Source organism: Henckelia pumila, chromosome 2 (assembly GCF_033568475.1).
Source record: "Henckelia pumila isolate YLH828 chromosome 2, ASM3356847v2, whole genome shotgun sequence".
NCBI classification, from domain to species: Eukaryota; Viridiplantae; Streptophyta; class Magnoliopsida; order Lamiales; family Gesneriaceae; genus Henckelia; species Henckelia pumila.
The window spans coordinates 25146526-25218614 of record NC_133121.1 but is presented as its reverse complement, the minus strand read 5'-3'; the positions used below and the strand labels follow the sequence as shown (position 1 = coordinate 25218614).

The 72089-nt window shown below is 41.4% G+C and overlaps 2 protein-coding genes and 1 non-coding gene across 4 annotated transcripts in view; 1 reads left to right on the top strand and 2 right to left on the bottom strand.

Moving 5' to 3' along the window:
* The window catches only part of LOC140880872 (D-cysteine desulfhydrase 1, mitochondrial), a 5571-nt gene extending 3576 nt beyond the window's left edge, over positions 1 to 1995 (bottom strand). For both annotated transcript variants that reach the window (XR_012149727.1, XM_073285722.1), the window contains exons 1-4: positions 1697 to 1995; positions 1500 to 1565; positions 544 to 738; positions 333 to 443 (exon numbers count right to left, since the gene is read on the bottom strand). Coding sequence is in view for 1 of the 2 variants with exons in the window: in XM_073285722.1 (XP_073141823.1) it covers positions 333 to 443; positions 544 to 738; positions 1500 to 1565; positions 1697 to 1960 (636 nt within the window). In the remaining variant the exon portion in view is untranslated. The remainder of the gene's footprint in view (positions 1 to 332; positions 444 to 543; positions 739 to 1499; positions 1566 to 1696) is intronic.
* Positions 1996 to 30589: 28594 nt separating this feature from the next.
* Positions 30590 to 30696, top strand: LOC140885694 (small nucleolar RNA R71). Its single transcript, XR_012151113.1, has one exon. It is a non-coding gene; the product is annotated as a small nucleolar RNA R71 (small nucleolar RNA).
* Positions 30697 to 41907: 11211 nt separating this feature from the next.
* On the bottom strand, positions 41908 to 70576 carry LOC140877397 (uncharacterized). Its single transcript, XM_073280932.1, has 4 exons — positions 69835 to 70576; positions 69499 to 69678; positions 69062 to 69300; positions 41908 to 42003 (listed from the first exon to the last, which is right to left on the bottom strand). The coding sequence occupies exons 1-4, from the start codon at positions 70574 to 70576 to the stop codon at positions 41908 to 41910; spliced, it is 1257 nt and encodes a 418-aa protein (XP_073137033.1).
* Positions 70577 to 72089: the final 1513 nt, after the last annotated feature.

The window sequence follows — 72089 nt, the reverse complement described above, 5'->3', positions numbered from 1 at the left end:
ATCAGCAAGGTTCAAAGAAAGAATGAATTGTGGAACCAAGAACAGTATGAAGTGTTGTGACAGTTAAATTTTCACAGATCAAATTTGATCAGTTAAAGCCTTATTTAGGACCCTTATCATTCTTAGATACATGTCTTTGAGCATGTAAGTTCCATTTACAAGGCATAAGGAACATAATAATAGCAGGCCCTGGCTCCCCAATCTTGTTGATGCACAAATAAAATTTAACAATCAACAATTCAGTATTTCTAATTAGCCTAGAAAAGTAACATAAACCAGTTAACTGCACTCCTAAAACATGCAGAAAGCAAGCACTGATATGGTAAACCTACAACACTCCCAACTTTTGCATATTCTTCTTTCGTAACAAGATCGATATGTGCTCCAACCAAACGTTCAACCAAGAGGTTTCCGGTCAATCCAGGATCTTCGTCTACCAGAACCTGGAAATAAGAAGATTATACAATTAATATAAACACCAAATCATGGCATTAAATTAAAACTTAAGAACGACTAAACCAATTGCATGGCGTGACTAAGTACCTTTGATGTGCGCAGTATTAGATAACAATCAAGATTCAAATATTTGGCAGCTACGGCAGTGGCGCGGCAATGATTACTTTGTATACCTCCAATAGTTATAACACAATCTGCACCCTGTGCCACCGCATCTGCCAACAAGAATTCAAGTTTCCTTACCTTGTTACCACTTAGTTGCATTCCTGAGAGATCATCACGCTGCAAAAGTGCAAATTTCCCACATAGTTTTTGATAAAATCCAATGTCATGAGGAATCACACTTAACAGTTTAATGCCCCTATTGGCACGTCTAACAGAAAAATCTGTGTAAATGTCATTCAGAAACCGTGTGTGGAGTGTAACTAGCATTTTGCAATCGTCCAATGGCTAAAGTCTGTTGGGACCGTGATAAACTGGATTAATGTCATAGTTCATTAATCATAAAATAAGTAGGCATTGGTCACAACTCACAAGATCCAAATTCTGACCCATAAGAAGCCGTCTATGCATTTTAAGAAATCAGTTCCATTGCATTAACCTTGAGAATTTGATCAGTTTGTTCATGCAACCACCACACGTTTCCAATTTTAAAATCTTTATAAAACCAGAGCTTAAAACCTCCATAACTAACTGATCAAAGTTCTTAACTTTAGAAAACATTAAATTAAAAGTTGAAAGTGGACAAACTTTAAGCAGGACACAAAAAACTGCATATCCGTTCCTTGTTATGAATTTCCAGAAGTGGTGGCTAAGTACATTATAAGTAGTATAAAGGCATAGCTGCATTTTGCCAGTGGAACCTCCGCAAATCACCATGCGTTAAAAATGCAAGTGGACCAGGAATCAAGGCCTTAGAAATATTGAAATGTAGAAGAACAAGGGCAAACTAAGATGACAAGCATCTTGCAGCTGTACCCAATTCAAAAACCTCTTGACTCAGCTACTGCCTGGTAATATGATCAATGAAGAAACTTTTTTACCTTGATATACACCTCGGTATCCTTAGGCAAATTAGGAAGCTTCCATCGGTGAATTGGAGTCGGCAACTAAAAAAAACATTGGAAAAACAGATACAAGCCATTCAAAACACTGGACCATTAAGTCAAACAAGCCAAAATCGAAATAGATGTCAGATGACACACACAAAAATAAAAACTGCGAGTGCATATACACGTACATGGCCGAGTGAAAAGACGTGAGAAGGAATGGGATTGAGGTGGGATGCCCACGAAGGCGGCAAATACGGCTTCTGGGTGAGGAACTCGAACCTGGGCTCGCGAGTTTTGGGAACAGAATCCATCAGATTGATGTTGGATTTGGTCGAGAAACTGAAATGGGTTGCCTTATTCGGAAATCTTTTGGCACCAATTAACGATGGAGATGAGGAATTTTGAACCCGCGATATGGTTGAGTTCGCGGAAGAAGAGTGACAGTGTAACATTTTCTTTTCTTTTTCTTTTTTTTTCCTTTTTTTGAAAAAATAAAAAAATTCATTTACGAGAAATGTGTTCCAGAAACAGAGATCATATGATAGTCATTCTCACGACTCTACATTTTTTGCTACTAAAGTTATTCTTGGTGGCATGGTTATTTCTTCGATTCAGCTTCTATTTGACAACTCTTCAGTTAATTTTGGTGTTGTTGGAGAACTCCAAGAATCTTATGCAATAAAATGATAGGTGCGAATTCAAGACCCATACACTCAATTTCTTTAAAAAAATTATTTGCTCTCAGCATAGTGATGCACTCGGACTAAAAAATTTTTTCTGTAGGATACAATGGATTCCTAATAATATTGTCCTCAAAGACCACGCTTGAAAACAACCCCGAATATTTTGGATGTCTTTCAACTTGATAATCGAATGGTTGTATATTATATATGCAGTATCACAATATCCAAACCACAAGTATTTTGATGAAAATAATTTATGCTAAAAAGGTCAGGAACCGGTGTGTAGAATCATTTCTCACACTCAGAAAAAATTGATTCGATTGTGTGTGAGTGTGTGTATGTTATTGGAATGATGATTGATTCGGTATTTGATATAACCAAAATTTTACCTCGGGTTTGATCTGGTAGAGCGAATCTTTCAATATTTTAATATGCGGGTTGGGCCGGAAAAATAGTGCTCTCGACAGGCAGAAACGGGTTTAGGTGGGGCACCGAAGATGTGTTCGACATGAACTCTCCAATGCCTAAGTCAGTGCTCAGATTACGAATATGAAGTACATAAATAAAGTAGAGAGAGAAAGAGAATATGAGTAAGCGAATGCGTGAGTAAAAGTAAATGTGTAAAATATCAGGTATTTATAATGGTAGGAGGGGTTAGTTACCTCATATGAGTAGAATGCTTGTTGGAGTAGATTTCTACATGAGGTAGGAGACTACTGTCAGTAGGACTAACTCACCATGGCGGTTAGGACTCTGAACTGATTTAATAATCTCGTCTTAATCTCGAGTTTATCGAGATCTCACTTTATCTTTTAAAGATCTACAAGTGTTTCCAATATTCTTGAGTCTTGAGTAAAACTTCCACTATTGGGTTCGGGTAGGCCTTTTTTCCCTACCCTGGCAGGGCTCGGCCCTTTAGACCTCATCACATGGGCTCAGCCATAAATCTATGATTTGTGTATTGTTTAGGCCTTCATTAGACTTGGACCTTAATATGATAGGGTTTAATGAATTGGAAACAACTCTCTCGGGTATGAACTAATGGGCTTGGATCGGGCCGGACCCTGGGTTTTTTTGGGGACATCAATAGTACATCCCTATTTTGGTCTAAAGAAATTATGGAGTTTAGATCATATGGTCTGGTCGGATCCGAGCCCTACCCCCTATAGTCATGTATTTTATGTTTGTTGTATGGGGAGGTTTGGCATGATGTACGGTCCCGATCCCGGTCCCGATCCATGTGTTTTCTACATTGTCGGCCCAAATCTGTCGACGGTACGGTTTTTGAGGCAACCAGCTCGGCTGTCTGGCTTCATATGGACCTTCGATTGGCCCTCTGATCCAATGGCTGGGATTCAATCCCTACTTCTATAAATAGACGGAAAAAAACCTTCTTTTTTTACTTTTACATGAGCTTCCGCGCCGTTACTTTGCCCGTCCTCCAAGAGCATTCCCGTACCGAGATAAGTTTCTCGACCCCGTTTTTTGTCTGACCCCACACCTATAAGTCTATTTTCTCCTCTTTGCTCTTAAAGTTTTTGGGTTAGGATGTCTTACCCCGATGAATCCGCGGTTCGGGAATTAGCAGAAATTTTAGACGCTTCCCCTCCCCGTTAGGATGTGTAGTGACCTTTACCGAGATCACCTACTAAACAGAACTTAGGCATGCAATTAACTTAATTAAACAGTAATCAGAAATAAGCTGCGGAAACCATAATCAAAATACAATTCCAAGAAAAGGAATCTGTAAATACCTAAATATTATACAACCAGATCGAACGCTGTATCAATCCAAATACAACAGAAAGATAAAACCTAGGCGAAGCTCCAGCTGGCCAACCACTAACTAGCCCCTCTTGGATCCACCCGCCTCGTCCAATCGCAAACCTGCCCCATGGAATAGGGTGTCTAGAAACACAGAGTACGAGACGTGAGCCTAAAACGCTTAGTACGAGAGTATGAGTATACATGCATGCAAAGTGAACTCCCTATGAACTCGAGGTCAAGGATCAGATAACACTGACAGACCGGCCCCTGGTATATAGCACGTTGTGCCATCGCTTCAGGAGGTGGCTCACATACCGAAATACTAGTGGATACGCCAGACCCAAATCGATGGAAGTCCATCCACTAATAGGATAGGGTAGAACCCTACTAACAGACATCTCAAAGGAGATAGTACAAGATGCAAATGTATGCAGCATATAATAATGGCATATAAATCATGCAGTCACATAATATATGCATACTCAGTCAGGATATCTCGAACAGTACTTTCGTACCTCAAATACTAGGCGCGCTCTACCAGCTCTAGGTCTACGCCTATAATCTGCACTACACTGCCAAATGATACTAATATCATTAAAGTGCTCTAAAAGCCTTAACTAAGCTATCGCATACTCCTAAATATTTTTAGGAAGCAAAAGCTATACCTTCGTCCGTCGTTAGCCCTTTGCCGTCGATTGCCTCAAAACTAGGCCACAGCTCCGCTACGACGCCTGGATCGCTATGCCACTTTCGGATTTCCAACGGGACGCCTAGAATGCCCTAGATCTATGCTAGAAGATCGAGGAATCGAGAGAGAAGAGGTGAATGGTGTGACTGAAAGTGAATCTCGGCCCTCCTATTTATAGACGGAGTTCGGGCCGTCTGAACCACACTTCGGAGCGTCCGAACATGATCGGACCATCCGATATTGACTTCGGGTCGTCCGAACCCGATAATGTGTCATTGATTATGTCAGCACAATGACGTCATCCATGACGACTGTCGGCAGCACGATCGGAGCGTCCGAACCCTTCTTCGAACCGTCCGAACTTCGACATCGGAGCCTCCGAACTCGACAACGGAGCCTCCGAACTCGACAACCCTCTAACCATTATCGAGCGTTCTGAATCCAATTCCGAACCTAGTTAACCCATCTGGAACTTCCTTAATCATGTTATTGGATTAATTAGCAATTACTTACTAAAACTGGGTACGGGCTACTACATTCTCCCCCACTTAAGATATTTCGTCATCGAAATCTGATCTTAAGTACTGAATGTTAAACAAGATGCCGAAAAATTATTTATTCAAATCAAACATTTACAGAGTTTACAACTGAATACAACTCGAAAATGAAATCAAAATAACTCAGGATATTCTGTATGCATCCTGCTATCAAGCTCCCAAGTAGCTTCTTCAGTGCCTCGATGCTGCCACTGAACTAAAACTAGAGGAATGACTTTATTCCGCAAGACCTTATCCTTATGATCCAGGATACGAATAGGTCTCTCAACATAAGTCAAATTCTTATCCACCTGAACCTCAGACCGCTGCAGAATATGATACGGATCTGCCACATACCGTCGCAACAGAGATACGTGGAACACGCGTGAATACTGGACAGATACGGTGGCAAAGCCAGGCGATAAGCCAAATCGCCAATTTTCTCTAAGATCTCAAACGGACCGATAAACCTGGGAGACAACTTGCCCTTGAGGCCAAATCTGAGAATTCTGCGGAAAGGTGAAACTCTCAGAAACACTTTCTCCCCAACATCAAACTGCAGAGGCCTACGCTTAGTGTTAGCATAGCTGGCCTGACGATCCTGTGCAGTCTTAATCCGTTTCTTGATCTGATCAACAACATCTACTGCCTGCTGGATAAACTCTAGTCCCTCAGCCTGTCTCTCCCCCACTTCTTCCCAGAAGAGTGGAGTACGACAACGTCGCCTGTAAAACGCCTCAAAAGGTGTCATCCTAATGCTAGTATGATAGTTGTTGTTGTACGTGAACTCGATCAATGGCAAATGATCCTGCAAGGTTGTACCAAAGTCCATAGTACAAGCTCGAAGCATATCCTCTAAAGTACGGATAGTGCATTCAGACTGACCATCTGTCTTCGGATGATAGGCTGTACTCAAACTGAGAGTAGTGCCCATCGCACGCTGAACATTCCCCCAGAACCTAAAAGTAAACTTGGGGTCTCGATCGCTGAAAATGCTCACAAGCACTCCATGAAGTCGAACGATCTCCTGAACATACAAACGAGCCATACGATCTATAGTGTACTCTCGGCTATGGGAAATGAAATGCGCTGACTTGGTGAGTCAGTCCACCACAACCCAGATAGCATCGCAATTCCTTGAGGACGTCGGCAAATGGGTCACAAAATCCATCGTGATAAACTCTCATTTCCACTCCGGAATAGGCAGACTGTGAAGCAAACCATCAGGTCGTCGGTGCTCTGCCTTGACCTGCTGACACACCAAACATCTCGAAACATACTGATACACGCTGCGTTTCATCCCCTTCTACCAAAACCGAGTACGTAGATCCTTGTACATCTTGTTGCTTCCCGGATGAATACTCAACTTGGTGCGATGTGCCTGAGACAAGATATCCTCTCGCAACTCTTCATCCTGCGGAATCACAAGCCTACCAGACAAACACAAAAAATCATCTGACTGATAGTGAAATCCAGACGTACTACCCTCGTTGGCTAGACGAGCCAAACGCTGGGTCTTTGAATCAGACATCTGAGCATCTCGAATTCGCGAGTACAAAGCTGGCTCAGATAATATCGCAAACATCTGGATACTCTGCATACCTTTCTTGTGCTTGAAGGTATACCATGAAGAACAACACTCTCCGATCGCACTAGACATAGAACAAGTCTGAAGTACGGATAGTCGCACCTTGCGACTCAAGGCATCAGGAGTGAGATTAGCAGCTCCGGATGATATTTAATCTCGCAATCATAGTCCTTAAGCAAATCCATCAAACGTCTCTGCCTCATGTTCAACTCCGCCTGAGTGAACAAATACTTGAGACTCTTGTGGTCGGTGAAGATCTCAAATTTCTCGCCATACAGATAATGACGCCAGATCTTCAAAGTGAACACAATGGCTGCCAATTCCAAGTCATGAACTCGATAATTGTCTTTGTGCAGCTTCAACTGTCTAGAAGCGTACGCGATCACATGCCCATTTTGAGTCAGGACACAACCTCACCCCTGAAGAGAAGCATCTGTGTAAACCACATACCCTCCAGATCCTGATGGTAAAGCCAACACCGGCGCAGAAGTCAACCGCCGTCGAAGCTCACAAAAATTCTCCTCACATTCGGAGGACCACTCGAAATCAACACCCTTGCGGGTAAGCTGCATCAACGGTCGAGCTAGCTGAGAGAAGTTCAGAATGAAGCGACGATAATAACCTGCTAGACCCAGAAAACTACGGATCTCAGCAACCGTCGTCGGACGCGACCAATTAAGCACGGCTTCAATCTTGCTCGGATCAACAAAAATCCCCTCCCTGGATATGATATGGCCAAGAAAGACCACTCAATCCATCCAGAACTCACACTTACTCAGTTTGGCGCACAACTGCTCATCCCGAAGAGTATGCAGTACCAACCGCAAGTGAGAAACATGCTCGTCCGCATTACGCGAATACACTAAGATGTAGTCAATGAAGACCACAACAAACTTGTCCAAATACTCCCTGAAAACACGGTTCATCAGATCCATAAATATAGCCGGTGCATTAGTCAATCCAAATGGTATCACTAGAAACTCGTAATGCCCATAGCGAGTACGGAATGCAGTCTTGGATACGTCCTGATCTCGGACTCTCATCTGATGATATCCAGACCTCTAGTCAATCTTGGAGTAAACCGAAGTACCCTGCAGCTGATCAAACAAGTCATCAATATGAGGCAAATGATACTTGTTCTTCACGGTAACTCGATTCAGCTGCCGATAGTCAATGCACAACCGCATAGACCCATCCTTCTTTTTCACAAAAAGAACTGGAGCCCCCCAAGGAGATACACTAGGACGAATGTACCCCTTTTTCAAAAGATCCTGTAACTGATTCTTCAACTCACGCATCTTTTACGGAGCCAGATGATACGGTTCTTGAGAAATAGGCAAAGTACCCGGCATCAACTCTATGCCAAACTCGACTTCCCTAGCAGGAGGAAAACCCGGCTCATCTGGAAATACATCTGGGAATTCATCCACAACAGGAATACTGATCGAGCTTTACTTGCACTATGAATCTTAGAAAATAATTGTATCTCGCAAGCTCGAGATAATCGCAAGTGCACGATGCAAATTATAATATAATATGTGAATATGAGTATCGTCCACTGGGATTAGTGCACAATTTCTACCTAAATACTGATCCTTATTTCACTTTTACGAAAAATGAGTATTGTTTTTATTAACTACTTAATGACAAGAGAATTAATAAACTCAGAAATAAATAAAAATCTAGAATTGAATCAATCTTAGTGAATTAAATTCAAATGATGGAGATAATGTTGAGATTGTCGGGTCACCTTCCCCTAGTCGACTCTGAAAATTGCTTCCAACAACCAATTCACGTTTTTGACAAGATTCCCTAATTCATTAACATACTCTTTCAAGTTATGCTAAACTAATTCGATGCTATGAAATAATCAAATGTCTTCAATTATTTATCATAGATGATTGCATTCACAACTTGTTGAATCTCTTAGCTTTCGACCTACTGGACTATCACTATCAACATGTACCCAATTTCATATGTCTATGTAAATTGTAGATCCATGAATCATGCTATTTGTTCCTATCATGAAATTTTATTTCGAAATAAAACATGATATAGAAATATTGAGAGAGTTAGCTACGCTCCAACAATGCAAAACAAATCAATAGCATAATTAAACATTCATTAGAAGTCAAAAACCAATATTCGTGAGTCGACAACTGGGGTCGGATCCCCTAAATCTCAACACAAGAGGTTTAGCTACAAATAAAACTCATAACTAACATCAAAATGTTTTTTTCCAAACAAAAATAACAGAAAAGAATTTAAGAAGAAAAAGAGGAGAAATTGCTTCACGATTGTTCTTCACTCTTTCCGCTCCGTTTCTCCAGTTTCTGATATTTTAGCCGCCAAGAGATGTGCCAAAAAGATCCCCTTAAATTCTAAAAATCAATCCCTATTTATCTCCAAGAGTCCTTGCTTTGCAATTTTTCTTTTTTTACTCAACGACCTGCGCCATGGCCTAAGAATGTCACGCTATGGCGTGAAAAGTTCTGTTTCCATTCTTCACTTTTTCCCAGTTCACGCTATGGCGCAGGAAACATCACGCCATAGCGTGAAAAGTTCTGTTCTCTTTTTTCACTTTTTCCCAGTTCACGCTATGGCGCAGGAAACATCACGCCATAGCGTGAAAATCTCTGCCTCCAGCTTTAACACAGCACTTTTCGAGCTCCGTCTTCCGTCTTTTTCCTACAAAACAACTTAAACGCATGAGTGCATACTATAAATCTTGAAAACTCGAATTTTAAACGAAAACACAAAACAAACCACAAATCACATGGTCAATGGAACCCAAAATAATCTAACTTAGCATGCATTTTTGGGTTCTATCAACCCCCTCATACTAGCCTTTTGCTCGCCCCGAGCAAAATAGGTTAAAGCCAAAACACAAACTTGCAGTTCAAAAATACATAATTTTTTTTTCCGAAAAGCCTCAGAGAGTGACATTGAACATTTTCTTTTTATTTTCAAATTAAATTCAAGCAATGCATCCCTACAAAGTTCTCACATTACACCCTTGAGAGAGAAGTAGACGTGTGTGTGTGTGATATTGATCCTAATGTCATGTATTTCGTGCTAATCCAGTTGCCCCAGATGGCTAAAGTGATATGTCAACACAAGTATAATTTCCACACGCATCTCTTCAACCGTCACTGACTGAACACAAGTGATTATTTGGCTTGGGGTATGGGATATAAAAGATTGGAAGAATATGCACAATGAAGAGGGTACAGCATCCATTATTTAACACAATCAGATTTTTGATCCGATATCCTCTACACCTTACATTCCCACCTTTTTGCCTCGAATGCAATTCCGAATTCATTAATTTCATTAGGCCGCCCCTCACCTTACTTTCTCCATCCTCTGTTTCTTTTTGCAAGAAACCATCACTGTACTCCATCGGATATAGATTTGGTTTGGGACAGGAGTAAAAGAGAAAATAGCCAAAGACATTTATCAAATGGAGTTTAATGATTATGCAGGGTACACTCCATTATTTTTCAACTAAGCTAACCAAGAAACTCAAGGATGGCTCTTTTTTATATATATATATATATATTTTTTTGATTAAAGACTCAGGAGTTTAAACGACTTCAACACATTTATTTGGCAATATCAGTCAGCTAAGTTCCGAGAATGTATGCCTGATTTCTGCAAGTATCTAATGTCACAAGAGCTTCTCCAGTTTAACAGTTCATCACACTCCACACACTTCATTATTCACAACAATTCGTGCAAAAGGAGGTGCACTCTCTACTCGTGGGTTTCATGATTCAAAATTTCAAGGATGCTAGTCTGTCAATTACCAACACTTTCAAAATAAATTCGCATCAACCCAACATCATCACTGGCTTCTCTTTTTTTTTTTTCAACTAAACACATAACAAACTAAGCAACAGAGACAACTAAACAAAATGAACTAAACGCCGAAAAATAAACAACACAAACAACTAACACAAATGCACGACGAGTCCCCCTCATACTAAGACTCTGCAGTGTCCTCACTGCGACCGAACTAAAACACAAGAACGAGAAACCAAAAAATAAAAACAGAAAGAAAATAAAAGCAAAACTCCCCTGGCGGTGGATCAATCCTCCTCCTCTTCTTTGTGTTCTGGTGGTGGGACGCCTTCTTCCTCAGTGTGTGGTGCTCCCAATGCAGATGGGTGAGCAAATGGCGGTGGGTACGGTGGTGGATGCGGGTACCGTGAAGCATCAAAACCAAAGTGGGTGACAATGTCACGCGTCATAGACTCAGTGGATATCATATACTGGGCATTGACCCGATCATATTCATTCCGATATGCCTGATATGCATCCTGACGCGCAATCCATGCACAAATATCATCCACCTTCTCATTGTTCGTCTTCGTCTTCGTCTTCGGAGGTTGAGGTGGCGCGGAACTGGAGCTCGCTCCAGTTCTAAGCTTGGTTCGATTGTCCTTCATCCCCTCATATATCTTCTCGTCGATGGCCTGTAGCGGTTGGATCCATTCATAATCCACACCCGTGTCAACATTGGCCAAAGCGCACAACTCTGTAATGATAGTCGGGAAAAATAGCTTCGATTTTGGGTTGTTGGCGCATTGTAGAATCTGGCTTGAGATAATGCGGCCAACATTGATTGGCATTCCCTTCATAATTGCGAACAACAGAACTGCCCGGTCCATATGAACTTCGCTAACATGGGACACGGGCATCAACCGGCGAACAAAAAAAACATACCACAATGACGGCTTAATCTTAAGATACATGGCCTTAAAATTCAAAAATTTGACGGGATCACTCCACATTACCCCATCATGAGCTAAATCCCGCATAATCGCCATATAATCTGGTTCCGCACAAAGTGCGTCATACTCAATCGTATCAACTGAGGGCAATCCAAACAACTCGTTAATATTTGCCTATCCATAATTCACCCACTTTCCTCTCACAAACACCATCCGTTCCTTGCCCTCTTTAGCATTGGCATAGAACTCCCGGACCAATGGTATAACTCCCGCTTTCGATTGAGCACAAAACAAGTTCCAGTTTCTATCTTCTATGATATCATGAATATAACACCATATCCCAGAATTTGTAGACAAATGAAAGCCCCTCTCGGGCCATATATTACGATTAATCTTAGAATGATCATACCGGTTCTTGGCCTCTTGGGAAACAAACTTACCCGCGATAACTGATGAAGAAGATGATGAAGAACCCCCAACCTTAGCTTTTTTTGGTCCCATGAAGAAATTGAAGCTTGGAGTCTCGAAATTTGACCTTCCGCACCGTTCTAGACTTCTAGGAGTGAGACGAGGCGTTAGGAAATGACGCTTGGAGCTTCCTCACCGATCGAAACCTGAGAATTTGAGAGATTTGGGCGTGAATCGACGGATTTTTAAGATGGGGAGGGGCTTAGGGTTTGAACAAAAGGGAGAAATTAAGAGAGGGGTGAGTGAAAAATGAAAAGGGGGGTCTGCATTTTTTAATCCGCAGATCTGTCGCGCCGCGGCGTGACGAAGTTCACGCTATAGCGTGACTTAAAAAAAAATGGAATCCCGAACTTTTCACGCTATAGCGCAGGAACATCACGCTATAGCGTGAATGAAAAAACTCAAACCAGTGAAATTCACGCCCTGGCGGATGAAGTATCCCGCCTAGGCGTGCTCCGGGCCCTTCAAAACTTTCTTCTTTTTTTTTTTTAGCATAATTAAAAAATAAAACGACACCAAACGGTAATAAAAGGTTCAACTGAAATAACAAACAGGGGATGAAGAGATAGTTCTCAATTTATAGTCTAGAGCTTGACTTTGTCAGAATTAGATTTATGCGGTCTCTGACTGGAACACAGTTGTTCCAACTTTCGGCTCAAAGTGCTCGCCCATGTAGTGCTTCAGGCGTTGAGAATTGACAGTGAACTTCTTCTCTTTGGAGTCGGTCAGTATAATTGCTCCGGAAGGGTAGGTTTTTTTAATGACAAATGGTCCAGACCATCGCGATTTTAGCTTGCCTGGAAACAACCTCAACCTTGAGTTAAAAAGCAACACCGCGTCTCCCTCTTTGAATTCTCTTTGCATGATGTGCTTATCATGACTTCTTTTCGTGCGTTCTTTATAGGATAGCGCCAGATCATATGCTTTATCACGGAATTCTTCCAGCTGGGCCAACTCTAATAGTCTCTTTTCACCTGCAGCTACAAAATCAAAATTTAGTGATTTAATCGCCCAATATGCTCTATGCTCCAATTCAACAGGCAGATGACATGATTTACCAAAAAGTAACCTATAAGGTGTAGTGCCTATAGGTGTCTTGAAAGCAGTGCGATATGCCCATAGGGCGTCATCTAACCTGACAGACCAATCTTTTCTACTTGTGTTCACCGTTTTTTCCAAAATTCTTTTTATTTCACGGTTTGACACTTCCACTTGTCCACTGGTCTGGGGATGGTACGGAGTAGAGATCTTGTGCGGGACACCATATTTTGCCAAAAGTTTTTCAAATAATTTGTTGCAAAAATGTGTCCCACCATCACTAATGATCGCCCGTGGTGTGCCAAAGCGATTAAAAATGTTTTTCTTTATAAATTTCAACACCACATGAGCATCATTAGTTGCACAAGCCTCTGCTTCAACCCATTTTGACATATAGTCAACCGCCGCCAAAATATATTTTTTCAAAAAAGATGTGGGAAATGGCCCCATAAAATCTATGCACCATACATCAAATACCTCGCATTCCATAATATTGTTTAAAGGCATTTCATTGCGATTAGAGATGTTACCTGTGCACTGACACCGATCACATGCAATAACATATGCACGAGCATCCCTAAAAACAGCAGGCCAATAAAAACCAGATTCTAATACCTTTGCCGCTGTTTTTGTCGGTCCAAAGTGACCACCAACCTCTCGATCGTGGCAGTGGCTCAAGATTGGTTGCATCTCTTCTTCTGGCACACATTGCCGTATCATGGAATCTGCACAGATCTTAAACAAAAATGGTTCCTCCCAAAAATAATATTTCACATCAGATAAAATTTTTTTTCGTTGGTGAAATGTCAAATTTGGTGGAAGTGTGCCTGTCACCAGATAATTAGAAAAATTCGCATACCATGGGCAATCTTTTAATGAAAACAATTGTTCATCCGGAAACCAATCATTAATACCACCATTTTCTTCCCCTGTGTCCTCACTGACACACTCAAGCCTAGAAAGGTGATCCGCCACTACGTTCTCTACCCCCTTCTTATCTTTTATTTCCAGATCAAATTCTTGCAACAGTAATATCCACCTAATCAATCTAGGCTTAGCATCCTTTTTGGCAAGTAAATATTTTAGTGCCGAGTGATCGGTGTACACAACAACTTTAGATAAAACAAGGTAGGAGTGAAACTTATCAAACGCGAATACTATAGCGAGTAATTCTTTTTCAGTTGTTGCATAATTCAATTGAGCTTCATCTAAAGTCTTACTCGCATAGTATATAGTATGGAATACCTTGTTTTTCCTCTAACCCAAAACAGCACCTACCGCCGTATCACTTGCATCGCACATTACCTCGAATGGAAGATCCCAATCAGGAGCTACCAACACAGGAGCTGTCACCAGTCGCTCCTTCAAGATCTCAAATGCCTGCACACAATTATAATTAAAGTCAAACGGTACATATTTCATTAGTAAAGATGTAGTGACCCTTACCCGGATCACCTACTAAACAGAACTTAGGCATGCACTTAACTTAATTAAACAGATATCAGAATAAAACTGCGGAAACCAAAAACATTATACAATCCCAAGAAAAGGAATCTGTAAATAATCCAATAATATACAACCAAATCGAATAGCTGTATAAACCCAAAACAACAGTAATAAAACCTAAGAGAAGCTCCAGCCGGCCAACCACTGACTAGCCCCTCCTGGATCCACCCTCCTCGTCCAATCGCAAACCTGCCCCATAGAATAGGGTGTCCAGAAAATACAGAGTACGAGACGTGAGCATAAAACGCTCAGTGCGAGAGTATGAGTATACATGCATGCAAAGTGAACTCCCTATAGACTCGAGGTCAATGATCAGATAACAGAGACAGACCGGGCCCTGGTATGTAGCACGCTGTGCCGTCGCTTCAGGAGGTGGCTCCCATACCGAGATAACCGTGGATACGCCGGACCCAAATCGATGGAAGTCCATCCACTAACAGGATAGGGTACAACCCTACTAACAGACATCTCGAAAGAGATACAGCAAGATGCAAATGAATGCAGCATAATATCATGGCATATAAATCATGCAGTCACATAATACATGCATACTCAGTCAGGATATCTCGAACAGTACTTTCGTACCTCAAAATAGTGCAAGCTCTACCAACTCTAGGTCCACGCCTATAGTCTTCTCTACACTGCCAAATGATACTACTATCATTAAAGTGCTCTAAAAGCCTTAACTAAGCTATTGCATACTCCTAAATATTTATAGGAAGCAAAAGCTATACCTTCGTCCGTCGTTAGCCCTTTGATGTCGATGCCTCCAGAACTTGGGCACAACTCCGCTACGACTATCGAACGCCTCGCCGACCTCCGGACCAAGCCTAAGAAGACTAGAACAGCTCCAAAAGGACTAGAAAGGAAAGGAGAACTCGGAATTGGCAAATGAGAGTGAAGCCTCGGCCTTCTATTTATAGACAACGATCGAAACTTCCGATCCTTGATCGGAACGTCCGAACCTCGATCGGAACGTCCGATCCTGTCATCGGAGCTTCCGAAGATCCTGATCTGCCACGTGTCAAAATATCACTTGTTGACTCCGGATAGGGGTGATCGGAGCTTCCGGTCCTGATCGAAACTTCCGATCCAACCACACGTCATGCCTGACGTAATAACATCGGTGCCTCCGATCGCTCATCGGAGCTTCCGATCCTGTTCGGAGCTTCCGATCGTTCCTTCGGAGCTTCCGATCCGTTCGATACCCAATTCAATTAATTAGCATTAATCCTTTAATTACTCAATTAGGGTACGGGCTATTACATTCTCCCCCACTTAAGATATTTCGTCCTCGAAAATAGATCTTAAGTACCGAATGCAAAGTACAAAAATCAGAAACATTCTTTATTCAAATCAAACGTTTACAGAGTCTGCAACTGAATACAACTTAAAGAATGAAATCAAAACAACTCAGGATGGTCTTTACGCATCCTGTCCTCAAGCTCCCAAGTAGCTTCCTCAGTGCCTCGGTGCTGCCACTGAACTAAAACCAAAGGAATGACTTTGTTCCGTAAAACCTTATCCTTATAATCCAGGATACGAAGAGGTTTCTCCACATAAGTCAAATCCTTGTCTACCTGAACCTCAGACCGCTGCAGAATATGAGATTCATCCGCCACATACCATCGTAACAGAGATACGTGGAACACGTCGTGAATACAGGATAGATGCGGTGGCAAAGCTAGTCGATAAGCCAAATCTCCAATGCTATCCAAGATCTCAAACGGACCGATAAATCTAGGAGACAACTTGCCCTTAAGGCCAAATCTGAGAATCTTGCGGAAAGGTGACACTCTCAGAAACACTTTCTCCCCGACCTCGAACTGCAAAGGCCTAAGCTTGATATTAGCATAGCTGGCCTGACGATCCTGTGCAGTCTTAATCCGTTTCTTGATTTGATCAACAATGTCTATCGCCTGCTGTATAAACTCCGGTCCCTCAGCCTGCCTCTCCCCCACTTCTTCCCAGAAGAGTGGAGTACGACAACGTCGCCCATACAACGCCTCAAAAGGTGCCATCCCAATACTAGTGTGATAGCTGTTGTTGTAAGCGAACTCGATCAACGACAAATGATCCTGCCAGGCTGAACCAAAATCCATGACGCACGCTCTAAGCATATCCTCTAACGTACGGATAGTGCGCTCTGACTGACCATCAGTCTCCGGATGATAGGCTGTACTCAAACTGAGAGTAGTACCCATCGCACGCTAAACACTCCCCCAGAATCTAGAAGTAAACCTGGGGTCCCGATCGCTGACAATGCTCACAGGCACTCCATGAAGTCGGACGATCTCCTGAATGTACATCCGTGCCATGCGATCCACAGAGTACTCTCGGCTATAGGCAATGAAATGCGCTGACTTGGTGAGTCGGTCCACCACAACCCAGATAGCATCACAGTTCCTCGGGGATACCGGCAAATGGGTCACAAAGTCCATTGTGATAAACTCCCATTTCCATTCAGGAATAGGCAGACTGTGAAGCAATCCTACAGGTCGTCGGTGCTCTGCTTTGACCTGTTGACACACCAAACATCTCGAAACAAACTGATAAACACTGCGTTTCATTCCCTTCCACCAGAAACGAGTACGTAGATCCTTGTACATCTTGTTGCTCCCAGGATGAATACTCAACTTAGTGCGATGTGCCTGAGATAAAATCTCCTCTCGCAACTCTTCATCCTGCGGAATCACAAGCCTACCAGACAAACACAGAAAGCCATCTGACTGATAATGAAATCCTGACGAGCTACCCTCGTTAGCTAGACGAGCTAAACGCTGGGTCTTCGAATCAGACATCTGAGCATCTCGGATCCGCGAATACAAGGCTGGCTCAGATAATATCGCAAACATCTGGATACTCTGCATACCTTTCTTTTGCTTGAAGGTATAACCTGAAGTACAACAGTCACTGATCGCACTAGACATCGAACAAGTCTGAAGTGCGGATAGTCGCACCTTGCGACTCAAAGCATCAGCGGTGAGATTAACAGCTCCCGGATGGTACTTAATCTCGCAATCATAGTCCTTAAGCAAGTCTATCCAACGTCTCTGCCTCGTGTTCAACTCTGCCTGAGTGAACAAATACTTGAGACTCTTATGGTCGGTGTAGATCTCAAATTTCTTGCCATACAGATAATGACGCCAGATCTTCAAAGCGAACACAATGGCTGCTAACTCCAAATCATGGACTGGGTAGTTGTCCTCGTGAAGCTTCAGCTGTCTAGAAGCGTATGCGATCACATGCCCATTCTGAGTCAGGAAACCTAACCCCTGAAGAGAAGCATCCGTGTAAACTACATACCCTCCAGTTCCTGACGGTAATGCCAACACCGGCGCAGAAGTCAACCGCCGTCGAAGCTCACGGAAATTCTCCTCGCACTCGGAGGACCACTCGAAATCCACACCCTTGCGGGTAAGCTGCGTCAACGGTCAAGCTAACTGAGAGAAGTTCAGAATGAAACGACGATAATACCCTGCTAGACCCAGAAAACTACGGATCTCAGCAACTGTCGTCGGACGCGACCAATTAAGAACCGCTTCAATCTTGCTTGGATCAACAGAAATCCCTTCCCTGGATATGATATGGCCAAGAAAAACCACTCTAACCATCCAGAACTCACACTTGCTCAGCTTGGCGTACAATTGCTCATTTCGAAGAGTCTGCAGTACCAACCGCAAGTGAGAAACATGCTCTTCCGTATTACGCGAATACACCAAGATGTCGTCAATGAAGACCACGACAAACTTGTCCAAATACTCCCTGAAGACACGGTTCATCAAATCCATGAATATAGCCGGCGCATTAGTCAAACCAAATGGCATCACTAGGAACTCGTAATGCCCATAGCGAGTACGGAATGCAGTCTTGGCTACGTCCTGATCACGGACTCTCAACTGATGATACCCAGATCTCAAGTCAATCTTGGAGTAAACTGACGTGCCCTGCAGCTGGTCGAACAAGTCATCGATACGAGGAAACGGATACTTGTTCTTCACAGTGACTCGATTCATCTGCCGATAGTTAATGCACAGCCGCATCGACCCATCCTTCTTCTTCACGAAGAGAACAGGAGCTCCCCAAGGAGATACAATAGGACGAATGTACCCCTTGTCCAAAAGATCCTATAGCTGATTCTTCAACTCACGCATCTCTGACAGAGCCAGACGATACGGTGCTCTAAAAATAGGCGAAGTACCCGGCATCAACTCTATGCCAAACTCGACTTCCCTAGCAGGAGGAAAACCCGGAATCTCATCAGGAAATACATCTGGAAATTCATCCACAACAGGAATGCTCTCTATCCCAATACTCTCAGTGGACAAATCAACTGCATAGATAAGGTAGCCTTCCCCGCCAGACTCTAGAGCTCGACAGGCTCTCAAAGCGGATACCAAAGGCATCGGGGGTCGCGCTCCCTCACCATAGAAAAACCAGTTCTCACTCTCCTCCGGATGAAAGCATACTAATCTCTGATAGCAGTCCACTGAAGCTCGATAGGTAGTCAACAAATCTATTCCCAGAATGCAATCAAAGTCGTCCATCGCCAGGACCATGAGATTCGCTAACAGAATGTTCCCTTCGAACTCTAAAGGGCAACCCATCACTAGACGCTTAGCCAAAGCAGATTGGCCCGTCGGAGTAGAAACAGACATCACTACGTCTAGTGCAATGCATGGTAACTTATGCCTCTTAACAAAACGTGCAGAAATGAAGGAATGAGATGCACCAGTGTCAATAAGTACAAGAGCAGGTATACCATAAAGCAGAAATGTACCTGCGATGACTTTCTCATTCTCCTCCACAGCCTGATCATGTCTCAGGGCAAGCACCTGGCCAGAAGCTCGTGGCCTCAAATGAGAACTCCCAGCAGACTGTCCCTGCGACCTCTGCTGTACGGTAGCCTGAGAGCCCGATCCTAAACCAGATCCAGAACCGCCTCCCCCAGACAGTGGACAATCTCTCCGGATATGACCAGTCTCTCCGCAACGGAAACAAGCTCCAGAAGCTCTACGGCACTTGTCGGATGGATGGTTCTTCCCACAGTGATCACACTTGTCCTTCTTACCGTAACGAACAACACCTCCAGAACCAGAGGAAGAAGAAGATCCAGACTTCTTGAAAGTTTGGGCACGGGGAGCCAAAGAACTAGCAGGTCTCGACTGAGAGAAGGACTTGTTCCGCCGAATGCTGTCCTCCGCCTGGTGACAACGGCTCACCAAACCCTCGTAGGACATGTCGTCGCCAACTGCCACACGGTCATGGATCTCAGGGTTAAGGCCCTGAAGGAACAGATTATACTTCATATCTGAGCTATCAGCAATCTCGGGGCAATAGGATATCAGATCAAAGAACCTCTGCTGATACTCATCAATAGACATGGCTCCCTGTCGCAGACTCAGTAGCTCGCCTGCCTTTGACTGACGGAGTGCAGGAGGAAAATACCGCTTTTGGAAAGCTGTGCGGAACTCGGCCCAGGTGGACACTCCTCCCGCCGCAACAAAAGGTGCAGAAGTAAACCTCCACCACCTGCGCGCACGCCCATCCAGAAGATAGCCAAGGGTCTCCACCTTCTGCTCCTCGGTGCATTGGAAAGTCTGAAAAGTCGTCTCCATGCGGTCTAACCAGTTCTCCGCATCCTCCGGAGATTCACCTCCAACTAAGGGCTTAGGACCCATATCTAAGAATCGACGCACAGTGAAACGCTCGTCGTCATGGTGACGATGACACCGTTCTCGACGAGGCTCCCGGTCGGCATCACCCCAACGCCCACCAACACTGCCATGAGAACTCTGGTCGTCACGATTTGACATCTACAAAAATACCTCAAGATGAGACTAAATCCCAAGAATTCTTTTGCATGCTCTGATACCATAAATGTAGTGACCCTTACCCGGATCACCTACTAAACAGAACTTAGGCATGCACTTAACTTAATTAAACAGATATCAGAATAAAACTGCGGAAATCAAAAACATTATACAATCCCAAGAAAAGGAATTTGTAAATAATCCAATAATATACAACCAAATCGAATAGCTGTATAAACCCAAAACAACAGTAATAAAACCTAAGTGAATCTCCAGCCGACCAACCACTGACTAGCCCCTCCTGGATCCACCCTCCTCGTCCAATCGCAAACCTGCCCCATAGAATAGGGTGTCCAGAAAATACAGAGTACGAGACGTGAGCATAAAATGCTCAGTGCGAGAGTATGAGTATACATGCATGCAAAGTGAACTCCCTATAGACTCGAGGTCAAGGATCAGATAACAGAGACAGACCGGGCCCTGGTATGTAGCACGCTGTGCCGTCGCTTCAGGAGGTGGATCCCATACCGAGATAACCGTGGATACGCCGGACCCAAATCGATGAAAGTCCATCCACTAACAGGATATGGTACAACCCTACTAACAGGCATCTCGAAAGAGATACAACAAGATGCAAATGAATGCAGCATAATATCATGGCATATAAATCATGCAGTCACATAATACATGCATACTCAGTCAGGATATCTCGAACAGTACTTTCGTACCTCAAAATAGTGCAAGCTCTACCAACTCTAGGTCTACGCCTATAGTCTGCTCTACACTGCCAAATGATACTACTATAATTAAAGTGCTCTAAAAGCCTTAACTAAGCTATTGCATACTCCTAAATATTTATAGGAAGCAAAAGCTATACCTTCGTCCGTCGTTAGCCCTTTGATTTCGATGCCTCCAGAACTTGGGCACAACTCCGCTACGACTATCGAACGCCTCGCCGACCTCCGGACCAAGCCTAAGAAGACTAGAACAGCTCCAAAAGGACTAGAAAGAAAAGGAGAACTCGGAATTGGCAAATGAGAGTGAAGCATCGGCCTTCTATTTATAGACAACGATCGGAACTTCCGATCCTTGATCGGAACGTCCGAACCTCGATCGGAATGTCCGATCCTGCCATCAGAGCTTCCGAAGATCCTGATCTGCCACGTGTCAAAATATCACTTGTTGACTCCGGATAGGGGTGATCGGAGCTTCCGGTCCTGATCGGAGCTTTCGATCCAACCACACGTCATGCCTGACGTAATAACATCGGTGCCTCCGATCGCTCATCGGAGCTTCTGATCCTGTTCGGAGCTTCCGATCGTTCCTTCGGAGCTTCCGATCCGTCCGATACCCAATTCAATTAATTAGCATTAATCCTTTAATTACTCAATTAGGGTACAGGCTATTACATTCTCCCCCACTTAAGATATTTCGTCCTCAAAAATAGATCTTAAGTACCGAATGCAAAGTACAAAAATCAGAAACATTCTTTATTCAAATCAAACGTTTACAGAGTCTGCAACTGAATACAACTTAAAGAATGAAATCAAAACAACTCAGGATGGTCTTTACGCATCCTGTCCTCAAGCTCCCAAGTAGCTTCCTCAGTGCCTCGGCGCTGCCACTGAACTAAAACCAAAGGAATGACTTTGTTCCGTAAAACCTTATCCTTATAATCCAGGATACGAAGAGGTTTCTCCACATAAGTCAAATCCTTGTCTACCTGAACCTCAGACCGCTGCAGAATATGAGATTCATCCGCCACATACCGTCATAACAGAGATACGTGGAACACGTCGTGAATACAGGATAGATGCGGTGGCAAAGCTAGTCGATAAGCCAAATCGCCAATGCTCTCCAAGATCTCAAACGGACCGATAAATCTAGGAGACAACTTGCCCTTAAGGCCAAATCTGAGAATCTTGCGGAAAGGTGACACTCTCAGAAACACTTTCTCCCCGACCTCGAACTGCAAAGGCCTACGCTTGATATTAGCATAGATGGCCTGACGATCCTGTGCAGTCTTAATCCGTTTCTTGATTTGATCAACAATGTCTATCGCCTGCTGGATAAACTCCGGTCCCTCAGCCTGCCTCTCCCCCACTTCTTCCCAGAAGAGTGGAGTACGACAACGTCGCCCATATAACGCCTCAAAAGGTGCCATCCCAATACTAGTGTGATAGCTGTTGTTGTAAGCGAACTCGATCAACGGCAAATGATGCTGCCAGGCTGAACCAAAATCCATGACGCACGCTCTAAGCATATCCTCTAACGTACGGATAGTGCGCTCTGACTGACCATCAGTCTCCGGATGATAGGCTGTACTCAAACTGAGAGTAGTACCTATCACACGCTGAACACTCCCCCAGAATCTAGAAGTAAACCTGGGGTCCCGATCGCTGACAATGCTCACAGGCACTCCATGAAGTCGGACGATCTCCTGAATGTACATCCGTGCCATGCGATCCACAGAGTACTCTCGGCTATAGGCAATGAAATGCGCTGACTTGGTGAGTCGGTCCACCACAACCCAGATAGCATCACAGTTCCTCGGGGATACCGGCAAATGGGTCACAAAGTCCATTGTGATAAACTCCCATTTCCATTCAGGAATAGGCAGACTGTGAAGCCATCCTCCAGGTCGTCGGTGCTCTGCTTTGACCTGTTGACACACCAAACATCTCGAAACAAACTGATAAAAACTGCGTTTCATTCCCTTCCACCAGAAACGAGTACGTAGATCCTTGTACATCTTGTTGCTCCCAGGATGAATACTCAACTTAGTGCGATGTGCCTGAGATAAAATCTCCTCTCGCAACTCTTCATCCTGCGAAATCACAAGCCTACCAGACAAACACAGAAATCCATCTAACTTATAATGAAATCCAGACGAGCTACCCTCGTTAGCTAGATGAGCTAAACGCTGGGTCTTCGAATCAGACATCTGAGCATCTCGGATCCGCGAATACAAGGCTGGCTCAGATAATATCGCAAACATCTGGATACTCTGCATACCTTTCTTTTGCTTGAAGGTATAACCTGAAGTACAACAGTCACTGATCGCACTAGACATCGAACAAGTCTGAAGTGCGGATAGTCGCACCTTGCGACTCAAAGCATCAGCGGTGAGATTAGCAGCTCCCGGATGGTACTTAATCTCGCAATCATAGTCCTTAAGCAAGTCCATCCAACGTCTCTGCCTCATGTTCAACTCTGCCTGAGTGAACAAATACTTGAGACTCTTATGGTCGGTGAAGATCTCAAATTTCTCGCCATACAGATAATGACGCCAGATCTTCAAAGCGAACACAATGGCTGCTAACTCCAAATCATGGACTGGGTAGTTGTTCTCGTGAAGCTTCAGTTGTCTAGAAGCGTATGCGATCACATGCCCATTCTGAGTCAGGACACAACCTAACCCCTGAAGAGAAGCATCCGTGTAAACTACATACCCTCCAGTTCCTGACAGTAATGCCAACACCGGCGCAGAAGTCAACCGCCGTCGAAGCTCACGGAAATTCTCCTCGCACTCGGAGGACCACTCGAAATCCACACCCTTGCGGGTAAGCTGCGTCAACGGTCGAGCTAACTGAGAGAAGTTCAGAATGAAGCGACGATAATACCCTGCTAGACCCAGAAAACTACGGATCTCAGCAACTGTCGTCGGACGCGACCAATTAAGTACCGCTTCAATCTTGCTTGGATCAACAGAAATCCCTTCCCTGGATATGATATGGCCAAGAAAAACCACTCTATCCATCCAGAACTCACACTTGCTCAGCTTGGCGTACAATTGCTCATCTCGAAGAGTCTGCAGTACCAACCGCAAGTGAGAAACATGCTCTTCCGTATTACGCGAATACACCAAGATGTTGTCAATGAAGACCACGACAAACTTGTCCAAATACTCCCTGAAGACACGGTTCATCAAATCCATGAATATAGCCGGCGCATTAGTCAAACCAAATGGCATCACTAGGAACTCGTAATGCCCATAGCGAGTACGGAATGCAGTCTTGGCTACGTCCTGATCACGGACTCTCAACTGATGATACCCAGATCTCAAGTCAATCTTGGAGTAAACTGACGTGCCCTGCAGCTGGTCGAACAAGTCATCGATACGAGGCAACGGATACTTGTTCTTCACAGTGACTCGATTCAGCTGCCGATAGTCAATGCACAGCCGCATCGACCCATCCTTCTTCTTCACGAAGAGAACAGGAGCTCCCCAAGGAGATACACTAGGATGAATGTACCCCTTGTCCAAAAGATCCTGTAGCTGATTCTTCAACTCACGCATCTCTGACGGAGCCAGACGATACGGTGCTCTAGAAATAGGCGAAGTACCCGGCATCAACTCTATGCCAAACTCGACTTCCCTAGTAGGAGGAAAACCCGGAATCTCATCAGGAAATACATCTGGAAATTCATCCACAACAGGAATGCTCTCTATCCCAATACTCTCAGCGGACAAATCAACTGCATAGATAAGGTAGCCTTCCCCGCCAGACTCTAGAGCTCGACAGGCTCTCAAAGCGGATACCAAAGGCATCGGGGGTCGCGCTCCCTCACCATAGAAAAACCAGCTCTCACTCTCCTCCGGATGAAAGCGTACTAATCTTTGATAGCAGTCCACTGAAGCTCGATAGGTAGTCAACAAATCTATTCCCAGAATGCAATCAAAGTCGTCCATCGCCAGGACCATGAGATTCGCTAACAGAATGTTTCCTTCGAACTCTAAAGGGCAACCCATCACTAGACGCTTAGCCAAAGCAGATTGGCCCGTCGGAGTAGAAACAGACATCACTACGTCTAGTGAAATGCATGGTAACTTATGCCTCTTAACAAAACGTGCAGAAATGAAGGAATGAGATGCACCAGTGTCAATAAGTACAAGAGCAGGTATACCATAAAGCAGAAATGTACCTGCGATGACTTTCTCATTCTCCTCCACAGCCTGATCATGTCTCAGGGCAAACACCTGGCCAGAAGCTCGTGGCCTCAAATGAGAACTCCCAGCAGACTGTCCCTGCGACCTCTGCTGTACGGTAGCCTGAGAGCCCGATCCTAAACCAGATCCAGAACCGCCTCCCCCAGACAGTGGACAATCTCTCCGGATATGACCAGTCTCTCCACAACGAAAACAAGCTCCAGAAGCTCTACGGCACTTGTCGGATGGATGGTTCTTCCCACAGTGATCACACTTGTCCTTCTTACCGTAACGAACAACACCTCCAGAACCAGAGGAAGAAGAAGATCCAGACTTCTTGAAAGTTTGGGCACGGGGAGCCAAAGAACTAGCAGGTCTCGACTGAGAGAAGGACTTGTTCCGCCGAATGCTGTCCTCCGCCTGGTGACAACGGCTCACCAAACCCTCGTAGGACATGTCGTCGCCAACTGCCACACGGTCATGGATCTCAGGGTTAAGGCCCTGAAGGAACAGATTATACTTCATCTCTGAGCTATCAGCAATCTCGGGGCAATAGGATAGCAGATCAAAGAACCTCTGCTGATACTCATCAATAGACATGGCTCCCTGTCGCAGACTCAGTAGCTCGCCTGCCTTTGACTGACGGAGTGCAGGAGGAAAATACCGCTTTTGGAAAGCTGTGCGGAACTCGGCCCAGGTGGCCACTCCTCCCGCCGCAACAAAAGGTGCAGAAGTAAACCTCCACCACCTGCGCGCACGCCCATCCAGAAGATAGCCAAGGGTCTCCACCTTCTGCTCCTCGGTGCATTGGAAAGTCTGAAAAGTCATCTCCATGCGGTCTAACCAGTTCTCCGCATCCTCCGGAGATTCACCTCCAACTAAGGGCTTAGGACCCATAGCTAAGAATCGACGCACAGTAAAACGCTCGTCGTCATGGTGACGATGACGCCGTTCTCGACGAGGCTCCCGGTCGGCATCACCCCAACGCCCACCAACACTGCCATGAGAACTCTGGTCGTCACGATTTGACATCTACAAAAATACCTCAAGATGAGACTAAATCCCAAGAATTCTTTTGCATGCTCTGATACCATAAATATAGTGACCCTTTACCCGGATCACCTACTAAACAGAACTTAGGCATGCACTTAACTTAATTAAACAGATATCAGAATAAAACTGCGGAAACCAAAAACATTATACAATCCCAAGAAAAGGAATCTGTAAATAATCCAATAATATACAACCAAATCGAATAGTTGTATAAACCCAAAACAACAGTAATAAAACCTAAGCGAAGCTCCAGCCGGCCAACCACTGACTAGCCCCTCCTGGATCCACCCTCCTCGTCCAATCGCAAACCTGCCCCATAGAATAGGGTGTCCAGAAAATACAGAGTACGAGACGTGAGAATAAAACGCTCAGTGCGAGAGTATGAGTATACATGCATGCAAAGTGAACTCCCTATAGACTCGAGGTCAAGGATCAGATAACAGAGAAAGACCGGGCCCTGGTATGTAGCACGCTGTGCCGTCGCTTCAGGAGGTGGCTCCCATACCAAGATAACCGTGGATACGCCGGACCCAAATCGATGGAAGTCCATCCACTAACAGGATAGGGTACAACCCTACTAACAGACATCTCGAAAGAGATACAGCAAGATGCAAATGAATGCAGCATAATATCATGGCATATAAATCATGCAGTCACATAATACATGCATACTCAGTCAGGATATCTCGAACAGTACTTTCGTACCTCAAAATAGTGCAAGCTCTACCAACTCTAGGTCCACGCCTATAGTCTGCTCTACACTGCCAAATGATACTACTATCATTAAAGTGCTCTAAAAGCCTTAACTAAGCTATTGCATACTCCTAAATATTTATAGGAAGCAAAAGCTATACCTTCGTTCGTCGTTAGCCCTTTGATGTCGATGCCTCCAGAACTTGGGCACAACTACGCTATGACTATCGAATGCCTCGCCGACCTCCGGACCAAGCCTAAGAAGAGTAGAACAGCTCCAAAAGGACTAGAAAGGAAAGGAGAACTCGGAATTGGCAAATGAGAGTGAAGCCTCGGCCTTCTATTTATAGACAACGATCGGAACTTCCGATCCTTGATCGGAACGTCCGAACCTCGATCGAAACGTCCGATCCTGCCATCGGAGCTTCCGAAGATCCTGATCTGCCACGTGTCAAAATATCACTTGTTGACTCCGGATAGGGGTGATTGGAGCTTCCGGTCCTGATCGGAGCTTCCGATCCAACCACACGTCATGCCTGACGTAATAACATCGGTGCCTCCGATCGCTCATCGGAGCTTCCGATCCTGTTCGGAGCTTCCGATCGTTCCTTCGGAGCTTCCGATCCGTTCGATACCCAATTCAACTAATTAGCATTAATCCTTTAATTACTCAATTAGGGTACGAGCTATTACAAAAGAGGATAGGGGCTTAGAAATTTTAGAAAAATCTTTGATAAAACGCCGATAGAAACCAGCGTGCCCTAAGAAACTTCTCACTCCCTTAATAGATGTTGGTGGAGGTAGATTTTTTATGACTTGTGCCCTAAGAAACTTCTCACTCCCTTAATAGATGTTGGTGGAGGTAGATTTTTTATGACTTCCACTTTTGCTTTATCCACCTCCATTCCCTGTTCAGAAATTTTGTGCCCAAGCACAATGCCTTCCTGTACCATAAACTGACACTTTTCCCAATTCAAAACCAAGTTAGTTTCCTCACATCGTAATAGCACCAAATGCAAATTTTTCAGACAATCATCAAAAGAAGATCCAAAAATAGAAAATTCATCCATAAATATCTCTAGGAAATTCTCTGTCATGTCATGAAAAATAGCAGTCATACATCTTTGAAAAGTGGCGGGTGCATTACACAATCCAAACGACATCCGCCTATACTCAAAGGTACCATAAAGGCAAGTGAAAGTTTTTTTTCTCTTGGTCCTCTGGTGCAATCATGATTTGATTATATCCCGAATACCCATCTAGAAAGCAATAAAATTCATGACCCGACAATCGCTCAAGCATTTGATCAATGAAGGGGAGGGGAAAATGGTCCTTACGAGTGGCGTCATTCAACTTCCTATAATCAATGCACACACGCCAACCCGTAACCGTTCTAGTGGGTATCAACTCATTTTTGTCATATTTTATCACAGTTATACCACCTTTCTTAGGAACACACTGTATAGGACTCACCCATGCGCTGTCAGAAATAGGATAGATGATACCTGCGTCCAAGAGTTTAATGGTTTCATCTTTTACTACCTCTTGCATCTTCGGGTTCAGCCTCCGCTGAGGCTGAACCACAGAAGAGTACTTATCCTCCATCAAAATTTTGTGCATGCAAATCGATGGATTGATTCCCTTAATGTCAGCCACTTTCCATGCGAAGGCTCTCTTATGCTCCTTTAATATGTGTACCAACTTTTTCTCCATCACACCTGTAAGACAAGAAGAAATAATAACAGGTAAATTATTATCATCACCCAAATAAACATATTTTAGATGTGAAGGTAAAGGTTTGAGTTCTAGAGTAGGTGGTGCATCTATGCTTGGTTGTTGAAGGACTAAATCCTGCCTATCTCCCAATTCTTCGAGTCTGAATCGCACTTGATTCTTCAATTGAAGATTAGCAGTAAAATATGCAATGATATTTTTCCTCTCTTCATCAAAGTCATCCTCACATCCATCATTTATAAGTGCAACTTTTAAAGGGTCTTTTAACTCATCCTGCACAAAATTATGAACAAGTGAATCCAATGCATCAATTCTAAAACAATCATTATTGTGCAGTGTGTGCTTTAGTGCATTAAAAACATCAAAAGTGATTTACTCCTCTCCTACTCTCAATAACAACTTCCCTTTTTGCACGTCAATTAGGGCTTTTCCAGTCGCCAGAAAAGGTCTGCCCAAGATCAATGGCATATCCAGGTCCTCCTCCATGTCAAGCACCACAAAATCTACTGGGAAAATAAATTTGTCCACTTTAACCAGCACATCTTCAATTATTCCTCGTGGATACTTTATGGATCTATCTGCCAGTTGCAGAGAAACTCTTGTAGGCTTTGGTTCTCCCATTCCAAGCTTCCTAAACACAAAAAATGACATCAAGTTAATGCTGGCACCCAAATCACAAAGAGCCTTATGAAAAACCACATCAACAATAATGCAAGGGATAGAAAAACTCCCTGGATCTTTCAACTTCGTTGGAATTTTGTTTTGCACTAATGCAGAACAATTCTCAGTTAAGTTGACCATGGCATGCTCCTCAATTTTTCTCTTGCTTGCTAAGATTTCCTTCAAAAATTTTGCATAACTAGGCATTTGCAACAATGCATCAGCAAAAGGTATATTAATATGTAACTTCTTAAACACCTCAAGAAATTTTGAAAATTGCGAATCAAGTTTCGCTTTCTTCAGTGCTGCAGGAAACGGAGGTGGAATAACAATATTAGATTTTGATGTGGGTGATTGTGTAGAGTCAGATGACTTACCTGTAGATGGCTCTTTCTCACCCTCCTTCTTTTTCTCTTCGTGCTCCAACTCCTTGGTTTCCAGTTTCTTCCCACTTCGCAACTCTACGGCCTTTACTTGCTCCTTTGGATTAGTCTCAGTGTAATTGGCAAAGTTCCTGGCTCTCGATTTGATATCCTCTTTGCCAGCTACCCTATTTGATTTTCCAAACTTCTTATAGTTGCGTCTTGGTTCTGCATTCGAGTCTCAGTGGATGATATAAAATTTTGCATCATTTGCTCTAAACTGGACTTCTCCTCTTGAGGTTGCTTCACAGGATTTTGATTCTGATATGGCCTAGACTGATTGTTGTGACCACCCCAAGAAAAATTCGGATGTTTCCTCCACCCCGGATTATATGTATTTGAATACGGGTCAAACCTGGGGTGATTTTGACTTTCCACGTGATTCACTGGTGCCTCATCCTGCACATAAAAAGGATTACCATCTTGACAATCTTTAGTGAAATGCTCACCTTGACACCTATCGCAGAACACCTCCTGAATACGTATCGCAGAATTTCCTAAGCTCAATCCATCAATCTTCTTATTCATAGCCTCCAGTTGTGCTGTCATCGAAGTGAATGCGTCCACTTGATGAATTCCTGCTGATTTTCGCATCATGCTCCTCTCAGATTGAGGTTGATAGCTACTAGAGGCCATTTCCTCAAACAGTTCATAACCATCTTCTGGCGATTTCCGCAAAAGATTCCCACCTGCAGCTGCATCCAACATAGTACGATTTGCAGATAGTAAACCATAATAGAAAGTTTGTACCACAAGCCAATCAGGCAACTGATGATGTGGGCATCTCCTTAGCATATCTTTGTAGCGCTCCCATGCTTCATACAACGACTCTTGTTCCCCTTGAGCAAACATAGTGATGTCGGTTCTCAGCTTTATGGACTTCGAGGGAGGAAAGTACTTAGTAAGGAACGTTTTAGCCAAATCTCCCCATGTTATGATAGAACCTGCAGGTAAACTATTCAACCACGATTTAGCTTTGTCTCTTAATGAAAAAGGAAATAAACGTAGACGAATAGCGTCATCAGAAACTCCCTGTTGTTTGAAAGTATCACAGATTTCCAAGAAGTTTTCAATATGAGCATTAGGATCATCAATGGTAGATCCACCGAATTGGACTGTGTTCTGGATCATCTGGATGATTGCCGGCTTTATCTCATACTGATTTGCTGTCACTGTTGGTCTAACGATACTCGGTCGAACATCCTCAATAGTGGGTATACCACAGTCCATCATGGATCTATACACAGGTGGATTATTAGCTTCGCCATCACCGTTATTGATGCGTGGTAGTTCGTTTTCTGCCATCTCACCTCGTTGTTGTCTTCGTCTCTTTCGAAAGGTTCTCTCGATTTCTGGATCAAAGGGTACAAGTTCTGAGCGCAAGGATGGTAGCATGCACCACTAGAAAATCCTGCAAAGGTAAGATGGATAATTCATGAGAATATGAAGTGAAATTAAAGAAGATATCTAAGCAAAAAATTGTAAATCAAAAGTCCCCGGCAACGGCGCCAAAAACTTGATCGAGCTTTACTTGCACTATGAATCTCAGAAAATAACTGTATCTCGCAAGCTCGAGATAATCGCAAGTGCACGATGCAAATTATAATATAATATGTGAATATGAGTATCGTCCACAGGGACTAGTGCACAATTTCTACCTAAATACTGATCCTTATTTCAGTTTTTCGAAAAATGAGTATTGTTTTTATTAACTACTTAATGACAAGAGAATTAATAAACTCAGAAATAAATAAAAATCTAGAATTGAATCAATCTTAGTGAATTAAATTCAAATGATATTGAAAGAGTGGGTGCCCGGTGAGCCAACTTGTGGCTAAGGTCTTTGATGACTCTTTGTATAAACAATCTTTTGTTTAATATAATTTACACTTTTATTAATGGCAATGACTTTATCTTTCTTCATATTGTTATATTGTGATATACTATTGTTATTTTGATAAAGACCTTGAATATACTATAGTGTATGTAAGATGTGGTAGTAAATGGGGATGACTATCATGAAACACATCTTATAGTCACTGTATATTCTAAACAGTTCCTAGTCGATTGAGCCGTCCGTTAATAAGGATAAGGATCGCTAGAGATTGAGACTAGCATTTGCAATTCCGAGTACCACGTTTCATTGGTATGGAACATAGAGATGTTCAAAGCATGCAAATGGATATTCATACGATGAATGATCGAACTACCCTATCCGGACTTTCCAAGTGGTTATCACTTATCGAGTGGATAAAGTCCGCGGTTTTGGTTGTACACCATTAGTCCTTACTACTTGAAATATCATTGAGACTCTATATGCTAGTACTGTACTTTGACTCGTTTACCGACTCTATTGGGGTCATCAGGTGTCGGGATTGGGTACAGTTACGACACATATACGAGTCGATGCTTTGTTGTCAATGATTCACCACATACTTGCGAGTGTGGATATCCTATGCAATCTGAGGAGATATTAGTGTGACGAATCTCTGGCCAGAGTACATGATGTGTTTTAAGAAATGGTTTCTTAGTAGCACATGCGATGTCACTATTTGATCTTCAAGATGTATTGCATAGTTATCGAATCTCGAACGACTCTCGATTTACCAATGGTTGTTGATTCGATCGGGATATATGGATGAAGGGACCGTACTGTACGCTAACCAAAATCTATTGGTTCTTGCAGGCACTATCAGTGATACCTAGGGAATCATGGGGCGATGTTGTTAGACGCTCTTACCTTGATTCGATGGGCAAGTCGGAAATTGTTGTTCCGAGTCACAAGGAGTTGTGAGCCCACGGCTAGCTGTATCCCTGAACCATTGAGGGTCACACAGAGTAATGGATTTTTAATCCCCGTTGAGATAGTTAAATTTAAAGAGTTAAATTTAATGAACAAAGAAGTGGGACTTCTTATTTAAGAGTAGAGGAGTAAAATTTCCTAAAATGACATAGGGATGTGCATTTTTGGAAATCACTGAATTCGGATTTAGAAAATTTATTTTGACTCTAAAAGATGCAAAAATGGTTTCTGTGAACATTGGTGAAATTGGTTTATCAATCTGAGTCACGATAAATTTTATATTAATTTCTGAACATGCGGGCTTTGCTTGTCAGGCTTGAACTTATGACTAATGGGCCCTAAGCTGTTAGCAGCCCACATTATAAATAAGTTATTGCAGTACAGAAATTACACAACAGAGGTCACAAAATATTTTCGAAAACCCTAGCCGTGTTTTCTCTAAGTGGCCGCCCTCCTCCCTCTCTCTGTCGGGAAAATCCAGCCTGTGAATTTTGAATTTGCAGTCTGGTTTAACGGATCAAATTCGTTAATTTTCTTCGTAGAAACTTCTGATAGATTTTCTAGTGCAATCTATCAGAGGGATTAAATCTCTGTTCGTGGACCTGATTGAAGAACAGTTCGTCCATCAGTTCCTGGGAGATACAACAAGAGCAGAGTAATCTGTTGGTGTCCATAATCTCGATTCGAGATTGGAGGTAAAAATTTATAATTGTTATTTAATTTTTACACACACAATTTAATCGTAAAGTTTTGATATCCATTATGGAATCGTTTCATATAAAATTTTTAAACTTCCGCTGCACCGGGTATCAATTCTGATTGATCTGATCACCGTTCTCCAACAGTGGTATCAGAGCCAGGTTGCTCAGATCAAGCGATTAAATTAATCGATTGTACAAAAAAATTTTAAGCCTCGGTTTTTGAAACAAAATAAATTTTTTTTTTAAAAATAAAATTTTTTCGGGCAAAACACGGGCAGCGAGGGTCGCTGCCCATGGGCGGCGACGTGATCGCTGCCCAGGGCAGCGCACGGCGCTTCCCAGGGCAGCGACGGGCTGCCTGGCCCGAGCCCCTTTTGGGGCGCGTGCAGCCCGGGAGCGTCCCGGGCGGCCCGCGAAAATTAATTTTTAATTTTAAAATTAAAATTTTAATATGTTAAAATTCTATTTTTGGTCCGATCGAAAATTGTTTTTGATTGGTCCACGAGGCATCGGATCGAATTGTTCGAGTCCAAAAATTTTAAAATTGATTTTTGGATAAATTTGAATTTTTGGAAAATTTATAGACTTTATCCGTTAAATCAGATTTTATGAAATTAATTATTTTTGGTACAATTGATGATAAGATATGATCTTATGGAAATATTGAGTAAAATATGATTTTATGTATAAAATTGGATTTTATATGTAAAATATGATTTTATTTGATAAAAAGATAAAATATGATTTTGTATGTAAAATAAGATTTTATATATGGAATATGATTTTATCCTTTTAATTTAAATTGTCGTTGCATGTTATCCAATAAATTAATTTTGAATTAAATATTATTGGATAAGGATGATCGATTGCCATGACCAATTTTGTAGGTGTATGTTAGGAATTTACATTTGTTTTTATTGTTGGATTTATTAATGGGCATGGTTTATGGCTCAATATGAATTGTCATATGTAATAAAAGTGGGTCTGGTTTATGGCCCGTTCCCACCCCTTAAAATGTATCCCCTACTTGTCATGGTTATTTATTGTAAATACATTAGACTTAGTGGGAGATGAAGATTTGAAGACGGAGGTGGGCCCAGCAGACAATAAAGACTGAAGAAATGTAAATTGGAAGCTCAATGTAATAGGATTGCATTGCATACCTGCATATTACCTAGGATTGGACTTAGACTCGTGATTGGCAACCACGGGTCGATTAGAAATGGAATCGATCATCCTATATAATATATGATATTATAGTTGTATGCATGTTTTAGACAAAATTGTATGAATCCCGCAAGCATACAAATTTTTAAAATGATGAGACAAATTTTCAAAATTAAAATCCCTCATTTTAAATATGATTTAAAATTGATATCAAGATAAATAAAGTAAATTTAAATATTGTTTAAATGTTCCTACCTTCCATCAACGATCAATGTATGAGATGCTATCCGCGGATACGGTTCGGCTCATATTATTGGGGGGGCCCGTTCGTCGGAAAGCTGTAAATTGGATCGACACATGTTGTAAGTTGGGTGGAACTCCCATGGGATCGGCTTATATTATTGGGGGATCCACATGGCGACCGTCCATCACAACTTAATATTGATGAGTCATCTTGACATGTCACAATAAACGGCGTCATATTATTGGGCCCTTATTGGACATGAGGTAAAAACGTGGAAGTTGCTTTGGAAGCAATTGGGCTCTACCTTTTGAAAATTATGGTTGGCTGATATTATTCGGGACCATAGTTTGTCAATTGGAATCCATGTTCCCACTAAAGAAAACAGTTTCCCGTTTTCACTAGAGGGTAGTGAAATCGTTAAAATAGTGGGAGTGAGATTCATAAAATAAATTTCGCCTATTTTATGTCTTAGTAAATTAATTAAACAATCACTGATTATTGTCTGTTTCTTTTCAGTATTTCATTAAGATGAATTCGCGCAATCTACTATTCTCTATCCTCGAACAAAATAAATTGACTTGCGCAAACTATACGGAATGGTTCCGTAAGTTGAAGATTTTCTTGACTTCGGAGAAGATGCTCTACGTGTTAGAAAAATCTCCTCCGAAGGAAGCACCAGCTGATGTAAGTCCGGAAGAGTTGGCCAAACTTGATACATGGTGGGACCATGATATCAAGGCCAAATTTTATATGCAAGCCTCGATGTCTGATGAACTCCAGAGGCGATTTGAGGATACCGTGAATGCTGCTGACATTCACGTACAACTCAAAGAACTTTTTGGGGCTCAATCGAGAGCTGAAAGGTTCGCTACTGTAAAAGAGCTGATGACGTGTCGCATGCGTGAAGGGACTTCGGTCCGTGATCATGGGGTACGAGTGATTTGGCTCATACAGAAGTTGGTAACGCTTGATTTGGTGTTGGAGCATGAACTCAACGTGGACTTATTACTTCTATCTCTTCCTTCTTCGTTTGACGGATTTGTGGTGAATTTCAATATGAACAAGATAGAGGCCTCCCTTGAAGATATGATCAATATGCTTGTAACATATGAAGCCACTTTAAAGAAGGATAAACCGGCTTTCTTGGTGGGCTCCTCTTCTTCTGCTAAGAAGGGGCCAAGTACAAAGGGTAAGAAACGTTCTGCCCCACCCAAGAAAACCGAACCCAAGAAGAAGTACAAGACAAAGGCTTCAAACATGGAAAAATCCAAGGATGTTTGCCATCACTGCAAGAAACCCGGTCATTGGAAACGTAACTGCAAGGAATATCTAGAGCAGTTGCGAACTGCGAAGGGTATGTTCTATATTGAAATAAATGTTTCACTTAATACTACTTCTTGGGTATTGGATACCGGATGTGGATCTCACATTTGCAATGATTTGCAGGTGATGACAAGAAGTCGCAAGCTTAGAATGGGTGAGACCCAGCTGAGGCTCGGAAATGGTTCTAGAGTTGAAGCTAAAGCTGTAGGAGACGTTTATTTAATTTTGCAGAACGATTTTAAGTTACTTTTGAGAGATGTTTTATTTGTTCCAGATTTGATTAAAAACATTATTTCTGTTTCTTGATAGAGATGGTTATTCTTGCAATTTTGTGAATGGGATTTGAAATATTTACAAAAATGAATGTTTGATTGGAAATGGACAACTTGAAAACGATCTATATAACTTAAAATTAAAAGACGTTCCAATAAATTATGTTGATAAACCGGTAACAACAAACAAAAGGAAAATCGATAGTCAAAACCCGGCAAACCTTTGGCATGCTAGGCTAGGTCATATTTCCTCAAGAAGGATGAACAAGCTAGTGGGAGAGGGCATGTTTGATATGTCTGATATTAACTCTCTATCTACTTGTGAGTCCTGCATGAAAGGAAAAATGACTAAATCTCCTTTTAAGGGGAAACCTGAGCGTAGTCAAAATCTGTTGGATTTGATCCATACAGACGTTTGTGGTCCATTTAGAATTGGTACTCAATATGGCCACACCTACTTCATTACCTTTACTGATGATTATTCTAGGTATGGGTATTTATATTTAATGAAATATAAGTCTGAAGCATTTGAAAAGTTCAAAGAATTCAAGGCTGAAGTAGAAAACAAGCTAGGTAAAAGTATTAAAGCACTTCGATCGGATCGAGGTGGAGAATACTTAAGTACCGAGTTTTTGGACTATCTGAAAGAGAATGAGATTCTCTCTCAGTGGACTCCTCCTATGACACCTCAGCTGAATGGTGTATCGGAGCGTCGTAATCGAACTTTGTTGGACATGGTTCGATCCATGATGAGCTTCACTGAGCTTCCACCTTCGTTTTGGGGCTACGCGCTTGAAACGGCGGTATTGTTGTTGAATAACGTCCACACCAAAGCAGTGGACAAAACACCATACGAGTTATGGAATGGCAAAGCTCCTAAGTATTCGTACTTGAGGATTTGGGGATGTCCTGCTTACGTGAAGCAGACAGTGGGAGATAAGTTGGATAGTCGATCCACCTTATGTTATTTTGTAGGGTATCCGAAGAATTCAATCGGATATTATTTCTATCATCCTGCTGAAACAAAGGTGTTTGTTTCAAGGAATGCCACCTTCTTGGAGAAGGAGTTCTTATTGGATAAGAAAGGCGAGATGATGGAACTCGAAGAAATTCGAGAAGAACCCGAAATACAAAATAATGATCCTACACCTCAGGAACCATTGATAGACACGCCTATACCTAGAAGATCCGAGAGGACTTATAGACCTCCTATTCGATATGGTCTTCTTCTTGAAGGGGATCAAGATGAACCCGACGTTGGATGTGATCCAAGAAACTTCAAGAAAGAAATTTCTGATGCGGATTCAAATTTATGGCTTGAAGCTATGCAGTCGGAAATAGATTCGATGCATACAAACCAAGTTTGGTCTTTAGTAGATCCTCCCGATGGAATTGTTCCAATAGGGTGTAAATGGATCTACAAGAGAAAGCTTGGGCCTGATGGTAAGGTACTGACCTACAAGGCACGATTGGTGGCGAAAGGTTATACTCAAAGACAAGGAGTTGACTATGATGAAACCTTTTCACCAGTTGCAATGTTCAAGTCCATAAGAATCCTTATTGCCATAGCTGCTTGGTATGACTATGAGATATGGCAAATGGATGTGAAGACTGCATTTCTTAATGGAAACATTAAGGAAGAGATCTATATGACGCAGCCTGAGGGATACACATCCATGGGAAGCGAGCATAAGGTATGCAAGCTTCAGAGATCGATCTATGGTCTCAAACAAGCATCAAGAATTTGGAACCAGAAATTTGATGAAACAATAAAGGATTTTGGTTTCATCAAGAACCCGGAGGAACCGTGCGTGTACAAGAAAGTAGTTAAGGATGCTGTGACATTCTTAGTACTTTATGTTGATGACATCCTACTCATTGGGAATGACGTAGGGATGTTGCAGTCAACAAAGATATGGTTATCAGGTAGATTCTCGATGAAGGATTTGGGTGAGGCATCCTATATTCTAGGGATACAGATCTATAGAGATAGATCTAAGAGAATGATAGGACTCACTCAAGCAACCTACATCGACACCATATTGAAACGGTTTTCAATGGATGGGTCCAAGAGAGGACATCTACCTATGTGTCATGGAGTTTCTCTATCCAAGTCTATGTGTCCCAAGACTGATGAAGAGATAGAGAAAATGACACATGTACCATATGCGTCAGCCATAGGTAGTATCATGTATGGGATGATATCTACCAGACCGGATGTAGCATTTGCTCTGAGTGTCACGAGCAGATATCAAGCTAATCCCGGTCAAATGCATTGGAAAGCCGTGAAGGACATTCTTAAGTACTTACGAAGGACTAAGAATATGTTCATGGTATATGGAGGAAGAGAACTAAAATTGGAAGGCTATACCGACTCTAGATTCCAAAGTGACGTGGATGACTCGAAGTCAACCTCTGGATTTGTGTTCATGCTCAATGGCGGTGCTGTCTCTTGGAAGAGTTCCAAGAAGGACACCACAGCGGATTCCACCACTGAGGCAGAATACATTGCAGCATCAGCTGCTGCTAAAGAGACCGTTTGGATGAGGAATTTCGTCCAAGAGTTCGGCGTTATTCCTGAAGTTGTTGGTCCAGTCCCGGTGTACTGTGACAAAACGGGTGCCGTTTCTCAGGCAAAGGAACCAAGGTCTCATCAAAGATCCAAACACGTACTGAGGAAATACCACATCATCCGGGAGATCGTGGAAAGAGGAGACATCACTGTCTAAAGAGTGGCCTCTGCAGACAATATCGCTGATCCACTTACTAAGCCCTTTCCAGGACCATTATTTGACAAACATCGCGAAGCAATGGGTCTACATAGTATGACTAGTTGGCTTTAGGGCAAGTGGGAGATTGAAAGAGTGGGTGCCCGGTGAGCCAACTTGTGGCTAAGGGCTTTGATGACTCTTTGTATAAACAATCTTTTGTTTAATATAATTTACACTTTTATTAATGGCAATGACTTTATCTTTCTTCATATTGTTATATTGTGATATACTATTGTTGTTTTGATAAAGACCTTGAATATACTATAGTGTATGTAAGATATGGTAGTACATGGGGATGACTATCATGAAACACATCTTATAGTCACTGTATATTCTAAACAGTTCCTAGTCGATTGAGCCGTCCGTTAATAAAGATAAGGATCGCTCGAGATTGAGACTAGAATTTGCGATGCCGAGTACCACGTTTCATTGGTATGGAACATAGAGATGTTCAAAGCATGCAAATGGATATTCATACGATGAATGATCGAACTACCCTATCCGAACTTTCCAAGTGGTTATCACTTATCGAGTGGATAAAGTCCGCGGTTTTGGTTGTACACCATTAGTCCTTACTACTTGAAACATCATTGAGACTCTATATGCTAGTACTGTACTTTGACTCATTTACCGACTCTATTGGGGTCATCAGGTGTCGGGATTGGGTACAGTTACGACACATATAGGAGTCGATGCTTTGTTGTCAAGGATTCACCACATACTTGCGAGTGTGGATATCCTATGCAATCTGAGGAGATATTAGTGTGACGAATCTCTGGCCAGAGTACATGATGTGTTTTAAGAAATGGTTTCTTAGTAGCACATGCGATGTCACTATTTGATCTTCAAGATGTATTGCATAGTTATCAAATCTCGAACGACTCTCGATTTACCAATGGTTGTTGATTCGATCGGGATATATGGATGAAGGGACCTTACTGTACGCTAACCAAAATCTATTGTTTCTTGCAGGCACTATCAGTGATACCTAGGGAATCATGGGGCGATGTTGCTAGGCGCTCTTACCTTGATTCGATGGGCAAGTCGGAAATTGTTGTTCCGAGTCACAAGGAGTTGTGAGCCCACGGCTAGCTGTATCCCTGAACCATTGAGGGTCACACAGAGTAATGGATTTTTAATCCCCGTTGAGATAGTTAAATTTAAAGAGTTAAATTTAATGAACAAAGAAGTGGGACTTCTTATTTAAGAGTAGAGGAGTAAGATTTCCTAAAATGACATAGGGATGGGCATTTTTGGAAATCACTGAATTCGGATTCAGAAAATTTATCTTGACTCTAAAAGATGCAGAAATGGTTTCTGTGAACATTGGTGAAATTGGTTTATCAATCTGAGTCACGATGAATTTTATATTAATTTCTGAACATGCGGGCTTTGCTTGTCAGGCTTGAACTTATGACTAATGGGCCCTAAGCTGTTAGCAGCCCACATTATAAATAAGTTATTGCAGTACAGAAATTACACAACAGAGGTCACAAAATATTTTCGAAAACCCTAGCCGTGTTTTCTCTAAGTGGCCGCCCCCCTCCCTCTCTCTGTCGGGAAAATCCAGCCTGTGAATTTTGAATTTGCAGTCTGGTTTAACGGATCAAATTCGTTAATTCTCTTCGTAGAAACTTCTGATAGATTTTCTAGTGCAATCTATCAGAGGGATTAAATCTCTGTTCGTGGACCTGATTGAAGAACAGTTCGTCCATCAGTTCCTGGGAGATACAACAAGAGCAGAGTAATCTGTTGGTGTCCATAATCTCGATTCGAGATTGGAGGTAAAAATTTATAATTGTTATTTAATTTTTACACACACAATTTAATCGTAAAGTTTTGATATCCATTATGGAATCGTTCCATATAAAATTTTTAAACTTCCGCTGCACCGGGTATCAATTCTGATTGATATGATCACCGTTCTCCAACAGGAGATAATGTTGAGATTGTCGGGTCACCTTCCCCTAGTCGACTCTGAAAATTGCTTCCAACAACCAATTCACGTTTTTGACAAGATTCCCTAATTCATTAACATATTCTTTCAAGTTATGCTAAACTAATTCGATGCTATGAAATAATCAAATGTCTTCAATTATTTATCATAGATGATTGCATTCACAACTTGTTGAATCCCTTAGCTTTCGACCTACTGGATTATCACTATCAACATGTACCCAATTTCATATGTCTATGTAAATTGTAGATCCATGAATCATGCTATTTGTTCCTATCATGAAATTTTCTTTCGAAATAAAACATGATATAGAAATATTGAGAGAGTTAGCTACGCTCCAACAATGCAAAACAAATCAATAGCATAATTAAACATTCATTATAAGTCAAAAACCAATATTCGTGAGTCGACAACTGGGGTCGGATCCCCTAAATCTCAACACAAGAGGTTTAGCAACAAATAAAACTCATAACTAACATCAAAATGTTTTTTTCCAAACAAAAATAACAGAAAAGAATTTAAGAAGAAGAAGAGGAGAAATTGCTTCACGATTGTTCTTCACTCCTTCCGCTCCGTTTCTCCAGTTTATGATATTTTAGCCGCCAAGAGATGTGCCAAAAAGATCCCCTTAAATTCTAAAAATCAATCCCTATTTATCTCCAAGAGTCCTTGCTTTGCAATTTTCCTTTTTTTACTCAACGACCTGCGCCATGGCCTAAGAATGTCACGCTATGGCGCGAAAATTTTTGTCTTCATTCTTCACTTTTTCCCAGTTCACGCTATGGCGCAGGAAACATCACGCCATAGCGTGAAAAGTTCTGTTCTCTTTTTTTACTTTTTCCCAGTTCACGCTATGGCGCAGGAAACATCACGCCATAGCGTGAAAATCTCTGCCTCCAGCTTTAACACAGCACTTTTCGAGCTCCGTCTTCCGTCTTTTTCCTACAAAACAACTTAAACGCATGAGTGCATACTATAAAGCTTGAAAACTCGAATTTTAAATGAAAACACGAAACAAACCACAAATCACATGGTCAATGGAACCCAAAATAATCTAACTTAGCATGCATTTTTGGGTTCTATCAAATACTCTCTATCCCAACGCTCTCAGCGAACAAATCAATTGCACAGATAAGGTAGCCTTCCCCGCCAGACTCTAGAGCTCGACAGGCTCTCAAAGCTGATACCAAAGGCATTGGGGGTTGCGCTCTCTCACCATAGAAAAACCAACTATCACTCCCATCAGGATGAAAGCGTACTAATCTCTAATAGCAGTCCACTGAAGCTCGATAGGTAGTCAGCATGTCTATCCCCAGAATGCAATCGAAATCGTCCATCGCAAGAACCATGAGATTCGATAACAGAATGTTACCCCCGAACTCTAAAGGGCAACCCATCACTAGAAGCTTAGCCAAAGCAGATTGACCCGTCGGAGTAGAAACAGAAACTACTACGTCTAGTGCAATGCATGGTAACTTATGCCTCTTAACAAAACGTGCAAAAATGAAGGAATGAGATGCACCAGTGTCAATAAGTACAAGAGCAGGTATACCATATAACAGAAATGTACCTGCGATGACCTTCTCATTCTCCTCCACAGCCTGATCGTGTCTCAAAGCAAACACCTGGCCAAAAGCCCGCGGCCTCAAATGAGAACTCCCAGCAGCATGTCCCTGTGACCTCTGCTGAACGGTAGCCTGAGAACCAAATCCTGAACCAGAGCCAGAACCACCTCCCCCAGATAGTGGAAAATCCCTCCGGAGATGACCCACCTCTCCACAATGGAAACAAGCTCCAGAAGCTTTACGGCACTTGTCTGACGGATGGTTCTTCCCGCAATGGTCGCACTTGTCCTTCTTCCCAAAACGAACCACACCAGCGGAACCAGAGGAAGAAGAAGTAGATCCAAACTTCTTGAAAGACTGAGCACGGGGACCCAAAGAAATTCCAGGCCTCGACTGAGAGAAAGACCTGTTCCGCCGAATGCTATTCTCCACCTGGTGACAACGGCTCACCAAAACCTCGTAGGACATGTCATCGCCAACCGCCACACGGTCATGAATCTCAGGGTTAAGACCCTGAAGGAACAAATTATACTTCATCTCAGAGCTGTCAGCAATCTCGGGGCAATAGGATAACAGATCAAAGAACTTCTGCTGATACTCATCAATAGACATGGCTCCCTGTCGCAGACTCAGTAGCTCACCCGCCTTCGACTGACGGAGTGCATGAGGAAAATACAGCTTCTGAAAATCTGTGTGGAACTCGGCCCAGGTGGCCACTCCTTTCGTTGCAACAAAGGGTGCAGAAGTAAACCTCCACCACCTATGGGCTTGCCCATCCAGAAGATAGCCAAGTGTCTCCATCTTCTGCTCCTCAGTACAGTGGAAAGTCTAAAAAGTCGTCTCCATGCGGTCTAACTAGTTCTCCGCATCCTCCGGAGACTCACCTCCAACCAAGGTCTTAGGACCCATCTGTAAGAATCGACGCACACTAAAACGATCCTCATCACGACGACGATAATGGCGTTCCCGACGACGCTCCCGATCGGCATCGCCCCAGCGTCCACCAATACTGCCATGACTACTCTGATCATCGCAATCCGCCATCTACAAAAATTACCTCGCGGTTATCTTATGCAGAATCTAAATCCCAAGTATTCTATGCATGCTCCGATATCATAAATGTAGTGACCCTTACCGAGATCACCTACTAAACAGAACTTAGGCATGCAATTAACTTAATTAAACAGTAATAAAAAATAAGTTGCGGAAACCATAATCAAAATACAATTTCAAGAAAAGGAATCTGTAAATACCCAAATATTATACATCCAGATCGAACGCTGTATCAATCCAAATACAACAGAAATATAAAACCTAAGCGAAGCTCCAGCTGGCCAACCACTAACTAGCCCCTCTTGGATCCACCTGCCTCGTCCAATCGCAAACCTGCCCCATGGAGTAGGGTGTCCAGAAACACAGAGTACGAGACGTGAGCATAAAATGCTCAGCAAGAGAGTATGAGTATACATGCATGCAAAGTGAACTCCCTATGAACTCGAGGTCAAGGATCAGATAACAGTGACAGACCGGGCCCTGGTATGTAGCACGTCGTGTCGTCGCTTCAGGAGGTGGCTCACATACCGAAATACTAATGGATAAACCGGACCCAAATCGATGGAAGTCCATCCACTAACAGGATAGGGTAGAACCCTACTAACAGACATCTCAAAGGAGATAGTACAAGATGCAAATGTATGGAGCATATAATAATGGCATATAAATCATGCAGTCACATAATACATGCATACTCAGTCAGGATATCTCGAACAGTACTTTCAAGCCTCAAATACTAGGCGCACTCTACCATCTCTAGGTCTACGCCTATAATCTGCACTACACTGCCAAATGATACTAATATCATTAAAGTGTTCTAAAAGCCTTAACTAAGCTATCGCATACTCCTAAATATTTTTAGGAAGCAAAAGCTATATCTTCTTCCGTCGTTATCCCTTTGTTATCGATTGCCTCAAAACTAGGCCACAGCTCCGCTACGACGCTTGGATCGCTATGCCACTTCCGAATTTCCAACGGGAAGCCTAGAATGCCCTAGATCTAAGATAGAAGACCGAGGAATCGAGAGAGAAGAGGTGAATGGTGTGACTGAGAGTGAATCTCGGCCCTCCTATTTATAGACGGAGTTCGGGCCGTCCAAACCATACTTCGGAGCATCCGAACATGATTGGACCGTTTGATCTTGACTTCGGGTTGTCTGAACCCGATAATTCATCATTGCTTACGTCAGCACAATGACGTCATCCATGACGACTGTCGGCAGCACGATCGGAGCGTTCGAACCCTTCTTCGGACCGTCCGAGCTTCGACATCGGAGCCTCCGAACTCGACAACCCTCTAACCATTATTGAGAGTTCTGAATCCAATTCCGAACCTAGTTAACCTATCTGGAACTTCCTTAATCATGTTATTGGATTAATTAGCAATTACATACTAAAACTGGGTACGGGCTACTACAAGACGATCCTAGACCGTCCGAGCCCAAGGGCTTGGCATCCAACCCACCCGATTTCTCTTGAGTCTCGGGAGGGAAAAAGATTAATACTTCATCGACTTAGAATTGACAAGGCCTGGTTAAGGGGGAGGGTTTCCCTTGGTTCGAGGTCCTGGATTCTCATCTTGGTCCAGACATTGGGCCGGCCATTAGGAGGGGCTCGGGAATGCCCACTAGTTATGACCTACTGATCCCCATCGTTTCAAAGTCTCCAATTTACAGAGAAAAAGAAAAGGCAACTCAACTAGTTGAAGGGCAAGCTTATGAGAAGTTGACACTAATTTGGGATTTTGCAAATTAGGTGAAAAATCGAACCCTAGATGTTGTGATTGGAACTAATGATGTGACTTGTGAAAATAGGTTTGACGGGTTTATATTTGTTTGTATGCATTGAAATTTTTATTTTTGTTAGGATGTAGGCCTTTTATTTAATGTCTGTAATTTGAAGGGACCACATGGTGGGGTGATACTATTAGCTGTAGAAATTGATCAAAATAATAGTAACTTCCCAATTGTTATTAAAATTGTGAATAAGGAGTAATGTGAGACATGGGGTTGGTTTATGAGTTTTTTGAATTTAGATTTGAATATTGAAAATGATTATGAGTGGACATTCATATCTGACAAGCAAAAAAGGTTGATCCAAGGATTCAGCATGTATTCGCAGAGGCTACCCATAGGTTTTGACTTAGGCACTCGCATGAATTTTAAAATGATTGGGTATAGAGGTGAAACATTTAAAAATGCATTGTGGAAATGTGATGTAGTAGCCCGTGTAAGAGTGGGTGCCCAGTGAGCCAACTGTGTGGCTATGGGCTTTGATGACTCTTTGTATAAACAATCTTTTGTTTAATATTATTTACACTTTTTAATGGCAATGACTTTATATTACTTCATATTGTTATATTGTGATATACTATTGTTGTTTTGATAAAGACCTTGAATATACTATAGTGTATGTAAGATGTGGTAGAACATGGAGATGTCTATCATGAAATACATCTTATAGTCACTGTATATTCTAAACTGTTCCTAGTCGATTGAGCCGTCCGATAATAAGGATAAGGATCGCTCGAGTTTGAGACTAGCATTTGCGATGCGGAGTACCACGTTTCATTGGTAGGGAACATGGAGATGTTCGAAGCATGCAAATGGATATTCATAGGATGAATAGTCGAACTACCCTATCCGGACTTTCCAAGTGGTTATCACTTATCGAGTGGATAAAGTCCGCGGTTTTGGTTGTACACCATTAGTCCTTACGACTTGAAACATCATGGAGACTCTATATGCTAGTGCTGTGCTTTGACTCGTTTACCGACTCTATGGGGGTCATCAGGTGTCGAGATTGGGTACAGTTACGACACATATAGGAGTCGATGCATTGTTGTCAAGGATTCACCACATACTTGCGAGTGTGGATATCCTATGCGATCTGAGGAGATATTAGTGTGACAAATCTCTGGCCAGAGTACTTGATGTGATTTAAGAAATGGTTTCTTAGTAGCACATGCGATGTCACTAATTTGATCTTCAAGATGTATTGCATAGTTATCGAATCTTGAGCGACTCTCGATATACCAATGGTTGTTGATTCGATCGGGATATATGGATGAAGGGACCGTACTGTATGCTAACCAAAATCTACTGGTTCTTGTAGGCACTATCAGTGATACCTAGGGAATCATGGGGCGATGTTGCTAGGCGCTTTACCATGATTCGTTGGGCAAGTCGGAAAGTGTTGTTCCGAGTCACAAGGAGTTGTGAGCCCACGGCTAGCTGTATCCCTGAACCATTGAGGGTCACACAGTGTAATGGAGTTTTAATCCCCGTTGAGATAGTTAAATTTAAAGAGTTAAATTTAATGAACTAAGGAGTTGGACTTCTTAAATAAGAGTAAGGGAGTAGGATTTCCTAAAATGACATAGGGATGGACATTTTTGGAAACCACTGAATTCGGATTCAGGAAAATTTATTTTGACTTTAAAATGTGCAGAAATGGTTTCTGTGCACATTGGTGAAATCAGTTCATCAATCGGAGTCACGATGAATTTTATATTAATTTCTGAACGAGCGGGCTTTGCTTGTCGGGCCCCAGCTTATGATTAATGGGCCCTAAGGTGTTAGTGGCCTGCATTATAAATAAGTTATTTCAGTACAGAAATTACACACAACAGGTCATAATTTTTGAGAGCAAAAATCGAAAACCCTAGTTCCTCTTAAAGATTGTTTCGGCCGAACCCTCCCCATACTCTGCCCGAGATTTTCCGGTCTGTGATTTTGAATCGCAGTAAGGAATAACGAATCAGATTCGTTTATTCTCTTTGCAGAAAACTTCTGATAGATTTTCTAGTGCAATCTATCAGAGGGATTAAACCTCTGTTCGTGGACCTGATTGAAGGAGTTCATCGGTTCCAGGGAGAGACAACAAGAGCAGATAAAATCTGTTGGTGTCCATTAATCTCGTTGCGAGATTGGAGGTAAAATTTAAATTAATTGTTATTTGAATTTTACACACACAATAATTTAATCGTTGAATGGTTGATACCCACACCATGGAATTGTTCCATGATAAAATTTTTAAACTTCCGCTGCACCGGGTATCAATCGTGATTGATCTGAACGCCAGTTTTTCCAACAGTGGTATCAGAGCCAGGTTGCTCAGATCAAACGATTAAATTAATCAATTGTACAAAATTTTTGAGTCTCGGTTTTTGAAACAAAATAAATATTTTTAAATAAAAAACATTTTTTTCGGGGCAAAACCCGGGCAGCGATTGGATCGCTGCCCGGTGGGGCAGCAATTGTTGCTGCCCCGGGCGGCGCACGGCGCCGCCTCGTGCGCCCCCTTTGGGCGGCGCCGTGCGCCGCCCAGGGCGGCGCACGGCGCCGCCCAGGGCAGCGCTCGGCGCTGCCCAGGGGCGGCGCTTGGCGCCGCCCAGCGCAGCGCTGGGCGCTGCCCAGGGGCGGCGCTCGGCGCCGCCCAGGCGCTGCCCTAAGGGGGCAGCCGGGCTGCCCCCGGCCCGCGCCCCGGGTGCGGGCCGGCCCGGGAGTGTCCCGGGCGGCCCGCGGGAAAAATTATATTTTTATTTAAAAATTAATTTTAATATTTAAAATTTTATTTTTGGTCCGGTCAAAAATTGTTTTTGATTGGTTCACGAGATTTCGGATCGAATTGTTCGAGTCCGTAAATTTTAAAATTGATTTTGGATAAATTTGAATTTTTGGAAAATTTTAATATTTTATCCGTAAATTGAATTTTGAAATCAATTATTTTGGTACAATTGATGATAAGATATGATCTTATGATATATTAAGTAAAATATGATTTTATTTGTAAAATTGGATTTTATAGATAAAATATGATTTTATTTGATATAGAGATAAAATATGATTTTATATGTGAAATGAGATTTTATATATAAAATATGATTTTATCTTGTTTAAATTTGAATTGCCACAGCATGTTATCCAATAAATTAATTTTGAATTAAATGTTATTGGATAAGGATGATCGATTGCCATGACCAATTTTGTAGGTGTATGTTAGGAATTTACATTTTGTCTTTATTATTGTTGGTTTTATTAATGGGCCTGGTTTATGGCCCGATATGAATGTCATATGTAATAAAAGTGGGCTTGGTTTATAGCCCGTTCCCACCCCCTAAAAATGTATCCCCTACTTGTCATTGTTATTTATTGTAAATACATTAGATTTAGTGGGAGATCAAGATTTGAAGATGGTGGGCCCAGCAGACAATGAAGACTGAAGAAATGTAAATTGGAAGCATATGTAATAGGATTGCATTTGCATACTGCATATTACCTAGGATTGGACTAAGACCCGTGATTGGCAACCACGGGTCAATTAGAAATGGAATCGATCATCCTATATAATATGTGATATTATGATTGTATGCATGTTTAGACATAAATTGCGTGAATCCGGCAATGCATGCAATAAATTAAATATGATGAGACAAATATTTTTATAAATAAAATCCCTCATTTTAAATATGATTTAAAATTTATATCAAGATAAATAAAGGAAATTTAAATATTGTTTAAATGTTCCTACCTTCCATCAACGGTCAATGTATGTGATGCTACCCGCGGATACGGTCCGGCTCATATTATTGGGGGGGCCCGTCCGTCGGAAAGCTGTACATTGGATTGACAAATGTTGTAAGTTGGGTGGAACTCCCATGGGATCGGCTCATATTATTGGGGGATCCACATGGCGACCGTCCATCACAACTTAATATTGGTGGGTCATCTTGACATGTCACTTTAAACGGCGTCATATTATTGGGCCCTTATTGGACATGAGGTAAATACATGGGGGTTGCTTTGGAAGCAATTGGGCTCTACCTTTTGAGAATTATGGTTGGCTGATATTATTCGGGACCATAAGTTTGTCAATTGGACTCCATGTTCTCACTAAGGAAAAAGTTTCCCGTTTTCACTAGAGGGTGGTGAAATCGTTAAAATAGTGGGAGTGAGATTCATAAAATTAAATTCGCCTATTTTATGTCTTAGTAAATTTTTAAACAATCATTGATATATGTCTGTTTTCCTTTTCAGTATTTCATACAATGAATTCGCGAAATCCTTTATTCTCGATCCTCGAACAAAACAAGCTGACTGGCGCCAACTATACGGAATGGTTCCGGAAGTTGAAGATTGTCTTAACTTCGGAGAAAATGCTCTATGTGTTAGAGAAAGCACCTCCGAAGGAAGCACCAGCTGATGTAAGTCCGGAGGAATTGGCCAAGCTTGATGCATGGTGGGACCATGACATCAAGACCAAATGCTATATGCAAGCCTCGATGTCTGATGAACTCCAGAGGCGATTTGAGGACACGGTGAATGCTGCTGACATTCACGCGCAACTCAAGGAACTTTTTGGGGCTCAGTCGAGGGCTGAAAGGTTCTCTACTGTTAAGGAGTTGATGACGTGCCGCATGCGTGAAGGGACTTCGGTCCGTGATCATGGGGTACGAGTGATTTGGCTCATACAGAAGTTAGCGACCCTTGATTTGGTGTTGGAGCATGAACTCAATGTGGACTTGCTGCTTCTATCTCTTCCTTCTTCATTTGATGGATTCGTGATAAATTTTAATATGAACAAGATAGAGGCCACCCTTGAAGAGATGGTCAATATGCTCGTTACATATGAATCCACACTTAAGAAGGATAAGCCAGCTTTCTTGGTGGGCTCCTCATCTTCTGCTAAGAAGGGGCCAAGTATGAAGGGCAAGAAACGTTCTGCCCCACCCAAGAAAGTGGAACCCGAGAAGAAGCAAAAGACAAAGGCTTCAAACAATGGAAAATCCAAGGATGTTTGCCATTACTGCAAGAAGCCGGGTCATTGGAAGCGCAACTGCAAGGAGTATCTTGAGCAGTTGGGAACTGCAAAGGGTATGTTCTATATCGAAATAAACATGTCACTTAATACAACTTCTTGGGTATTGGATACCGGATGTGGATCTCACATTTGCAATGATTTGCAGGTGATGACAAGAAGTCGCAGGCTTAGAATGGGTGAGACCCAGCTGAGGCTCGGGAATGGTTCCAGAGTTGAAGCTACGGCCATTGGAGATGTTTGTTTGATTTTGCAGAATGGTTTTAAATTATTGTTGAGAGATGTTTTATTTGTGCCAGATTTAATTAAAAACATTATTTCTATTTCTATGCTTGATAGAGATGGTTATTCTTGTAATTTTGTGAATGGGATTTGCAATATTTACAAGAATGAATGTTTAATTGGAAATGGACAACTTGAAAACGATCTATACAATTTAAAACTAAAAGACGTTCCAATTAATTATTTTGATAAACCGGCTACAACAAACAAAAGGAAAATCGATAGTCAAAACCCGGCAAACCTTTGGCACGCTAGGCTAGGTCATATTTCCTCAAAGAGGATGAACAAGCTAGTGGGAGAGGGCATGTTTGATATGTCTGATATTAACTCTCTACCTACTTGTGAATCCTGCCTAAAAGGAAAAATGACTAAATCTCCTTTTAAGGGGAAACCTGAGCGTAGTCAGAATCTGTTGGATTTGATCCATACAGATGTTTGTGGTCCATTTAAAGTAGGGACTCAACATGGCCACACCTACTTCATTACCTTTACTGATGATTATTCAAGGTATGGGTATTTATATTTAATGAAATATAAGTCTGAAGCATTTGAAAAGTTCAAAGAATTCAAGGCTGAAGTAGAAAACAAGCTAGGTAAAAGTATTAAGGCACTTCGATCGGATCGAGGTGGAGAATACTTGAGTACCGAGTTTTTGGACTATCTGAAAGAGAATGGGATTCTCTCTCAGTGGACTCCTCCTATGACACCACAGCTTAATGGTGTATCGGAGCGTCGTAATCGAACTTTGTTGGACATGGTTCGATCTATGATGAGCTTCACTGAGCTTCCACCTTCGTTTTGGGGCTATGCGCTTGAAACGGCGGTATTGTTGTTGAACAACGTCCACACTAAAGCAGTGGACAAAACACCATACGAGTTATGGAATGGCAAAGCTCCTAAGTATTCGTACTTGAGGATTTGGGGATGTCCTGCTTACGTGAAGCGGACAGTGGGAGATAAGTTGGATAGTCGATCCAGCTTATGTTATTTTGTAGGGTATCCGAAGAATTCAATCGGATATTATTTCTATTATCCTGCTGAAACAAAGGTGTTTGTTTCTAGGAATGCCACCTTCTTGGAGAAGGAGTTCTTATTGGATAAGAAAGGCGAGATGATGGAACTCGAAGAAGTTCGAGAAGAACCCGAAATACAAAATAACGATCCTACACCTCAGGAACCATTGCTGGACACGCCTGAACCTAGAAGATCCGAGAGGACTTCTAGACCTCCTATTCGATATGGTCTTCTTCTTGAAGGGGATCAAGATGAACCCGACATTGGATGTGATCCAAGAAACTTCAAGGAAGCAATTTCTGATGCGGATTCGAATTTATGGCTTGAAGCTATGCAGTCAGAATTGGATTCGATGCATACAAACCAAGTTTGGTCTTTGGTAGATCCTCCCGATGGAATTGTTCCAATAGGGTGTAAATGGATCTACAAAAGAAAGCTTGGGCCTGATGGTAAGGTATTGACCTACAAGGCGCGATTGGTGGCGAAAGGTTATACTCAAAGGCAAGGAGTTGACTATGATGAAACCTTTTCACCAGTTGCTATGTTCAAGTCCATAAGAATCCTTATTGTCATAGCTGCATGGTATGACTATGAGATATGGCAAATGGATGTGAAGACTGCTTTTCTTAATGGAGACATTAAGGAAGAAATCTATATGAAGCAGCCTGAGGGGTTCACATCCATGGGAAGCGAGCATAAGGTATGCAAGCTTCAGAGATCAATTTATGGTCTAAAACAAGCATCAAGAAGTTGGAACCAGAAATTTGATGAAACAATTAAAGATTTTGGTTTCATCAAGAACCCGGAGGAACCTTGCGTGTACAAGAAAGTAGTTAAGGATGCGGTGACATTCTTAGTACTTTATGTTGATGACATCCTACTCATTGGGAATGATGTAGGGATGTTGCAGTCAACGAAGATATGGTTATCAGGTAGATTTTCGATGAAGGATTTGGGTGAGGCATCCTACATTCTAGGGATTCAGATCTATAGAGATAGATCTAAGAGAATGATAGGACTCACTCAATCAACCTACATCGATACCATATTAAAACGGTTTTCAATGGATGGGTCCAAAAGAGGACATCTACCCATGTGTCATGGAGTTTCTCTATCCAAGTCTATGTGTCCCAAGACTGATGAAGAGATAGAGAATATGACACATGTACCATATGCGTCAGCCATAGGTAGTATCATGTATGGGATGATATCTACCAGACCGGATGTAGCATTTGCTCTGAGTGTCACGAGCAGATATCAGTCTAATCCTGGTCAAATGCATTGGAAAGCCGTGAAGGACATTCTTAAGTACTTGCGAAGGACTAAGAATATGTTCATGGTTTATGGAGGACGAGAACTCAAACTGGAAGGCTATACCGACTCTAGCTTCCAAAGTGATGTGGATGACTCGAAGTCTACCTCTGGATTTGTGTTCATGCTCAATGGCGGTGCTGTCTCTTGGAAGAGTTCCAAGCAGGACACCACAGCGGATTCCACCACTGAGGCTGAATACATTGCAGCATCAGCTGCTGCTAAAGAGGCCGTTTGGATGAGGAATTTCGTCCAAGAGTTGGGCGTCATTCCTAAATTTGTTGGTCCAGTCCCGGTGTACTGCGACAACACGGGTGCCGTTGCTCAAGCAAAGGAACCAAGGTCTCATCAAAGATCCAAACACGTACTGAGGAAATACCACATCATCCGGGAGATTGTGGAAAGAGGAGACATCACTGTCGAACGAGTGGCCTCTGCAGACAATATCGCTGATCCGCTTACTAAGCCCTTGCCAGGACCATTGTTTGACAAACATCGCGAAGCAATGGGTCTACGTAGTATGACTAGTTGGCTATAGGGCAAGTGGGAGATTGTAAGAGTGGGTGCCCAGTGAGCCAACTGTGTGGCTATGGGCTTTGATGACTCTTTGTATAAACAATCTTTTGTTTAATATTATTTACACTTTTTAATGGCAATGACTTTATATTACTTCATATTGTTATATTGTGATATACTATTGTTGTTTTGATAAAGACCTTGAATATACTATAGTGTATGTAAGATGTGGTAGAACATGGAGATGTCTATCATGAAATACATCTTATAGTCACTGTATATTCTAAACTGTTCCTAGTCGATTGAGCCGTCCGATAATAAGGATAAGGATCGCTCGAGTTTGAGACTAGCATTTGCGATGCGGAGTACCACGTTTCATTGGTAGGGAACATGGAGATGTTCGAAGCATGCAAATGGATATTCATAGGATGAATAGTCGAACTACCCTATCCGGACTTTCCAAGTGGTTATCACTTATCGAGTGGATAAAGTCCGCGGTTTTGGTTGTACACCATTAGTCCTTACGACTTGAAACATCATGGAGACTCTATATGCTAGTGCTGTGCTTTGACTCGTTTACCGACTCTATGGGGGTCATCAGGTGTCGAGATTGGGTACAGTTATGACACATATAGGAGTCGATGCATTGTTGTCAAGGATTCACCACATACTTGCGAGTGTGGATATCCTATGCGATCTGAGGAGATATTAGTGTGACAAATCTCTGGCCAGAGTACTTGATGTGATTTAAGAAATGGTTTCTTAGTAGCACATGCGATGTCACTAATTTGATCTTCAAGATGTATTGCATAGTTATCGAATCTTGAGCGACTCTCGATATACCAATGGTTGTTGATTCGATCGGGATATATGGATGAAGGGACCGTACTGTACGCTAACCAAAATCTACTGGTTCTTGTAGGCACTATCAGTGATACCTAGGGAATCATGGGGCGATGTTGCTAGGCGCTTTACCATGATTCGTTGGGCAAGTCGGAAAGTGTTGTTCCGAGTCACAAGGAGTTGTGAGCCCACGGCTAGCTGTATCCCTGAACCATTGAGGGTCACACAGTGTAATGGAGTTTTAATCCCCGTTGAGATAGTTAAATTTAAAGAGTTAAATTTAATGAACTAAGGAGTTGGAATTCTTAAATAAGAGTAAGGGAGTAGGATTTCCTAAAATGACATAGGGATGGACATTTTTGGAAACCACTGAATTCGGATTCAGGAAAATTTATTTTGACTTTAAAATGTGCAGAAATGGTTTCTGTGCACATTGGTGAAATCAGTTCATCAATCGGAGTCACGATGAATTTTATATTAATTTCTGAACGAGCGGGCTTTGCTTGTCGGGCCCCAGCTTATGATTAATGGGCCCTAAGGTGTTAGTGGCCTGCATTATAAATAAGTTATTTCAGTACAGAAATTACACACAACAGGTCATAATTTTTTAGAGCAAAAATCGAAAACCCTAGTTCCTCTTAAAGATTGTTTCGGCCGAACCCTCCCCATACTCTGCCCGAGATTTTCCGGTCTGTGATTTTGAATCGCAGTAAGGAATAACGAATCAGATTCGTTTATTCTCTTCGCAGAAAACTTCTGATAGATTTTCTAGTGCAATCTATCAGAGGGATTAAACCTCTGTTCGTGGACTTGATTGAAGGAGTTCATCGGTTCCAGGGAGAGACAACAAGAGCAGATAAAATCTGTTGGTGTCCATTAATCTCGTTGCGAGATTGGAGGTAAAATTTAAATTAATTGTTATTTGAATTTTACACACACAATAATTTAATCGTTGAATGGTTGATACCCACACCATGGAATTGTTCCATGATAAAATTTTTAAACTTCCGCTGCACCGGGTATCAATCGTGATTGATCTGAACGCCAGTTTTTCCAACAGCCCGGTTCCATTTTACAAGATTAAGTGATTCTAAACATGTTAAAAATGACATATAATTTTAAAAGTGTCAAAACATGTTTAAGGAGTTCTTATTTGGTAAAAATAAGTGGAAAATCAGATCCGAAACGTCCGAAAATGGTAGGGTAGGTCCCGGGGGTCCAAAAATGAGTTCAGAAGGACCAAATAGTTCGGAGCACCCGGACCACTTCGGGCCCTCCGAACCACTTCGGGCCGTCCGAACTCAGCAGAGCCCAGGTGTCAAAATGGCTCGGACAAGTGGCAGTTCGGGCCATCCGAACCCAGTTCGGACCGTCTGAACTTCGTCTATAAATAGGGGTCTGAATCCCTCATTTTTAAGTGCAAAAATTTCTCTCCTCTCCCGGTAATCGCTTTATTTAAGGGCTTCGGGACTCTTTCTTTAAGAGTTGGAGTAGGAAATAGTATATTTTTATAGAGGACAGTGTCCGCAGTAGCATCCAGGCGGCGGAGCTCTGGCAAGGCATCTAGGGGTCGTAGCTAGGCTATGCCCAGGCTCTGGGGCATGCGTCATCAGCGGGCTGACGACGGACGAATGTATGGTTTTGGTTCCCTATAGTAAACAGGAAGTAGACTATAGTTTAATTAAGGCTTTTAGAACCTAGTAGGTGATGTTTGGCATGCTAGGTAATGCATGAGTTATTTATGTTGTAGTGTTGCATGGTAGGCTTGGACCTAAATGGGAGCTTCTAGGATCTTCCATAGTAAGGTACGGAAGTATTATTCGAGATATCCTGATTGAGTATGCATGTATTATGTGTTTGCATGGATTATGTGATTGCATGTTTTATATGCCTTTATATATAAACCATGTCACGACTGTATGTTGCATACATGAGCATATTGAGACTGTATCCTTGCGATATCCAGTATTGGGATATTTATCGTGTCAGTAGATGGTTGGACACAGAGACACGTGTTAGGTCACCAAAATCAGTTGGACACGGATCTCGTGTTAGGTCACTGATATTTGGTTGGACATGTGTACTTGTGTTAGGTCACCATCAGGGCTTCTGAGTATGTTGGTCACCTCCTGTAGCGACGGATCAGCGTGACACATACCAGGACCCAAGTTTGTTCTTGATCAGATATTCTTGACCTCGTGTCTTGGTACACAGTTCACTTGCATACATGCACATATAATACCGTATACTCATACTCTCATATGAAAGAGTAGGTGCCCGGTGAGCCAACTTGTGGCTAAGGGCTTTGATGACTCTTTGTATAAATAATCTTTTGTTTAATATAATTTACACTTTTATTAATGGCAATGACTTTATCTTTCTTCATATTGTTATATTGTGATATACTATTGTTGTTTTGATAAAGACCTTGAATATACTATAGTGTATGTAAGATGTGGTAGAACATGGAGATGTCTATCATGAAACACATCTTATAGTCACTGTATATTCTAAACTGTTCCTAGTCGATTGAGTCGTCCGATAATAAGGATAAGGATCGCTCGAGTTTGAGACTAGCATTTGCGATGCAGAGTACCACGTTTCATTGGTAAGGAACATAGAGATGTTCGAAGCATGCAAATGGATATTCATACGATGAATGATCGAACTACCCTATCCGGACTTTCCAAGTGGTTATCACTTATCGAGTGGATAAAGTCCGCGGTTTTGGTTGTACACCATTAGTCCTTACTACTTGAAACATCATTGAGACTCTATATGCTAGTACTGTGCTTTGACTCGTTTACCGACTCTATTGGGGTCATCAGGTGTCGGGATTGGGTACAGTTACAACACATATAGGAATCGATGCTTTGTTGTCAAGGATTCACCACATACTTGCGAGTGTGGATATCCTATGCGATCTGAGGAGATATTAGTGTGACGAATCTCTGGCCAGAGTACATGATGTGTTTTAAGAAATGGTTTCTTAGTAACACATGCGATGTCACTATTTGATCTTCAAGATGTATTGCATAGTTATCGAATCTCGAACGACTCTCGATTTACCAATGGTTGTTGATTCGATCGGGATATATGGATGAAGGGACCGTACTGTACGCTAACCAAAATCTATTGGTTCTTGCAGGCACTATCCGTGATACCTAGGGAATCATGGGACGATGTTGCTAGGCGCTCTTACCATGATTCGATGGGCAAGTCGGAAATTGTTGTTCCGAGTCACAAGGAGTTGTGAGCCCACGGCTAGCTGTATCCCTGAACCATTGAGGGTCACACAGAGTAATGGATTTTTAATCCCCGTTGAGATAGTTAAATTTAAAGAGTTAAATTTAATGAACGAAGAAGTTGGACTTCTTATTTAAGAGTAGAGGAGTAAGATTTCCTAAAATGACATAGGGATGGGCATTTTTGGAAACCATTGAATTCGGATTCAGAAAAATTTATCTTGACTTTAAAAGGTGCAGAAATGGTTTCTGTGCACATTGGTGAAATCGGTTTATCAATCGGAGTCATGATGAATTTTATATTAATTTCTGAACATGCGGACTTTGCTTGTCGGGCTTGAACTTATGACTAATGGGCCCTAAGCTGTTAGCGGCCTACATTATAAATAAGTTATTGCAGTACAGAAATTAGATACAACAGGTCACAATTTTCGAAAACCTAGTTATTTTCTCTCTAAAGTGGCCGCCCCCCCCCCCCCTTCCCTCTCTACTCGGGAAAATCCAGCCTGTGAATTTTGAATTACAGTCTGGTTTAACGGATCAAATTCGTTAATTCTCTTCGTAAAAACTTCTGATAGATTTTCTAGTGCAATCTATCAGAGGGATTAAATATCCGTTCGTGGACCTGATTGAAGAACAGTTCGTCCATCAGTTTCAGAGATATACAACAAGAGCAGAGCAATCTGTTGGTGTCCATAATCTCGCTTCGAGATTGGAGGTAAAAATTTATAATTGTTATTTAATTTTTACACACACAATTTAATCGTAAGGTTTTGATACCCATTATGGAATCGTTCCATATAAAATTTTTAAATTTCCGCTGCACCGGGTATCAATTTTGATTGATCTGATCGCCGCGTTCTCCAACAGTGGTATCAGAGACAGGTTGCTCAGATCAAGCGATTAAATTAATCGATTGTACAAAAATTTTTAAGCCTCGGTTTTTTGAAACAAAATAAAAAAAATTTTCGGGCAAAACCCGGGCAGCGATCGTCGCTGCCCTAGGGGCAGCCGGGCTGCCCGGGAGTGTCCCGGGCGGCCCGCGGAAAAATTAATTTTTTAATTTTAAAATTAAATTTTAATATGTTAAAATTCTATTTTTGGTCCGATCGAAAATTATTTTTGATTGGTCCACGAGGCGTCGGATCGAATTGTTCGAGTCCGAAAATTTTAAAATTGATTTTTGGATAAATTTGAATTTTTGAAAATTTAAATATTTTATCCGTTAAATTAAATTTTGAAATTAATTATTTTTGGTACAATTGATGATAAGATATGATCTTATGGATATATTGAGTAAAATATGATTTTATGTATAAAATTGGATTTTATAGATAAAATATGATTTTATTTGATAAAAAGATAAAATATGATTTTGTATGTAAAATAAGATTTTATATATGGAATATGATTTTATCCTTTTAAATTTAAATTGCCATTGCATGTTATCCAATAAATTAATTTTGAATTAAATGTTATTGGATAAGGATGATCGATTGCCATGACCAATTTTGTAGGTGTATGTTAGGAATTTACATTTGTTTTTATTGTTGTTGGATTTATTAATGGGTCTGGTTTATGGCCCAATATGAATTGTCATATGTAATAAAAGTGGGCTTGGTTTATAGCCCGTTCCCACCCCTTAAAAATGTATCCCCTACTTGTCATTGTTATTTATTGTAAATACATTAGATTTAGTGGGAGATGAAGATTTGAAGACGGAGGTGGGCCCAGCAGACAATAAAGACAGAAGAAATGTAAATTGGAAGCACAATGTAATAGGATTGCATTGCATACTGCATATTACCTAGGATTGGACTAAGACTCGTGATTGGCAACCACGGGTCGATTAGAAATGGAATCGATCATCCTATATAATATGTGATATTATTGTTGTATGCATGTTTTAGACAAAATTGTGTGAATCCGGCAAGCATACAAAATTTTAAAAATGATGAGACAAATTTTCAAAATTAAAATCCCTCATTTTAAATATGATTTAAAATTGATATCAAGATAAATAAAGGAAATTTAAATTTGTTTAAATGTTCCTACCTTCCATCAACGATCAATGTATGAGATGCTACCCGCGGATACGGTCCGGCTCATATTATTGGGGGGGCCCGTTCGTCGGAAAGCTGTACATTGGATCGACACATGTTGTAAGTTGGGTGGAACTCCCATGGGATCGGCTCATATTATTGGGGGATCCACATGGCGACCGTCCATCACAACTTAATATTGATGGGTCATCTTGACATGTCACAATAAACGGCGTCATATTATTGGGCCCTTATTGGACATGAGATAAAAACATGGAGGTTGCTTTGGAAGCAATTGGGCTCTACCTTTTGAAAATTATGGTTGGCTGATATTATTCGGGACCATAGTTTGTCAATTGGACTCCATGTTCTCACTAAGGAAAATAGTTTCCCGTTTTCACTAGAGGGTAGTGAAATCGTTAAAATAGTGGGAGTGAGATTCATAAAATAAATTTCGCCTATTTTATGTCTTAGTAAATTAATTAAACAATCACTGATATTTGTCTGTTTCTTTTCAGTATTTCATAAAGATGAATTCGTGTAATCCACTTTTCTCGATCCTCGAACAAAATAAATTGACTGGCGCAAACTATACGGAATGGTTCCGTAAGTTGAAGATTGTCTTGACTTCGGAGAAGATGCTCTACGTGTTAGAAAAATCTCCTCCGAAGGAAGCACCAGCTGACATAAGTCCGGAAGAGTTAGCCAAACTTGATACATGGTGGGACCATGATATCAAAGCCAAATGCTATATGCAAGCCTCGATGTCTGATGAACTCCAGAGGCGATTTGAGGACACCGTGAATGCTGCTGACATTCACGTACAACTCAAGGAACTTTTTGGGGCTCAATCGAGGGCTGAAAGGTTCGCTACTGTAAAGGAGCTAATGACGTGTCGCATGCGTGAAGGGACTTCGGTCCGTGATCATGGGGTACGAGTGATTTGGCTCATACAGAAGTTGGTAACCCTTGATTTGGTGTTGGAGCATGAACTCAACGTGGACTTACTACTTCTATCTCTTCCTTCTTCGTTTGACGGATTTGTGGTGAATTTCAATATGAACAAGATAGAGGCCTCCCTTGAAGAGATGGTCAATATGCTTGTGACATATGAATCCACTTTAAAGAAGGATAAACCGGCTTTCTTGGTGGGCTCCTCTTCTTCTGCTAAGAAGGGGCCAAGTACAAAGGGTAAGAAACGTTCTGCCCCACCCAAGAAAATCGAACCCGAGAAGAAGTACAAGACAAAGGCTTCAAACATGGAAAAATCCAAGGATGTTTGCCATTACTGCAAGAAGCCCGGTCATTGGAAGCGTAACTGCAAGGAATATCTAGAGCAGTTGCGAACTGCGAAGTGTATGTTCTATATTGAAATAAATGTTTCACTTAATACTACTTCTTGGGTATTGGATACCGGATGTGGATCTCACATTTGCAATGATTTGCAGGTGATGACAAGAAGTCGCAGGCTTAGAATGGGTGAGACCCAGCTGAGGCTCGGAAATGGTTCCAGAGTTGGAGCTAAAGTTGTGGGAGATATTTATTTAATTTTGCAGAACGGTTTTAAGTTACTTTTGAGAGATGTTTTATTTGTTCCGGATTTGATTAAAAACATTATTTCTGTTTCTATGCTTGATAGAGATGGTTATTCTTGCAATTTTGTGAATGAGATTTGCAATATTTACAAGATTGAATGTTTGATTGGAAATGGACAACTTGAAAATGATCTATATAACTTAAAACTAAAAGACGTTCCAATAAATTATGTTGATAAACCGGCAACAACAAACAAAAGGAAAATCGATAGTCAAAACCCGGCAAACCTTTGGCACGCTAGGCTAGGTCATATTTCCTCAAGGAGGATGAACAAGCTAGTGGGAGAGGGCATGTTTGATATGTCTGATATTAACTCTCTACCTACTTGTGAATCCTGCCTAAAAGGAAAAATGACTAAATCTCCTTTTAAGGGGAAACCTGAGCGTAGTCAAAATCTGTTGGATTTGATCCATACAGATGTTTGTGGTCCATTTAGAGTTGGTACTCAATATGGCCACACCTACTTCATTACCTTTACTGATGATTATTCTAGGTATGGGTATTTATATTTAATGAAATATAAGTCTGAAGCATTTGAAAAGTTCAAAGAATTCAAGGCTGAAGTAGAAAACAAGCTAGGTAAAAGTATTAAAGCACTTCGATCGGATCGAGGTGGAGAATACTTGAGTACCGAGTTTTTGGACTATCTGAAAGAGAATGGGATTCTCTCTCAGTGGACTCCTCCTATGACACCTCAGCTGAATGGTGAATCGGAGCGTCGTAATTGAACTTTGTTGGACATGGTTCGATCCATGATGAGCTTCACTGAGCTTCCACCTTCGTTTTGGGGCTATGCGCTTGAAACGGCGGTATTGTTGTTGAACAACGTCCACACTAAATCAGTGGACAAAACACCATACGAGTTATGGAATGGCAAAGCTCCTAAGTATTCGTACTTGAGGATTTGGGGATGTCCTGCTTACGTGAAGCAGACAGTGGGAGATAAGTTGGATAGTCGATCCACCTTATGTTATTTTGTAGGGTATCCGAAGAATTCAATCGGATATTATTTCTATCATCCTGCTGAAACAAAGGTGTTTGTTTCGAGGAATGCCACCTTCTTGGAGAAGGAGTTCTTATTGGATAAAAAAGGCGAGATGATGGAACTCGAAGAAATTCGAGAAGAACCCGAAATACAAAATAACGATCCTACACCTCAGGAACCATTGATAGACACGCCTATACCTAGAAGATCCGAGAGGACTTCTAGACCTCCTATTCGATATGGTCTTCTTCTTGAAGGGGATCAAGATGAACCCGATGTTGGATGTGATCCAAAAAACTTCAAGGAAGCAATTTCTGATGCGGATTCAAATTTATGGCTTGAAGCTATGCAGTCGGAAATAGATTCGATGCATACAAACCAAGTTTGGTCTTTAGTAGATCCTCCCGATGGAATTGTTCCAATAGGGTGTAAATGGATCTACAAGAGAAAGCTTGGGCCTGATGGTAAGGTATTGACCTACAAGGCGCGATTGGTGGCGAAAGGTTATACTCAAAGACAAGGAGTTGACTATGATGAAACCTTTTCACCCGTTGCAATGTTCAAGTCCATAAGAATCCTTATTGCCATAGCTGCTTGGTATGACTATGAGATATGGCAAATGGATGTGAAGACTTCTTTTCTTAACGGAGACATTAAGGAAGAAATCTATATGAAGCAGCCTGAGGGGTACACATCCATGGGAAGAGAGCATAAGGTATGCAAGCTTCAGAGATCAATTTATGGTCTAAAACAAGCATCAAGAAGTTGGAACCAGAAATTTGATGAAACAATAAAGGATTTTGGTTTCATCAAGAACCCGGAGGAACCATGCGTGTACAAGAAAGTAGTTAAGGATGCTGTGACATTCTTAGTACTTTATGTTGATGACATCCTACTCATTGGGAATGACGTAGGGATGTTGCAGTCAACAAAATATGGTTATCAGGTAGATTCTCGATGAAGGATTTGGGTGAGGCATCCTATATTCTAGGGATACAGATCTATAGAGATAGATCTAAGAGAATGATAGGACTCACTCAATCAACCTACATTGATACCATATTGAAACGGTTTTCAATGGATGGGTCCAAGAGAGGACATCTACCCATGTGTCATGGAGTTTCTCTATCCAAGTCTATGTGTCCCAAGACTGATGAAGAGATAGAGAAAATGACACATGTACCATATGCGTCAGCCATAGGTAGTATCATGTATGGGATGATATCTACCAGACCGGATGTAGCATTTGCTCTGAGTGTCACGAGCAGATATCAAGCTAATCCCGGTCAAATGCATTGGAAAGCCGTGAAGGACATTCTTAAGTACTTACGAAGAACTAAGAATATGTTCATGGTATATGGAGGAAGAGAACTAAAATTGGAAGGCTATACCGACTCTAGCTTCCAAAGTGACGTGGATGACTTGAAGTCAACCTCTGGATTTGTATTCATGCTCAATGGCGGTGCTGTCTCTTGGAAGAGTTCCAAGCAGGACACCACAGCGGATTCCACCACTGAGGCAGAATACATTGCAGCATCAGCTGCTGCTAAAGAGGCCGTTTGGATGAGGAATTTCGTCCAAGAGTTGGGCGTCATTCCTGAAGTTGTTGGTCCAGTCCCGGTGTACTGTGACAACACGGGTGCCGTTGCTCAGGCAAAGGAACCAAGGTCTCATCAAAGATCCAAACACGTACTGAGGAAATACCACATCATCCGAGATATTGTGGAAAGAGGAGATATCACTGTCGAAAGAGTGGCCTCTGCAGACAATATCGCTGATCCACTTACTAAGCCCTTGCCAGGACCATTATTTGACAAACATCGCGAAGCAATGGGTCTATGTAGTATGACTAGTTGGCTTTAGGGCAAGTGGGAGATTGAAAGAGTAGGTGCCCGGTGAGCCAACTTGTGGCTAAGGGCTTTGATGACTCTTTGTATAAACAATCTTTTGTTTAATATAATTTACACTTTTATTAATGGCAATGACTTTATCTTTATTCATATTGTTATATTGTGATATACTATTGTTGTTTTGATAAAGACCTTGAATATACTATAGTGTATGTAAGATGTGGTAGAACATGAAGATTTCTATCATGAAACACATCTTATAGTCACTGTATATTCTAAACTGTTCCTAGTCGATTGAGCCATCCGATAATAAGGATAAGGATCGCTCGAGTTTGAGACTAGCATTTGCGATGCAGAGTACCACGTTTCATTGGTAAGGAACATAGAGATGTTCGAAGCATGCAAATGGATATTCATACGATGAATGATCGAACTACCCTATCCGGACTTTCCAAGTGGTTATCACTTATCGAGTGGATAAAGTCCGCGGTTTTGGTTGTACACCATTAGTCCTTACTACTTGAAACATCATTGAGACTCTATATGCTAGTACTGTGCTTTGACTTGTTTACCGAATCTATTGGGGTCATCAGGTGTCGGGATTGGGTACAGTTACAACACATATAGGAGTCGATGCTTTGTTGTCAAGGATTCACCACATACTTGCGAGTGTGGATATCCTATGCGATCTGAGGAGATATTAATGTGACGAATCTCTGGCCAGAGTACATGATGTGTTTTAAGAAATGGTTTCTTAGTAACACATGCGATGTCACTATTTGATCTTCAAGATGTATTGCATAGTTATCGAATCTCGAACGACTCTCGATTTACCAATGGTTGTTGATTCGATCGGGATATATGGATGAAGGGACCGTACTGTACGCTAACCAAAATCTATTGGTTCTTGCAGGCACTATCAGTGATACCTAGGGAATCATGGGGCGATGTTGCTAGGCGCTCTTACCATGATTTGATGGGCAAGTCGGAAATTGTTGTTCCGAGTCACAAGGAGTTGTGAGCCCACGGCTAGCTGTATCCCTGAACCATTGAGGGTCACACAGAGTAATGGATTTTTAATCCCCGTTGAGATAGTTAAATTTAAAGAGTTAAATTTAATGAACGAAGAAGTTGGACTTCTTATTTAAGAGTAGAGGAGTAAGATTTCCTAAAATGACATAGGGATGGGCATTTTTGGAAACCACTGAATTCGGATTCAAAAAAATTTATCTTGACTTTAAAAGGTGCAGAAATGGTTTCTGTGCACATTGGTGAAATCGGTTTATCAATCGGAGTCATGATGAATTTTATATTAATTTCTGAACATGCGGGATTTGCTTGTCGGGCTTGAACTTATGACTAATGGGCCCTAAGCTGTTAGCGGCCTACATTATAAATAAGTTATTGCAGTACAGAAATTAGATACAACAGGTCACAATTTTTGAAAACCTAGTTATTTTCTCTCTAAAGTGGCCGCCCCCCCCCCCCCCCCTTCCCTCTCTACTCGGGAAAATCCAGCCTGTGAATTTTGAATTACAGTCTGGTTTAACGGATCAAATTCGTTAATTCTCTTCGTAGAAACTTCTGATAGATTTTCTAGTGCAATCTATCAGAGGGATTAAATATCCGTTCGTGGACCTGATTGAAGAACAGTTCGTCCATCAGTTCTAGGGATATACAACAAGAGCAGAGCAATCTGTTGGTGTCCATAATCTCGCTTCGAGATTGGAGGTAAAAATTTATAATTGTTATTTAATTTTTACACACATAATTTAATCGTAAGGTTTTGATACCCATTATGGAATCGTTCCATATAAAATTTTTAAACTTCCGCTGCACCGGGTATCAATTCTGATTGATCTGATCGCCGCGTTCTCCAACATCATACTGAGATTATCATGCTCACGTCCCGTACTTTGTTGTATCTGGACACCCTATTCCATGGGGCAGGTCTGCGGCTGGATAAGGCGGGTGGTTCCAGGAGAGCTTAGGAGATTGATGACCAGCAAGGCTTTGTCTAGGCTTTTGTTTCTGTTGTATTTGGATTAATTCATTTGGACATTCGATTTGGTTGTTGACCGGCTTAATCGGTATGATTAAAAATCAACTGGCAATCGCACCAGGTCAAATTATAATATAGTGAACAAAAGTCCAGATGTCGAACCCACAGGGACTGTATATATATGAATACCAAAATATATTTATTTCTACTTAATCTAGACTAATGAATAAAGGTGATTCAGATTTTAAACTAATAATAAAAAGTTGCAATTAAAATTAAATTAAATAAAATGCAGCTGGAAAATTTGGATTAATTCAAATATGGAAAAAATTCGATCAAGGACTCACGTAGGTACCAGACAATTCATGTAACAAGCAGTCGATCTAAGATATCGGACTTAATCTTAATTCACGGGAATTTTCCTAATTTGTTCGAAGGACTATTTCTAGAACAATCAAACCTATTCAAATATTTATGAACTAATCTTTCGTAATTCTAATCAAATTTGAATGCATGAATAACTGTAAAAATTTAGTAAACACCTAAATAGCATAATGAAACCGAATTCTATTTCTAGTCAGTTTTACACTATGTTGATTATTGAAGTGATCGAATTCCAAAACCTCCTCTGTCGACTTGAAATCGATTAACAAGCAAGCAAATAACTGGCTAGGAAATTCACAAGACAAATATAAATTCGATAATCAATAAAATCAAATCAAGTCTAAAAATCTCAAATAAACAAACCAAGTTTTCTACATAAATTGTCTGGCCCAATCACGTGGCCTTGATCGAAGAAAGAAAACTACTCAATAAATAAATTCATGATCAAACAAGGTTTTTAATCATGAAAATTAAAAATAAAATAAAATAAAAGAAGAAGAAATCTTCTCCCAAGCCTGGTAACAGTAGCCGCCTTCCGTCTGAAATTCTCTGAAATCTGGAACCCTTAATCTGATGGTTGAAAGGGTATTTATATGTCCAAATATTAAAAATATTGTATCATGCTCGGCCAAGGAATTTTCTAAAAATAAAACTCTGATCGCGCGGCTCGCTCGAGCGAGCACAAGTCTCGCTCGAGCGAGCAGTTTTCTGCCCGAATTCTGAAATTTTCGCGATGTGCACGGACCTCGTGCCAGGTTCGTGTATGTGTTCTTTCCCGCGCGCAGTTTTTTTGCAAAAATCATATATTGAGTTTCAGTCGTCGGATCGAGATGAAATTTGGACAACAGCTTTAAAACATCTTGAACTTAAATTTGAACGGTGGAGATTGGATTTGGATCTCTAAAATTAAATTTGAATTTTTTACCAAGGCTCCTTTGTAATTCACTCTTCAACAATTCATTTTCCTACAAAATTAACCGAGAGAGTGAAATGCACACACATGCACTAAAACACATAAACACACATAAAAACAATATGAATGCACACAAAATAAGTATAAAAATAACACAAACTAATGCATACAAAATGCACTTATCAACACCCCCATACTTAAACCTTGCTCGCCCTCGAGCAAGACATGCAAAAACAACATGCAAATAAAAACATAAGTGAGGACGAATCATGAATGTGCACAGCCTCCGAGAAGTTCAATCACAAAACCAAAAACACAGACATGCTCTCAAATTTTCATAATACACCTTCGGTTTAACGTGAACGTGCGTGTGTGAAATGTCATTCCAGTTTCATGCAACTTAGATCGAATTCGTCTCAAATCTGCTTAGCGAACTATGACAAATCAGTGCAAGTTTCACTCTTCAAGTGTCAATTCCTTTCAACGACCTCTAGACTAAACCCACCTCCCTTCAGATAATGAATTACACACCTTCGGATTTTGCACCCGGTATTGCTTTAGCCACAATAATTACCCGCTGACTTAGCTATAACTTTCTAGGATACGAAAAATCATTCTATTTTTTCTTTCTAATCCCCTCGTCTATAGCCCGGATGGAGCATCAATCCCATTTAATCTGTATACTTAGCCTTAAATTTTATTTTTTTATAGGATTTTAATCCTTTCAAAGCCCGGATGGAATTGAATAAATTTTTTTTTTCTAGGTGCGCCCAAGATCATAAGTGTCTTACTAGAGCCTTATCAAAATTCATAGAACACAATCAAGATCCACAAACCACATATTGCCGTGCAATGGTCAAACAGACAGAAACTTCATCAAATCTTTCATTACAGTCCACTGGTCTAACACAAGTGCTTAAAAATATTCACGGTTTAACCTACAGTTTCTCATGTCAAGTCAAGAGCAAATTTTTTTAAAAAAAAACAATTTTTTCAAATAAACTTCATCATCATTGGCTATTATGACTCATCCTACTCATAACAATGCAAACAACAAAAAACACAAACTGTATGCAAACAAATACGAAACACGACAGATGCAAAACAAACATAACAAACAATGCAATAAACTAGTCTACCCCCCATACTTATCCAAAGCATTGCCCTCAATGCTTCAGAACAATGAACAGAATGCGAAACGAACAAAAACAAAATGAAAACAAAAATAACACTCCCCTGGTTTTTGATTCATCCTCTTCCTTCTTGACAGTATCAGCCGGGACGGTAGCAGCAGTCTAGATAAATCGGCAGGCACGACAAACTGGCATGGGAAAGAAACAAAAATCAAATAAAAAGCAAAAGCAAAAACAAAAACAAAATAAAAAGCAAAAACAAAAACACTGGGTTGCCTCCCAGTCAGCGCTAAATTTTTAGTCTATAACCCGACTATACTCCTCTCTTAAGTGGCAAAATTCAAGGTGGTTTATCCACCGTCTGTGAAAAACTCAGGTCAGTCCTGCACTTGCATGCTACACCGTTAAAGAAATTGTGCAAGGGACTAATTCCTACAGAGAGTTGTACCTGCAAACATTCATCATTATAATCATGAATCATATCAACCAAATAAATCGCAGAGAAAGATTTTAAAATTGGGCTCTCAGTAGCTGACGTTAACATTTTAAATATAACTTGCTCATCGTTCAGTCTCAAAACTAACTCTCCTCTCTCAACATCAACTAACGCTCTACTAGCAGCAAGAAAAGGACGCCCTAAAATCATAGGCACCTCACCATCGTCATCCATGTCAAGAATAACAAAATCTATAGGATAAATCAACTTGTCTATCTTGACTAGGACATTCTCTACTACTCCTCTCGGATATTTAATAGAGCCATCAGCAAATTTGAGAGATATAGCAGCAGGTTCAATATTCTCTACACCTACTTTTCGAGAAATAGAATATGGCATTAAATTTATGCTCGACCCTAGATCACACAAAACATTATCAAAAGACAGACTTCCAATTTGACAGGGTATAGAAAAACTCCCTGGATCTTGCACTTTTGGTGGAAGCTTCTTGTTCAACACCGCCGAGAACTCCTCATTCATCGTGACTTGCGTAATATCATCCAATTTCTTCTTGTTTTTCAGCAATTCCTTCAGAAATCTTGCATAATTCGGCATCTGAGCTAAAGCATCTGCAAAAGGTATGTTAATATGCAGTTTCTTGAAGATTTCAAGAAACTTTTTAAATTGAGAACCAAACAACAGTTGCTTAGCTCTATGGGGGAAAGGTAAAGTAGATATATCAACATTCTCATTAACTTCAAATTTCGAAGTCTTACCTTTCTTACCTGCCGTGGAGGAATTTTTAGCACGCACATCCTCCTTGACTTCTGAAATTTTTGGCCCCTCTATCATCTTTTCTTTGTCCGTCTTCTGCTCAGGTGCTTCAGACTGTGCTCGAGTCACGACCATAATAGCATTCACGCCTCTTGGATTTGGTTCAATGTTGCTCGGCAAAACTCCAACAGGATGTGTGGACAGTTGGGTTGCAATCTGGCCCATCTGAATTTCCAGCTTCTGCAGTATGCTCTCCTGATTCTGCAAGCGAGCCTCAGTACTCGCCACGCACTTCATCATGATCTCCTCAAAACTCGGCTTTTTCTCCTCTTGCTTGGCCTGCCAGTTCTGACTGTAGTTGTTGTTTGAGTTGTATGTCTGCCTTCCTTGATTGCTCATAAAATTCACAGCCTCAACTTCAAATAACTGCTGGTCTTGTTGCATATTCCCTTGTGCTTGATTGACCGGCGCTATTTTCATGAGTGCCACTTGGTGTGTCAACGCGTCAATCTTCGCATTCAGGGCCATTAAAGTATCGACTTCTAGAACACCGGCTTTCTTCTTTTTCTTCACATCCGGCCACCCAATGTTGCTCTCTGCCATGTTGCCAATGATTTCCCAAGCTTCAGCTGGCGTTTTCCTGAATAAGCATCCATTAGCAGCAGCATCTAGCATAGAACGCACTGAAGGATCTGCTCCATTATAGAACGTCTGGGTTTGTTGGCTTTGTGTGAGATTATGCTGAGGACACATCCTCAACATCTTTTTAAATCTGGTCCATGCCGTATGTAGAGATTCTCCCTCCTTTTTCTTGAAAGATATAATATCTGAGAACAACTTCGCCATCTTAGTAGGAGGGAAATACTTGTTCAGAAAAGTCTGAACAAGTTGGTTCCATGTAGTGATGGAACCCGCAGGCAAATCATCTAGCCACTCAAGAGCTTCGCCTTGAAGAGAGAATGGGAATAACCGCAGTCGCACTGCATCAGATGTTACCTCATTAACTTTGAATGTGTCGCAGATTGACAGAAAGCGCTCCAGATGAGCGTAGGGGTCTTCCACAGATGTGCCCCCAAATCTAGCTTGCAATTGGATCAGCTGAATAGTAGAGGGTTTCAACTCAAAATTGTTCGCCTCAACAGCGGGGCGAACTATGCTAGATCCATATCCTTCAACTGGCGGCCTAATAATATCCCAAACAGTATGGTTGTCCGCCATGTCTTCTTCTGATTCTGATTCTGTTTCAAGTACTAGATTAAGATTCTTCCTTGCTTTTCGGATCTTGCTGAGCGTGCGTTCGATCTCCAAATCAAGTGGTAGAAGCTCCTTAGATCGAATTTTATGCATGCACAACAAGCTAGTACCTGAAAGTTACAAAGAAAAGAGAGGAATTCAGAATTTAATAAAAAATTAAAAAAAAGTCTAATCTCAAGAGAAACAAAAATTTTGATATCATAACAGTCCCCGGCAACGGCGTCAAAAACTTGACCGGCTTAATCGGTATGATTAAAAATCAACTGGCAATCGCACCAGGTCAAATTATAATATAGTGAACAAAATTCCAGATGTCGAACCCACAGGGACTGTATATATATGAATACCAAAATATATTTATTTCTACTTAATCTAGACTAATGAATAAAGGTGATTCAGATTTTAAACTAATAATAAAAAGTTGAAATTAAAATTAAATTAAATAAAATGCAGCTGGAAAATTTGGATTAATTCAAATATGGGAAAAATTCGATCAAGGACTCACGTAGGTACCAGAAAATTCATGTAACAAGCAGTCGATCTAAGATATCAGACTTAATCTTAATTCACGAGAATTTTTCTAATTTGTTCGAAGGACTATTTCTAGAACAATCAAACCTATTCAAATATTGATGAACTAATCTTTCGTAATTTTAATCAAATTTGAATGCATGAATAACTGTGAAAATTCAGTAAACACCTAAACTGTATAATGAAACCGAATTCTATTTCTAGTCAGTTTTACACTATGTTGATTATTGAAGTGATCGAATTCGAAACCTCCTATGTTGACTTGGAATCGATTAACAAGCAAGCAAATAACTGTCCAGGAAATTCACAAGACAAATATAAATTCGATAATCAATAAAATCAAATCAAGTCTAAAAATCTCAAATAAACAAACCAAGTTTTCTACATAAATTGTCTGGCCCAATCACGTGTCCTTGATCGAAGAAAGAAAACTACTCAATAAATAAATTCATGATCAAACAAGGTTTTTAATCATGAAAAG

What these genes read in the sequence shown, in the direction of transcription:
- LOC140877397 (XM_073280932.1), bottom strand. Translation starts at nt 70,576, where the DNA reads ATGTGTCCTCAGCATAATCTCACACAAAGCCAACAAACCCAGACGTTC. An exon ending in TATACCCTGTCAAATTGGAA is followed by an intron (nt 69,301 to 69,498) that starts GTCTGTCTTTTG and finishes TTTATCCTATAG; the next exon opens with ATTTTGTTATTCTTGACATG. An exon ending in ATAATGATGAATGTTTGCAG is followed by an intron (nt 42,004 to 69,061) that starts GTACAACTCTCT and finishes GTTGTTTTGTAG; the next exon opens with GAAAAAGACGGAAGACGGAG.